Source organism: Drosophila santomea, chromosome X (assembly GCF_016746245.2).
Source record: "Drosophila santomea strain STO CAGO 1482 chromosome X, Prin_Dsan_1.1, whole genome shotgun sequence".
In the NCBI taxonomy this organism is placed as follows: Eukaryota; Metazoa; Arthropoda; class Insecta; order Diptera; family Drosophilidae; genus Drosophila; species Drosophila santomea.
In genome coordinates this window covers 14,561,328-14,633,416 of record NC_053021.2, presented here as the reverse complement: position 1 = coordinate 14,633,416, position 72,089 = coordinate 14,561,328, and the positions used below count along the sequence as shown (strand labels likewise).

The 72,089-nt window shown below is 44.7% G+C and overlaps 1 protein-coding gene across 1 annotated transcript; it reads left to right on the top strand.

Moving 5' to 3' along the window:
• The first annotated feature begins 15,561 nt into the window (after positions 1 to 15,561).
• On the top strand, positions 15,562 to 61,399 carry LOC120456571 (B-cell lymphoma/leukemia 11A). The gene is made up of 4 exons (XM_039643459.2): positions 15,562 to 16,239; positions 52,576 to 53,001; positions 53,077 to 53,424; positions 57,605 to 61,399. The coding sequence occupies exons 1-4, from the start codon at positions 16,203 to 16,205 to the stop codon at positions 60,514 to 60,516; spliced, it is 3,723 nt and encodes a 1,240-aa protein (XP_039499393.1). The 5' UTR covers positions 15,562 to 16,202; the 3' UTR covers positions 60,517 to 61,399.
• The last annotated feature ends 10,690 nt before the right edge of the window (positions 61,400 to 72,089 follow it).

The window sequence follows — 72,089 nt, the reverse complement described above, 5'->3', positions numbered from 1 at the left end:
AGTTGGTTGAAGACCCCCCCCCACCCCCTTTGAAATCCCCAACCCCAATAAAAAAATTAGATGGTGCAGTCATCATATGATGACTAAAACCTCGTGTAATCGCGTTCTGAAATCTGTAGAGTCCGATGAGTGGGGCAAATAATACTTGACTGACTTTGAAGATGTTTTTCGTGAGGGTGGCTCTGATTTTCCCTAATTACATCTAAAGCGGTACACACACATGCTGGTGGTCTGTATGAATTGAAAACAATTATATTTGTGATTCCAACTGACCCAGAAATAAGAACAAGAGCTTGATGGAAGGTTCTTACCTCATTCATTTAAAATCGAATTATAATATGAACGCAACGTGTGTGATGCATACATGTGTGAGCCATAAACTCAATTGTCATTTTAATGGCAGTGAAATCAGCATAATTAAGCCAACACTTGGCAAGTGTGTGTGTGTGTGTGGCTGGGGGTATTTGGCTAAAGATCACCTAGATATTAACCTGCCATTTCGCTTGGGCTTTCCCTTTAAGCTTCTCGCTTTTCGCTCGATGGCCCTCGTACTTCCACGTACTCCTCGTATTGCTCGTATGGCTGGTACTCCCCCGTACTTTCCGTATTACCCATTAATCTGGGTAGAAACTGGAGCCCACTTTATCGGGCCATGGGCATCTGGGCATTTCCAGTCAGCGCTTAGATGCGCTTAGCCTGGCTACGAGTGATTTTTAATAATCGTCGTAGTCTTTGGTCGTCGTTGTCTTTGGTTGTCGTCGTCGTCGCATCATCATCATCATCATCATCATCATCAAGGCTTTGGAAGCGATTAAACGAGGCAGCGTCACCTGCAACACACAGAGTCACAATATAAATACATATTTCTAAACAGTTAGTTACATTAAGAGCCGGAATGAAAACAGTAACTCACTTGTAAAAAAATAATTTGACTCGCACTTGGACTTTAATTTGCCGCAGAAGCCAATGGTACACCTAGAAAAATACATTGTAAGCAAGTTGCAAACACTTTTAAATTATACATTATCATTTTGCCCTAATACACATAATTTATAGTTGTGTGTGGAAAAGCATTCTAATTGTTTTCACTGCACTAGCGCTTTGCGTTTTCTATCTTGTTGTAAGGAGTGTGGGTACAGGGCATAACGCTCTGCTTTCCAGCGATGCGGGGAGGGGGAGGGGAAGGAGGTGGCAGTGGCAGTGGCGACTTGGGGCGGGCTTGGAGAGGCGACAGCGTCAGCGAAGCGATGGGGCAACAACAAAAGCTGGCTAGGCAGCCACTCACACGAGAAGCGTCTTCGCTTTTGTCTCTCCGCTCAGTTCCGATCTTTTGATGATAATCAGCGGCTGTCCTCAGGTCCCCCAACTGCCAGCCACCATGGAGTAACCACCAGTTGAGCCCCACCCCCCTTCTGCACCACCAACACCACTGAACAAACATTTGCTTTTGGCTTTTCGGTGGGCAGCGAGCGTGGAAACAGTTTTGGGAAATCACATGCGACATTTGCTCAGGAAGAGGAGCAGGGCAACAGGCAGCAGGCAGCAGGCAGCAGCAGACAGCAGCAGCCGGCAATCTTCCGCAGATACAGATACAGATGCTGCTCCGCTGGGCGAGCACGATTCCCCGGGGGCCCCCGAAAAGAGAGAAGCTCCCTCCAATCTTCCACCTCCTTTGGGGCATAGCATCAACCACCCGCCCTGTGGGCCCCGTTACATGGCAACCCATTTGGAGACAGCTCCACTGAGCTCCACTGGCTACTGAACTGCTGGATCGTTGGATTGCTAGATTGTTGAATTGTTGGATTACTGGCGACAATTTGCTTAAAAAATAAATCACGAAGAACGCCAGAACAAACCACGAACGATCTGGGCAATAAAATGCCCAGTCATATTTATAATGGGCCAGCCCAATTGCCGCCTGATCCTGGCCAGATTGGGTTCAGTTTTCACCCAAGTTCTAGTGCAACTGAATAGGAAATATATATGTATGTATATCTGTCTATAAACACTCCATGCCTGGTAAATGTAGGCTTTTGTTTATCAAATAAGCTTGTTACAAAAACTCAGTTTGTTTCCTATGAAGCTTTTGTGATAATTAATTGAATGCTAAGCCGTGGTCTCGTTAGCCAGCCATTGTCCGTCGCCCACTGAAAGCTCCCCCAACGATTTAGACTCTGGGAAATGTGGAGGTGTTAACCCACTGCTGCCCCCGTCGCCCCTGAAAACAGTAGCACCTGGAGGAAAAGTACAAACAAAAAAAAACAAAAAAAAAGGGGGTCTGGGAGACGTGGCACATAACGTCTGTGCGGAATTGTCAAATGATTTACATCCGACATATGTATGCTAAACTCACGAATCTATCTGCGGCACGATTAGGACACAAGCTCACAGGCTCTGGCTCTCCGATTTTAGATGCTGGATGGTGGCTAGCGGATGGTGGTGCAGCATGCTCGTGTCGCACCACCGACTTTTCGATAGTTTCGTCTGCTGGCCAAACAACATGTATGTATAGTATGTGGCTCTAGAAAAAAAAAAACAAAACCACCTAAAGGAAATAAAATGAAAAAAATTATAATCGTGGTTATGACTAATTTCGATGCACAACGCCGTGGAGTCAGTCAGTCTGTCAGTTTGTCAGTGCTTCACTGTACTGCTACGATCCGCTCCCCTCTAAGTAATTGGGACCTTTCTCACTTTCACGCGCACAAATTATACGGTCGCGCAATTTTTGGTGTCTGCCCGAAATAATGTACGAACTTTCTTATTTCAGTTGCTCAATTCCCCCTCCTCAAAAAGCGAGAAAAATAAATAAATAATTCCCTGGCCCCCGATTAGGCCCTAGCTGATCCAAAATACTCCAATCCCATCCCCCATCCCCCATCTCCATCTCCATCCCCATCCCCATCGTCATCGCTTCGTGTTTGGCTAGTCATGACTTCCGCTCTGCACTTTGGCACACATCCAGACAGCCGGCGATGATGCCCCATTATGTGGCATGTAGAGCGATGCAGTTCCATGCACAGCGCAACTATAACAATTACAAATGAGCAATCACGGATTTTTGTTGAAAATCTTTATAAATTCTGCCAGTTGAAAGGATCCCTAAAAAATATACCTAGAGTAATTTATAAAAAGAAAAGGGCGTATGTTACATTAAATATTATATAATGAATATCCTTTGTTTTGTTTTATGTACAAGTTATTTATCATATTTATTTGTCAAATGCATCACATATTTTTTCCGGGTGTAACGATTGTTGCTGCCACAGTGGCAGTTGCAATGTTCTGCTGCCCACACAACAATCGCAGCTAGACAAACGCGATGCCATCGAATCCCGCCTCGATTGAGGTCCATTCGAGTGATTAAAAATTCTCCCCACAGCTGCCCAAAAAAAAAAAAAGAAAAAGTGAGGAAACCACCCACCCACTCAACACCCACAACCACCCACTCATCACCCACAACCACCCACTCAGCTTAAAAACGTATCTCAAACGCAGCGAAGAAGAGTCAAGAGTCCGGCATTAATATTTCATACGGGGCCAGGTCGTCTTGGCCACCAGGTCATCGTTATCTGGCCCCCAGCTCGCTGCTTTCTTTTCACCTTTTCAAACTGGCCAAATTAAAAGTTTTGTTTGCGTTCGCATAACTTTTCAAAGACTCTTTGAATGTGGGCTAAAATGCCCTGCTGGGTGGTTCAAGTGGTTCGCGGGTGGTTTGGGTGGCTTGGGTGGTTCTGTTCTGGTCATGTGTGTGGTGCGTGTCCTCCCTTTTAAATTTCCTTTCGCTTCATGGAAAAACTTTTCAATTCTTTTCCCGCGTGTGTGTGTGTGTTTTATTTTTTTTATTTATTTATTCCTGTTGTGCTTTTGCCTTGACAAAGGAAAAGAATGCAGGAAGGCTTATCAGTTGGACAGGCTGTATTTTAATTGTGGGCACTCGAGTGTAAACCACATGAAAACCGGGCGTCAGGTACAGCGACCCGCACAAATGGCCAGCAGAAAAATCCTCCTCCCCCTAAGCCCCCAAAAGTTGGACTTTTCAATGGCCAACAGAGAGAAGAAATTGGGGAAACTCTGCTTATCAAATTTTTATCAGTTTCAGCTTGACCTTGCAACCAAGTTTTTGGAAACATGTGTAATTGACCACACTTCAAAATTGTTGAAACTTTGAAATTTATATATAAATTGAATTGAAATATTTAATTGAGTAGAATTGCTCGCAGTGCATGGCGATTGTGGGTTATCTGTGGCATTTGGTGTCTAATCGCCAGGCGACTCCTGTCCGCAAAACCCAAAAATTAAGTTTGCACAACAAGTGGACATCGAGTCCATTAGCTAATGGAGTACCCCTCGAAAGATGTGAGTCCGCACAGAAGCTGTGCCAGATGGCCAATCTCTCTTACAGTGAAATCTCGGCGACAATCTGTGTGTCTGTGTGTGTGGCTCTTCCTTTAAGGTTTTTGGTTTTTGAATTTTTTGTTTTTTAGTTTCGATTTTTTGTTTTTTTCATTTTTGAGTTTCTTTAGCTGTGACTGCTCCCATCCGCCTGTGGCCTGCATTTTGTGGGTGCGGTTGCACATTGGCTTTGGATGTGGATGTGGATTTGGAGAACTCAGTGCCACCCACTCGCATTTGCATGTGCGGCAATTGCCAAGCCCAGACCGGTGGTCAGCTAGCCTTTATTGATGACTTTTAGCAGCCAAAGCAGCGTCGTTTAAATAATGAGCCCCATGGGTCGAGGCCACCAACCGGCAACATCATCATCTCTCTATTTCTAGCCACATGCCCACACCTCCGCATCTGTCAGGGCAAGTCATCAATGGTTCGTTTGGGATCGTTTTGTATCGGATCGGATTGGATCGACTTGGTCTTGGTCTGGGTTGGATTGGATTGGCTTGCATCGATCCATCTCCGCGGTTCCTCCTCCGAGATCAGCTGTCACATTGGGCAATTTCTGTTGTCCGTTTCGTTGTTCCGTTGCCCAATCTGTGCCTCTGTGCCATGACTAATCCAGAATTCTCAACTAGTCACAATGCAAATTGCCGCGTCATTCAAAGTTCGGCAGTTCAGCAGTTCGGCAGTTCGTAGGTTCCAATCTTCAATGTCCAGCTGATTTTGGACCTGGATTCATTATCGATTTTGCGCTGGCCGCTGGCATTTCGTTTGTCAACGCCGTTCAAGCGCGAAATTGCCACAAAAATATATAAAAGTCAGGCAGCTGAAATCGCAAAGGTGCTGTGCTCAAAAGCATAAGTTTGAGCTGTGACTTTTGTGGGAAATGGGGAAGAATAAAAACCTATTAACAATTGCAAGCAAGAAAACTATGACTAGATTACAATAAACCGCTCTAAACTAATTCTGCAAAAAGGCAGTGAATGAATGAATAAAAAAAAGAGATCATTTATATGAAATGTACATGTTTCTCCAAGTGAAGCTCCACTTGGGTCCACGCATATTGGTGCCATATGATTAGCGGAGCGTCGCCGATGCATGACAATCCATCAGATGGCGATGGGCTATGTGTGTGTACCCACACCAGATCCGATTCCTCGATTCCGACTAAATCTTGGCCCAGGCCTGCCACCAAGCGAAATAACATCATCATCATCATCATCGTCGTCGTCGTCGTCGTCGATGGTTTTTTTTTTCTTGGGCTTGTGCCATTGATGACCAGGAAAGCTGGGCGTGGCCGGCATGCCCCGTCAATTGCCCAACTTGGGCAGGGTTTTTTCCTCTTCTTTTTTCCTTTTTTTCGCTGAGGTGCAGAGGGGCAGGCGCACCCAAAAATCAAAAAAAAAAAAAAGAAAAGAGAGAGAGAAAAAAAAAGTAAAATCAAAAACCAAAAAGTGCGATCGCTTACAAGTACAAAATTGTCGCAGCCTACGCTTTTGGGCACCCCATATAGCCCCATCTCTGTTTGACTATATCTTTATATCTACCCTATGGATATCTCGCTCTAGTGCGTGCAGATGAAGCAGCTGCGATATCTGGCCAAATGGGAGCAAGACATAAGACATAAGAATTGGTATCCCGATTCCCGAGACCGATTCGAGTAGGCCCACCAAACTCATTTCATATTCATCGATGCGGGGCACGGCCAAGAGATCTGTGTAGGATCCAATCCAATCCAGCAGGAAGTGGGCCCAAAAGCCCACTGGGGGAACCAGCCACCACCATCCCTGGATATATATATTTAATCATCTCTGGCTAAATAGTTGGACTTGGCCCAGTAGTTGTGCGGCGGTGTCATGCGCCACCTTAACAGCATTTGCCAGCCAGTCAGCCAGCCATTTGTCATTGGAGTCGGGCTAGGCCGCAAGTACAAAAAAAAATAGTAATAAAATAGCAGGCCCAAAGATTGAACACCGAAAAAAAAGTATATCTCTTTCGAGCATATGGGTGTCATAAAAACATTAAAAATAAATCAAATATGGATTCTTTATTGAGTTTATAAGCTGCACAAAACAGTCAACCATTTAGAGTATAGAACTACTCTACTTTGATGGGGTTACAGCTAGTCCGCGAAAACACATATCATTACATTATATTATTGAATAACTTATACTATTGTCCTTTTTTTGTTGTTGTGTATGGAGCAGGGACCGATTCATTCATTATGTGGAAGATCTGGTCGGGGCAAGTCATTCGAATTCATAGCGCAGACTGCGTGGGTTGTCGTCGCTTAAAAGCTAAAGAGCAAGGCGAAACAAAAGATTTTTGTAGTTAATAAGCTTCAGGTGAACTGTGCATACCCTAACCTGCTCTCTCATGCTCTCATGGGGGGAGATTGCAGCTCATTTGTCATATCTGTCCATCATCATCATCCATTTGGGAGGGCGGCTACACACACCCACAACTGAGATCGCAGTGACCCGACGACAGATCCCTAGATACCAAAATATATACTATAACCAGCTCAATGCACCGGCGATAAATTCGCATTGTGTGCACGCAGATTGGCATCGAAAGATATGCCCAGCGATATTGCAATTAAGATAAGCCGACTTTTGGCTAGAGAAACCCCAAAAGCTAAAAGCTAAAAGCAAACCAATGCAGACCAGGCCAAAAGAGCCGCTCCCCCTTCGTTCGTGACTGTGTCTGCGCTTGTCTGCCGTCTCCAGTCTTCACTCTTTAGTTCCCCAGTCTTCAGTCTACAGTCTGCTGTCCCCCAGCTCCATCCTCATTCCCAACTCACGCAACGAGAAGCCAGCAGGAAAGGAGCCAGCTTCCGGAATTGACCAGCCAGACTTGAACACATCTGATTAGGACTAAAAGTGACATTAAACAAAGCTAAAGTAGCAAGATACACTATTTCGATACATCTTCTTAGGATTAACCATATGACTGTGTCCCTGCAGCTCTCGAATATCTTTCTAAGCACAACATGAAGGTCCAGATTATAAAGAGAAGTTCTTATTCCCGTATCAACCCTGTACCTATAAATAATATATGTGAAAATGTATAATAATATCTCTGGCGCATAACGGCGAGATTTTCAAGTTCACCCCCTGCTATGAATATGTTCTCATGTCTCTTGTCTGATGTTCCCGATGCGTCTATCTGTCCGATTCTTGATTCTTGTATCGCCTGGATTCTTGATTCTTGATTCTTGAGTTCTGGAGGGGCTGGTCAAATGTGGAGCGCTGTCTCTAAAAACTGAACCGAACTGAACCGAATCGAACCGAAACCGAAAACCATTTCATTTGCCATTGCCATGCCAATGTCGGTCTCGGTGTCGGTGTCAAGCCAACTGACAGTGTTCCATCCAGCATATCCAGTATATAGTATATAGTATAAGTAGCAGCATCCCAACCCCCAAGTCCCCCCTGCATATCCCATATATCCCGAGGAGATCTGTGATCTACACGGCGGCGTGGCTTAAAATAACAATACGCGGGGTCTTCAGATCGGAGATCGGAGACCGGAGACCAGAGACTGAAGACTGAAGACCCGGGTCCGTTGTTTGGCCTGAGTTGAGTTCGGGTGCTCACATGTGTCTGCCATATGTTTGTCCGTGGGACAAACGGCCAGACTGGCCGTGGGGCTGTACTATATGTTATATGGTTATATTGCTATATGCTGAATGTGAGCATCTCAACGAATCTCCCCGAATCTCCACCAATATCTCCCCCACTCTGCTCTGCCCAAGATGGCTGCCGCCTTGCCTTTGTCAATGTTCCATTTGTGGACACACTTGAGATTCCATTAATTCCCAAATATTTTCATTTTGTCGGAAATTTCAAGAAGGGGCAGGCGGCAGGCAGGCAAATCAAACTACATCACATATCAAGTGCTGTTGTTGTCACTGGGTTTTATTTATGGCCAAGCGCGCTACTGTTTCGAATCCCTATCCCAAACAAAAAATTGTCACTTGGCCAGTGATCGCATCATCGCAGCGAGAAAAAACGAGAAGGGAAAAGAGTAAGCCCCTGATTCACATACACTTGTGGTCAAAATAGTAGTATTCATAGGCTCAAAATAGTAGTATTCATAGGCTCAAAATAGTAGTATTCATAGGGTCAAAATAGTAGTATTCATAGGCTCAAGATAGTAGTATTCATAGGGTCAAAATATTCATAGGCACAAAATAGTAGTATTCATAGGCTCACAATAGTAGTATTCATAGGCTCAAAATAGTAGTATTCATATTCCTATATTAGTAAAACGTATAACGTATATACGTAATCATAAATATAGGCAATAGATATATATTTCCCTAAATCTATGTCACCAATTTTGAAGTGGCTGATTGGTTGCGACTTCGCCGGCGTTTTGGTTAACCGCACTGAAAATCGAAACTGAATGTAGACCGAGCAACAACTGATTTCAAACTCTAGAAAGATGGAAAAGGCCTCGGATCTCGAGTGGAATCTCCGATTACGGGACAGGACTCCAGGACATCGCGGCCCGTCAGGATACTTTCAAGTAGGCTCAAGTGCTCATTGCACTTGTCCTGGAATTTCAATTAACTATTTTCCCAAAAGAAGTGCCGACGCTTCGAAGGGGGTAAAGTCAAGTTAGGTTCCCAGGCTCAAAAAAAAAAAAAACCCAGATGCCGAACTCTATGTAAAATCAACTCCTAAAATAAGGTATAAATCATTTCAATATAAACGATTTGAAGTACTTGAAGATGTTGAGTACTTGGTCAGTGTTGGTTTTTCAGTTTGGGAAATGGTAAGCAATTTTAATAAATGGAACTAATGTTCCAAAGGATAAGCGGTTTGCTTTCTTCTCAGCTCAGCAAGCAGCATTATCTCGGAACATATTGTGGGGGTAATCCCTGTTTCAAATAAAAGACAACCTCATTTCCACCAGTGTTCCTTCACCTAGTTGGCCTACTCCCAGTGCCACTCCCACTTCCATTTCATCATTGGGCCGCAGCCAATGAGGACAGTCGGTGGTTTTGCGGCCCAAAAGGACGAAAGGGTGTGGGGACGCGAGGAAGTGAGGACGAGGGCAGGTCTGTTGTTAGCCTTCATGGCCATCGAATGTATAATCGATCACTTGGGTGGCCAGGACACAGGCCGAGCCGAGTTTGTTGGGTCATCTAAACAAAGCCGACTGAGCTGTGGCCTTTGGGGCAGAGGAACTCTGTGGCGCGGACGGTAGGACTCGAAATGTGGCACTCGCTCTCTTTCTCTGGCCGATGTTAAATTTGTTAAATCGATAAACTTTGTTTAGTGCGCGGCAACAACAGAGACGTTGTAGTAGTAGTAGTCAGCCAGCCAGGCGGTCGAAAGTGCGGCCAAGCGGGCGATTGTGATTGCGACCCCCTCCCAACACCCAAAACCCAAAACCACAATCCACCAAAGGAGACCGACTACTCCTCCACAAACATCCAAGCACTCGCAAAAAATTTCATCCCATCACAACATTCGTAAACATTTAAACAATAACGCTTAAGAATAGCTACATAACATAACACTTAACAATAACTCTTAAGAATAGCTACATAACATAACATTTAACAATAACTCTTGAGAATAGCTACATAACTTAAATGGCTGGTAAGAAATTTAACAATAAACTATAGATTGTTTGGCAAGACATCAACTATATATGCAGTTATCTTAAAATCTAATCTTAAGTTACTTGTAAGCTAAAAGCTAAAAGGCGGTAATATTTATGGAAGATATAGTTGTATCTTCCTATAATATATTACTATATCTATTCTTTGGTAAAATTTATTATCTAATATGGTTTTTTGTCTGTGCATATAGTAAACCATGCAACTCTCACCCAAAAATGCCATCAGTTCCTTGGATACGCGGCCTTCCTTTGCTTATTTTACTTACTTTAGTTATTCACTTTTTTTGTTTGTTGCCTGGATTGCGTCAATCAACAATTTGTCAACTTGGCGAGCGGACCGCGACTTCTTCTTCTTCTTCTTGGTGTGACATTAACTCATGGCAGACCGCGTCCCCAAAAGGGACCGCCCACCACCCACCGCCCACCTTTCAGCGGGTCGTTTAATCGATCAACGGATGGCCGCTGGCATTGAGAATCGAATGGGAAATCGGTGCCACCGAATCGGGTGGCTCAGTGGGGTGGGGGGTGGTGATGTGGTGTGTGGGAGATTGGGTGTGGGGTGAGGGGTAAGGGTGAGCGCCTTGAGTGGGTGGGGGGGCGTTGGTTCCAGTGGTTGACATAGCGGTAGCCAACTGGTGTGCCTGACCCCCAAATCGATCTAACAAAGCTGTTCACGCGACAATTAATAGTCCAAAAGAAAATTGGGAAAGAGATATCGTTGCATAATAATCGAGAGAGTGGCACCCAAAACCCCCCCAAAAAAAAAATAACACAAAAAATAAGAAGGAAGACTGATACTAAAAGTGGGAGCAGAGGGATATAGGCGCATTTTATAGCAGATAGCGGGGAAACCAGAAACCGGTAGCTGTGATAATAGTCAGCCGTTGGCCAAAAAACAATTTATGGCCATCAAACGATCGCTGATGCACTGAGAGAAATTCAAGCCGTGCATAAACTAACTATTATATTGCCTATGTATTCAAGTAGTTTGGTAGCATTAACCAACTGCGCTTATTGCATTTTTTCATATTAACTATAAGCTGATGCTAACTGATTTTCCCGCAGTGTAGCTGGCCACTTGGCTAGATGGCCACTTAGCCGAGCGGCAATCACGCAGCTAATAGAGCTGGCCAAGAACTCAGAACTCAGAACTGAGAACTGAGAAGTGGCCATTGGCCGTTGGCCAAGTGTGCTGGCCACGTTGATGATGGATGGATCGCCGATTGATGGAGCTCTCTGGGGCAATTTGTCGACACTTCTGGTGTATTGGTGCCCTGATGTTGCGATGTTGCAATGTTCCGATGCTACGATGCTCTTCGGGTCCTCGGATGTGCTGGTCTTCTTTTTGGTGGTGAGGATGGCTGCCGCAGGACCTCCAGCTGACATAATGATGCAGCAGTTGTTGCCGGCGGGCTTCTGCTGCAACTTCCAGTTGCAACTGCACTTTCGGAGTGCACTCTAAATCTCAAGCCTCGCTTCCTCTACGTTTACGCTTTTTTCTCTTTTTTTTCATTTTTTTCTTTTTTTTTTTTTTTTGCTTGCCTTACTTTCCCTCCTCGCATATGTCACATGCAATTTAAGAGAGAGAAAAAATTGCCCCACCCTCCCCGTCTACCGAAATCGCCGCCCCCTTGTAATTGTCGGCAATTCTGCAATTTTCGTTATTGTTAATGGCGGTTTTTGTGTTTTTTTTCTCAGTTTTCGTTTTTTGTTTTTGTTTTCATTTTCAGATTTCGGTTTTGCTTTTGCCAAGAAACAACAAAAATGGAAGCGAAAATCTCACATCTCGCCGACAATGGATCTGTTTGGTTTTGGTTTGGTTTTGGTTCGGATCGGATCGGATCGGATCGGATCGGTTAGAGACCATCGATAGCTGACGGAGCCGGGCCTCCATCTGCATATATTAAAGGTAAGAATATGCACTGAAAGAATCCCTTATACAGTAAATATCTATCTAAAGCGTATCAGTTATTCTTAATAATATTCTACAACATTGTTATTATGAAACCCATTAAAGTTGGTATATCAAAATTGAGATCTCTACCATGAAATGAAAGTAAAAAACCAATCATTTTTCCCAGTGCATGCATATGTTATGTACATATGTGTAACCCCGATGATTGCGTACATATGCAATTGCGAAGGTTCCTCTCAAGTCGCGAATCGCAAGTCTGACAAATTCGCACTCGCCTTTCGGATTCGCGGGTAATTGCGCGACTCTCCAACCCTCTCCTCTCCTCTCCACTCCCCTTCACTCTTCTCCAAGATTTCGATGCGATCCCTTTGATCTCGCCGAATCGGAATTGGAATTGAAATCGGAATCTCATCCGCATAACTGCCTTTCAAGGGGCAGAGGTAGCCACCCCCACATGGTTTTTACCTTTGGCGGCTTTAAATGGCGAATGAGGTCAGTCGAGTTATTATCGGGTTAAAACTTCTATGTACTACAATCTGGGAAAATTACCTAAGCGGAAAAGCTTTACATTTAAAAGTAAGCAAGTAAAGTTAAAGTAAGCAAGTGAGATTAATTCTTAAGTTAAATACGAAATATAGTTTATTCCAGCTAACGAACTTTGAATTCCCCTTACATCCCATTTCATTCCGCCGACCGACTATGCCATGTGAGCGGTTACCGTTCGACTGATAAGAGTTATGGTGATGCCCGGCGACCCCTATTCCGCCGACCCCCCCTCCCTTGGTCCACCCACTAGCCCTCACCTTGGAACTTCGTGGCACACATTGTTAGAACCCCCTCCGCCCCCCCCCCCCTCCCCCCTCCCACACCACATTTCTAGCCCACCTTGGGGTGGCTCTCTCTTACCCAGCGAAATCTCTCTGCTTGAGTCGCTCTCTCCCTTGCCCGCTATCCCTCTCTCGCTTGCTCTCAGCTACCTGTGTGCAGCCGGAGAGAGCGCGGCAGGTGGGTGGTGGGGGGATGGGGGTAGGATGGGTTATGGCCCGCGGGGTGGCGGGGGAGTGTCAAACAAATGTGCGAGAGCCAATCGATGACGAACGCGCGTGTGCGACGCCACATATGTGTGCGAAAATGCGTGCGAGTGTGTATGTTGGTGTGTTTGTATGTGCATGTGTGTGTGTGAGGCCAGAGCGGCAATATGTATGCTACATATATAGCAGATAGAAAAACTAGGAGATCATCTTGAACCTAATGAGGGATCAAAAGTTATCTTTACAACGTGACTTAAGCCCTTGACGAGTGAAAATTTTATTAATGACAACTGCTAACTTGAATTGGAAACCATATGATTACCATATGATCATTAAACAGGTTAATTAGCTTAATAATATATTAACTTTTAAAAATAATGTATTGAAAGAAAAGGGGGCTTAAAGGAAAACTCGGACTCAACATCCCCCACCCCTATTGTTAGCCCCAAAATAACCCCTACACCGCATCCCACAAACAACAAAAAAACAACAACAATTCGCACACAAACACGCATAAGAAAACTACACATACGCACACACACACGCACGCACACTGGCGCACAATTGGAGCTCTCATATGTGAGAGTGCGCTGATTCTCATATCAAAGAGCCTGACATTAATGGCAACAGCGACGTCGGCTGCAGCAGCGGCAGCGACGCCGGCAGAGAGCGTCCAGTTTTTTGTTTTCTTTGATTCTTTTTTGCGCATATGGGTGAGGGGAGTGGCGGCGGTCCAGTGGGCAACATGTTTGATGTTGCGGTCGAAGGAGTATGAGGATGGGGCCACAAAAAAAGGGGGGAAGATCGTTCATTCAGGGATGCAGCTAAGCCCATGGTTGTCACTAGAAAATACCCCCATCACACGCCACTCCCCCCACCCACCGTGACCTTTGAGGATCTCCGAGAGCTTACAACATGTTGCAAGTTGCAAGCTCGTCGGCCCATCGGTTGGCTCATGCGATAAGAGCGGCGCTGCTAGCGGGCTCCATCAGACGCTTTTCGGCAGCCGAGCGAGGAGGTTGTGCTCCAAGTTAATGGAATGAGTTTGTGGTTCTGAGCACTCGCTAAGGATTGAAACACTTTAAATACATGCATTTTTTAATCTTAAATTATAGAACAAATTCTTTTATATAAGATGAGATATAAGATAAGATATGTTAATATTTCATTATAAACTTATTTCGAATTCTAATTTATATTTCAAACCAGAGCTTTCCCTTATTTATGCAATTTATATCTAACTTTTATACAAATGGGTGTCATCAAGGTTTCTAGCTTGATTTAAGTTATCTGCAAGTTTACTCTTCAACTTTTAGTTGCGTCCTCGGCGCGACTCGTCACCTACGTGATCCTCTGCCGAGTTCTGTTCATTGTTTTGATTTTAAGCGCGAAAGGTGCGCGCGCGCCATAAACGCTTGCGGACTTGTGGTTATATGCCGTTGTCCTTGTTTATGTCCTGTCGGCGAGAGGGTTGCAAATGCTGGCTTCAGCAGCGAAAGCCAAATATCTGTATGTATGTATGTATGTATGTATGTAAATCGGAGTCCTCGTCCGTCGATTGACCAGAGTGACCAGTTTGAACGGCAAAACGGCACCACCCCTTTCGCTATTCTTGCACGTGTTGTCTCGCTCTCGCACGCTAACGGGTGTTGGATGTCCACCCCCACATACGCACACACACACACACACAAACGCACGCAAACAGGACCGTACACTCGCACACATGACCGGCGGCAAATAAACAAACGCCCGGTTGCCACCCAACAACAACCCACCACCGCCGCACCACCCAAAAACACCGTTAGGAAAGGGCTGCGTTGGCGTCGGCGTTGCGTCGGCGTTGACGTCGACCGAAAATCAAATTGCCAGATTGGCATTAAAGTGCAAAAGCCTGAAATAAAATTGAATTATCTGCAGTCGCTCGCAGGACATCGTCGCGTTCGGACATGTTCGCCTAAGAAGCTCGCGTCTGGAGTTGGCACTCTCTTCTCAACACACACTCATACACACACACACATACGCATACTCCACACACTCTCACTACCTCTCTCGCTGAGCTGTGGCGCTCTCTCTACTACCGCCGCTCGCAAGCTTTCGTCTCGCTTGCAACGCGTTCGCTCGTGTTTGCTCGTGTTCGTTCGCGCTCGCCAGTGTGGGCTGTGCGGCGTGCTTGAGCCGTGTGCCTGTCTGTGTGTGCTTTGTCGCACTCTGGTTGTTGTTGCCCGCTGGACAAAAGCTGCCGCGCTGCTGCAGCGAAGCCGCCGAGAGCAGAGGCAGCGAAGACGCGCTCGCCGCTAAAACGTCCCAAGTAGTCGCGTACTTCCGCCGTTACCGTTAGCACCACACACAAAACGGAGCTGCTAACCGCTATACTACATTACGCCGCCAAAACATACTGAAAACAACAAAAAAATAAAAATAACAAAAATAAAACACCGCTTTTTGCCGATTTACCGTTAGCCGTCGCGGTCATCTATAATACTAATACTAACTTGGTAACAAAAACAAATCATAATACAAATTAAAACCAAAATATATATATTTTGGTATATACTTAACAAAATCAAACGTATACCTATACACACTTTGTGCAATTTTTTTCAAGTGTCTCCGGCGTGTGTTATCAACAAAAAAAATATATATACAAAATCCAATTGGTTAAACATACAGCCTGCGAAAACCCAATTGGTTTTCCCTTCTTTTCCATACAAATGAAACCGCGTGCGTTTGTGACAACAACACCAACAAAACTGCCAAACAAACAAAAAAGCCTTCAAGGTAGCAATTAAAAGAGTCCCCCGTGCTTAAGGTTCCTATACTCCAATTTAAATCACAGATCACAAGAGTCATTAAAGAAATATAAACCAAGTGACAAGTGTACGAAGAATAGTTCATTTTTTTTTTGGAAAATGGCAGCCCTCGAAAAGCCCCCAAAAACCAAGCTGAAGCTGTCTGATTAGGATACTAAAAGCTAGAGATTCCAATTGGTGAATGTGTGATTTTTTTTTAAAACCAAAAACGAGGTTCGTGCAATATAAATACATAATTAAAGGAGAGTAGGTCTAGGAAGAAAAGGAAACAATAACTTGAAAAACTTTATAAACGTAGGCCAATTGGAAGTTGGCATCCCAGTTGGAATTGGGAGATCGGCAGGACATTGCCCTTCGCTGGGTTTGTGTGCCTGTGTCTGCGAAGTTTTGAAACACCTTCGGAAACTGGAAACAAAAATGAGAATTAAAATGCCCGCGGTTCGAATTGCACAAGGTAAGTGGGATTGGGCTTGGGATTGCTTTAAGTTTGGGGAAAAACTTTTCCAGCAAGGATTCCCCAATTGGGCTTTTTTTCATGTACCGGCGTAGCGCAAACAGCTGATGGATGTTTTTGTCAGGTGCTGATGCAATTTTTATGGGCTAAAAAACTTGGAAATGGATTATTCTTTGGGATCGCCTTCGAACTTATATATTTCATTCATACTTCTTAAGGCGTCTTTGATTTGTACTTAAGAACCATAACTTTGTAGTTGAAGTAAAAGTATAAATATGTGTTTTATTTTCTATGATATTCAGTTGGGTAATATTTATTAAGAAAATAGTGTTGATATAAAGCTGTAACGTTTCGTTTATAAAGCTCATACAAGAGTAAATAAATAAATATCGTTTAAATAGCTGGACATTTCTATATCTCTTCCACCTGCCAGGCAATGAGGATGTGTTAACCGTGTGCCATGTGGTCAGGCCATATCAGTGGGCCATGTCACGCCTCCGCCGTACACCCGCACCCATCTTATTTGCCATATGGAAGTTCTCTTTTAGCTTGCTTATTGTTTTTTTTTTTGCTTTTTGTATCTAGTCGAGTTATCGCTGCGATATCGCCATACCTAAATCAGAACTCGCCTAGGTGTGTTTTGCAATGATTTCTCAGATTTAAGGTTTTTTTTTTCTGTTATTACTCGCTGTACTTTCCGGCAATTGGTGCTACGAAAGATTTGCTTTAATTTTTACCATATATACCGCCTGGTCATTCCGTGAAATTTCCGTACGATTTTTTTGCGATTTCTCGGACGTTGGTCGAGTGAGTGTGGAGACGGAAAACGGCTTAGTTCAAAGGGAAATCAGGGCCGTAAAGTCATAAAGCTTGTATAGCGGGCCACATTCATATGGCTTGGCCATATCATTGTTATAATATGGATTGTCCCGAGCCATAAAGTCATAACGTATTTCTTTTTTTTTTTCGCTCGTTTTTTGGGGCCCGGTTGGCCCGTTTTTTTGCACAGATTTTCCATTTGCCGAATGAGCAAGCAGTGTTATCAATCTTATCTAGATAGCGAGACACAGAGCGAGTGGACAGTGACGCACTTGACTCGGCCAGTTGCCCACTCCCCAGTTATATAGGTATCCACCAACTTTTTGTTGTTCTTTAAGAGCCCCTCTCGATCCCATCCCCATGTCGTCAAACAATTTTAATTGCTCGCAAAGTTGTTTGCTGTTCTGGGGTTTTTTTTTCTTCTCTTCGTTTTCGGTCTATTTGTCTTACAAATCAAAACCAACAAAGCGGGATGGCTCTGCCGCCCTTCTTTTCCAGGTAACATATAGAGTGTGATAAGAGGAGGTCTAACTGCTGACGATCGGAGCTTGGACGCGTTTCCAGATGGAGAGCATCGGACTTGGAGTGCTAGTACCCATCCTTATCGATATCTGTTGTCCCCAAAATTGCTGTTGTTAGGCCTCTTTTGTGCCACCTCCCCCCGCCCCGCCAATATCCATTCTATCATAATTAATTGCTACAATTTCAATTTCGATTCAATTTGATTCGGTTTTTTTGTTTTTTTTTTTTTGTTTTCTACACCACAACCATTACGATGCTTCTTTTTCGCTTGTTGACATTTTTCGTGGCAGTGGGAATCTTTTTGATCTCCGCCAGCAACAAAAACAACATTATGAGTTTTACAGCATTTCGTCATGCCGCCCATGGGCGGTGCACGTCTTATCGGAAACATGGGTTAAAGGGGGGGGAGGGATGTAGGGTGGGACAATGGGCCTGATGAGTAATTTCCGAGAACAAGTCGCAATGTTCATGTACAACAAGTTATTGAGAGTGCCTAAAGTGGGTGGGAGCTGAAAACAAAAAAAAAAAAACCAACCAGAGGGCTGAAAAGTCGGGAGATCTTCAAAACTTGACAGTCTAATTGGAGTTGGAGTTGGTTTCTGGGCCATGCCATAAGTGTATTTCCAATTCAAGCATGTAAATAAACTTGGACAAGTAAAAGTAAAAGCATTGAACCCAACCAAATAACTAACTAATCAATGAATCGATGGCAATTACAATATTCGATTAAACAATAAAATTTCAGCTGTCGGCCAGTTAATACCTGCATATCCTGCAGACCGTTGAGCTTGGTTGAACAAACATCCTGGCGGGCACACGGGGTTCGATTCAACATTCATTGATATACCTATATGGTCAGCGGTAATCGAGCGGCACGCTTTTTGGGTCTACCAATTGCACCTGCCCGCCTGCCCACGTGCCCACACTTAACCCGCTGTTAACCCTTAACCCCTCGTTGACCGACCGACCGGGAGCTTGATAATTTCATCGTTTCATCGATGGGTGGACATCTCACGGCCGTCCTGTCGCCTGCCCTTGTTTTTCTTTGCTCCTTTTTTTTTTGTTTCTGCCATACCAATTTTAGCTTTTGGCCTTTTTTCGTAGCTGGGTTTTCTTTTAATTTGATTATCGACCAAACAGTGTCCATTAAATGAGCGACCGACCGACCAGGCGACCGCTGCCGCTGCCACTGCCTCTGCCGCCTTTTTTGTTATCCTGCTCCTGTTTGCCATGGCAACGTCCTCCTCGCGTTTTCAGCCGTTTGCAATTGTTATAACAAATAACAGCGGTGCCCCTGCCCATTCCCCTGCCCCTGCCACCGATACCCCCACCCCGGAAACCGCCCACTCCCCGAGGGTCCTGCACCCGCAGTGTCAACGTGTCGTCATGTGGACGTCAAACTTTTGTCCAGCTGCGGCCAAAACGTTTTGGATGTTGGCTCCCAAATGGGGTATGGGTATTGGTATGAGTATGGGTAGGTGGAAAATGACCCCGGGCTGAATGCCAACTCTCTGGTGTTTATGTATAATTAAACTGCTCACAGATATGAGAATATATGCTGGAAACTACTGGCCAAAACCAATTGCTACCTTAAAGTTGTATATATAAAACAGAAGCCAAACAAATCAGACCATTTCTTCAAAGGTTCTTACATTCTATTATTCTTATTTACTATTTATAATTTTCAAATTGATTTGGGATACGGATTTTGATTTAACAGCTTTAATATTTTGAGCTTACCCTTCTTTTCTTGCGGTGTAGAAAACTGCTGCATTTGAATGCTCGCGGGGGGGCAAGGACATGGCGGATATAAATTGAAACTGGCCCGTTCTGGGCTGCTCAGCGGGAGAGACGCCAGCGTCGCTCACATGGTCCAGACACCAGTGTGCCTCCTTCCCCATATGAAACCCCCACCGAAGCCCACTGAAAACTGCTGCCCCCTGCTAAAACCCCTTTGTGAGCCCTTTTCCCTACTGCCACTGGCAGCATAATCAGCCACAACAGCGCTCAGCGAGTTACTTCCGCTGCGGCGAGTCTGAGAATCAGACGGCGACTGAAACTGGAAATGGAAACTCTGATCCGCAGGACTTGGTCCAAACTGTCTCGCTAGGTGCATCCGTTTTGGCCAGCCCTGTGCTGCATGTACTGGCAAGAGTCCTGAGAGTCCTGTATGTGTGTCCTCGCTGCTCTGGGAAGCTGGGAGTCCTCCCTCTTTGTGCATTCATATTTCACTGAATTGTTTTGCACCCGCCTTTGTTTTCCACTCGCTTTTCGGCTTTTGTTCGCTTTTTGTTTGCCGACTTTTTTAATTTTTAAAGTTTTTCACCGGCACATAAAACGCGCATAAAGTGAATAAGTGTGAATGCTTTCGTTATTATTCGCAGACTTTTAGTAACCAGTTTTGCATTTCGGATTTGGGTTTTACACTTTACAATCAGGCCATAAAGTTGTGATTGAAATCGAATAAGTATTTACTACTTTGTTTCCGTTTTCTTTATCTTGGATCTTGTAGTAGTTATGTATACCCACACTTCACCATTTCGTTAAAGCAAAATAATCTAGAAGGAAATATTTCAAAATGTTGACATTGTGGTGCAAATTGCCGGCTTTAATTCTCCCTAATTCACTTATAATTATTTTATTTGGCTAGCCAACTTGGCGTATACTTAACCTCTAGCAAGAGCAAACAAGCGAAAAAAAACCCCTGAGCAACGGGGAATCCCAGAAAATGACTAAAAACAGAAGCTAACAAGTTAATGAATCTTTTACTCTTTTGCCTGCGTTTGTTTTGACGCGCATTTTCTTTGGAATTTTTCTCGATTTTTTGTGTGCCGGTTTTTCTCTTATATTTTACTTCTTTTTATTTTTTTGTACTTTTTTATGATGTCCCGCCCCGCACTTTGGCAAACTTTTCACTTTCAATGGCGAACGGAGGGTGGCTGGCTGGCTGGTGCGGCGGAACTTGGCACCTTTGTCATAGTTAAAGCGCCACCCTCCAATTTTCCCCCCTTTTTGTGTCTCTGCAAACACGATTTCTTTTTCTCTCTTTTCTTTCGTTTGCTTTGCGTTTTTTTTTTTTGTTTGTTTTTTACTTTTTTTTCTATTTAACGCGTAGCCGGCGAGCAAAACAAACCGCAATGTTCGAAGGCGAACATCTGACTGAGTGAGTGATGATGGGGTGGAGTATCCTGCCACGCCCCCGCCGCCCTACGCCGCCCCCTTTTCTGCCTGCGCACGCGCTACAAATTTGCCTAGGCGCGAACGAAAATTTCAATGGGTTTTCCTTCTTGCCTTGTTTTGTGTTTACTATTTTGCCAGCCAGCCAGCCAGCCAGCCAGCAGCACATCTGCATCTGCTCGCCCATTCCCGTGAAGCACGTGCCAAAAGCGAACCGGAAATGCGGAAGATCCCCCCAGCTGAAGAAAAGCGAGTAAAAACCGAAAAAATTATTGCTGGATATAAAAAAAAAAAATGAAATAATTATTTTGCATAAATTAGGCCAAGATCAAATAACTCAGCTGCGCAAAAGATGGGCGGGGTTTTTGCTCGACGATGAGAAGCTCCGAAGCTGCAACGTGATTAGTTTCGGGCCGTGGCAGTCATTCATTAAGATCCACGGGCTTGGCAGCGCCTACGCAGTGTCAAAGAAACCCAAAGACACCCAAAGAAATCTAAAGAGATCCAAAGAAGCCTGAAGAGACCCAAAGAAATCTGAAGAAATCCAAAGAAATCCGAAGAAACCCAAAGACCACAGAGGAAGGAAGCGCGAAGAAGCCTCCAAAGCTCCATGTTGACGGTCTTTTGTCTTTACATTTCCCCTCACCCATCCCCCCCTTAAATAGGTTCGGCATGGGGTCTTGGTCTTCGTCGTTTTTTTTGTTTTTAATTGAGCCAAGCAATTATTATTTTGCTGGCTCAGCGCACTAGCTCATTCATTGATCCGTTTGCTCATTCATTGCGTTTATAAATAGCTCGGGCGACCAAAGAGCAGATTGGAAATGCAAAGCCCACGCAATCCGTTGGATTGCCGGACCTCCAAAACCTCGAAACCTCCATTCCGATCCCCCGAGAAGTCGAACCCAGTCGGTGCACACACCCATCTATAAGGCGGAGTACAGTGCGTCCCCCAATTGTGCTTCTCTCTTAGGTTACAACAGTAAAATATTATATTAAGAAACTATTTGCTAGCCATGCCATGCACTTCATAGTTTGCGTTCTTATTGCAAATGTAGATTTGCATTTTACGTAATATTTAATTATTTCGAAGTACTAGCATAGGTTAATACACACTGTAGCCTCATATATTGGTAACAATTTTCGGATTTGGATTTGGGATCTCGGATTTTGGATTCTACACCGTGGGCCATGTGGGTGTTTTGGCAGCGAATTCAATAAAAACTTCACAGCCAATGAGCTGGAGATAGAGATGAAGATGGAGATGGAGTTGTGGATGCTGGCTGGCTGGGTTGCTGTTGTTTCTGGATGATTTTGGCATGTGACCAACTCCTCCTCGATGATTGCTGTCGTCTCCAGGTTGTGGGTGTGGGTGCGGCCAAGAAGGCTTGGACGAATATGTGTACCTTCAGATGGATGGTTGGATGGATGGATGAATCTTGGTCTCCTTCCCTGCCTCCTCCCCCGTCTCTTATTTCGTGTTTCGCCCTGGCATAATTTAATTCAATGATTACCGATTTAAAACGAAACCAAGATGCGAATCCCAATCCAAAATCCGTATGTGCGTTGCCCCGGCACAAATAAATAAATCAATCAAAGGCCTCTGAACGTAAAGATTGAGTTCCCCAGAGGGATTTCAAAACGGGGGGGAGGTAGGGGCCCCACCTCAAATGCATGCGATGGTTCTTTAGGTCCACGGCACTCCCCATTTCCGTTTGCCAGCGATTTATATCAGCGCTTGGATGGATGCCCCGTTCCCCAATCCCCAATTCCATTTCCCCCATCATCTTTCTCTCCCTGAGCCCCACGCATCTTATCACCATAATTATTATCATTAAGATGCCATTGTCACATTGCATTGCACACCTTAAAGTGGAGCTGGATCCAGAGTCATCGAAGGGGATATGCAGCTGGGATGGCTGCGATGCGTTGGACGATGTTGGATGATATCCCTCCCCCGGGAATGGAAAAAATGGAAAGAACTTGTGAAGGAGGAGCCGTGGAGTATTGACTTTTTCCTGTGGGTGGAAGTGGGATATGCGGAGATTTTAATATAAAGTGCTCGCCTTTAGCTGTACTCTTTAAAAGTATTACAACTTAAAATGGCTATTGTGTAATATTTTCACAAAAAAGAATCGACAGAAAGTGTCTCAGATTCTAGGATGCTTATTTAATTACCAATAAGCAAGTAAAATCCTTGTTTGTGGATCTTTAAACTTTAAACTAATCCTTTCCCCATCTTTAAGTGCAGCTTCATTGTTTTATTTTCCATGGGCACGCGTGCGTTTTGCTGCGTTTCGATTGCCTCGTTTCTCGATTCTCGATTCGCTTGCTCGCCATTCGCTGTGCCTCCCCACCTCTGCCCCACCTCTTCCCCAACTCTTTGCCAGCCCTCTTTGCAGGCCCCCATCTACCACTTCTCCACCTTTTTCCAGCCCACTCTCTATTGGTGTGCGTAAGTGGCTCTCTGCAGTCTCCAAACAACGGTTTCTGCACAGAGAACAATGTTTGCAACTTGTAACTATTACATTTTAATATATTCCTTTTTTTAAAATGGAATGATATATATTTTCATTGGATCTTATCGAAAAACATATAAATATTTAAATTATAATGGATCATTATATAATGAAATGCGTTTATCCCAAATGCTGAATTTGCTATGGTTTATAGAAGTGAAAAGGAGAATCCTTGTCTCAAACTTATAGCACAAGTTTGAAGACAACCATATTTTTTCTCTGTAGATTCTCTCCTCGATCCCCAAAGACGCGCTCTGATCTTTACTATCCGTTCGCTTTGCTCTGCTTCGCTTTGCTGGCTTTTGCTTTTGTTGACGCCTCCCCTTTTTTTTATTTATTCATTCAGTTTCCAGTTACAATTCTGCTGATAACTTATTTACTGGGGGCTTTGGGGCTTTGGTGTTGTTGGCTTTGGTGTTGGCTTTGGCTTTGGCGTTGGCTTTTTTTGACCGTTTTCGTACCGGTTCGGGCCCGATTCGCCTTCGTGTCGATCGGTGGCGTCTTCGTTGGCGATCGGGTGTGTGAGCGAGCCAGTGAGAGAGATGGAGAATATCGAGAGTTGGGGGAAACAACAAACAAAACAACCACAACAACAACAGGTTTACTAGTACCTTACCCCGTTTTTAATACCCTCGTACTGCCTTATCTGCAACTGTATTACGATATTTGTTATTGTCTTGACTGCAAAAAGCTAAAACTGCTTCACACCTGTCTGTTTGTCGATCGCCGCTGTCCCCCTCTCACGCTCTCCTTGTCTCCCCCGGTCTCCCTGTCTCTCTCGCTCACGGTATATCCCTCTCTCTCTCTGGAGATCTGCCCACTCTTTCTCCATTTGGCGTGTGCGTCTGTGTCGTTGGACTTTTTGATTGGCCAGACCTTGATAAAGCCAACGTAAAATGGGAAAAAAAATAAATGTATATATAAAACTCGGGCCAAGCCCAGCGGTCTCTCGTCCTCTGTCCCGCTCACTCCCACTTACTGCCCGGTCGCCCCATCTCTTTCTGGGCTTGGCCACAGCATCGTCATCGTCTGCGATTTTCGATTGAGATTTTGCGATTTTGCTGGCTGTTGCGACTGCGCAGCTTGCTCTGCTCCACGCACACTAAAAAACTCGCTCGAAAGTCAAAACGCCATTTTCGTATGCCTACAACAAATTCGTCTTACAACAAACAATTTATATGTATGTATAGAAAACTACATCTTTAAGTTCCAGTCACAGCTTGAAGTCCCAAAACTTGATTGGCCGAAGAAGTAAAGCAAAGGGTTAAAGTGCTCGACTGGTCATGATCGCAATTCAAAGGAGTCAGCCTGTGTCCAAAAACCCCATAGAACTTGGATATATTTAAATATATACATGTGAACTTATTGCATATTTTTCAATTGCTTCTGTACAGCAACTTGAATTCCTTGTAATTGCTGTTAGAAAAAGGCTTAAAAAAAAAATATGAGTTGTGCTGACCTCGGGAAGTCGGAGGTTCCTAATTGAATTCCCAGTTGGACTCTTGGTGAATTTCTGCCAACTTAGCCGCCGGTTCTGGCCAGTTTCCAAAAGAGAGCTCGGGCTACAAAGTGCAAGGGCCTCTTCTTTCTGTGAACATGGCATATGGGAAACTTCCTGCAGGACGAGAGCTCACAGTTCCTTGTGTGTTTATGTGTGTGTGCGTGTGCGTATGAGTGATGTGCCTGCATACATGTGGAGGGAATTTATGCATCAACAAACACACAGACAGTGCCATGGCTACGGCTACAGATACAGATTCAGTGAAAGATGGAAAGCCAAGGGAAACGGAGGAGCGCAAATGATGAAGGTGGTGGATCCTTTTGGTCTCTTGGTCCTTTTGCAGCCTCATTTGAAGGGAGAAGCGGCAGAGGTGGAGGCGGAGGCAGCGCCATTGTTGGGCGCAAGTTGCGCATAATTGAAACATAAAACGCTTGGACACCAATTCACAAAAGGCCAAAAGCACCCAGCACCACCAGCAACCGCCCCCTCTCCCCCATTCCCCCTTTTTTGCACCGCCCACTTTTGCATTGTGCGAGGCCAAAGAAAAGAGACAATTGTGTGTAAGAAAATGCAAGCAGAGGATCCAACTCACTCTATTTACATATACATATGTATGCATATATCCGCATGTGTGCATGTGCGTGTGTATGGGTGCCCAGAATGTGTGTGATTTATGGTGTTGTTGCTGTTGCTGTTTTGAACGATTTGTTGTAAATTGAAGAGTGCCAAACCGCATATTTGAATATGGCAGCTGTGACTGGCTTAGAAGGCAAGACCTGCTGGTGGGTTAAGTGAGGGCATGCAAGGGTTAAGGGAAAGAGTGCAGAGCAAACAGCTAATGGCTAACAAGAAATTCAAGATAGCTTCGCCTTTCAATAACTTTCAAGTAAATATGTAACAAGAAATATAATATGGTACTGTTTTAAATTATTTTTGGAGAATAATATTCCAACTTCCCATCAAGGAACCAGGGAGTTGCCAAAGTGTAGGAGCAGAAGGATGTGTCAGCAGATTGGTGAGATTCATGGCTTACAGTGCTCTCTTGACCTCCAGTTTAACTGCCGAAAAAACGAAGCCCGATGATGGCAGAAGATTGAAAATAGAGGAGGTGCAAGCGGAAGTCGAAGGCAGCTGAAACAGAAGCAGAAACTGCAGCAGAAACCGAAACAGAAACCGAAACAGAAACTGAAACTAAAACAGAAGCAGGGCTAAGACCCACGGCAGAAGAACACATGTACAACCAAAAAGACACTGAGAATTTTTGTGCTCTTATTTCAGTAGCTTTTATGATTTCAAACTGACAGACGTTCAGCTAGGTGCATAGTTAAGTCAATGGAATACATAAATACAGAGCATTAAAAATATTTAATTAAATAATCCCTGTTTCAAATGAAGCCGCAAAAATCGTAATTAAAAACGGGTCATTAATTTCTTACTGTGCAGCGGATTCGCCGCTCCAGTCGAACGTTTTCGCTACTTTCATTTGTTCGCAATTTGTGTCCTGCCCTGCGGTGTCCTGCTCCTCCCGATGCCCCTCCCCTCCTCGCCCCTCCCCTTCCTGGCAGCCCCCTTTCAACTGCCAGTTGCGGTTAAGTTCTCCAAATTGCAGTCAGCAGTCTGGCTATAAACCCCCTTTTTTGGGTTGGCAATCGGTGGGGTAACATGGACAGCAAATACATAACATTCTCGGCTGGGGGGCAACGGTAGAAGTCTGGTCCTGAGTCTGAGTCTGAGTCTGAGTCTCGGATCCTGGATCCAGGATACTGGAGACTGTCCAATAAGTGGCAAAAACGACGCGTGCTATCTAGTCATCTGCAGATGGAGTTGGGCGTTCGATGGGCGAGCTGTTTTCAAAATGGGTATGGAAACGGGAATGGGAATGGGAATGGAAATGGAGTCCTGCAGTCCGGAGTCGATGTCTCTACGCCAGACAACGTCCAAGGTCCATTTTTGTGAGGATATTAGTTTGGGTAGCAAAAGAGGAGACTCGACTCTACACGACTCGACTCGACTCGACTCCAACACGAATCACTCAGCCGCAGCGCATAAAGTTCAAGTTGGGCGATTCCCGGAGAACCGTTGCCAGGCAGCAGCTAGAAAGGATGAGGAACGTACAAGGATGAGGATATGGAGCTGTGTCCTACGTAGCTGGATACCAAAAACCTCCTAGCCGGCAAATAAAATCAACAAAATTCAAGTTTTTATTGTTGCCCTGGGGAGGAAGGATTCGAAAGGACTCGCCTGCAGTTCCAAGCCAGCACATATGTATCTGTATCCTTTTTTGGGAGGAGAATGGAGAAGCACAGGCTGCAAATATATGTGTGTATGTGCATCTGGAACGTGTACTATCAACGTCATCGGCCACATTTGGACGGCGTCTGTCCCTGGCGGGTTTCTCGGTTTCCCCGGCAGCAGTTGCAGAACCACCGAGCCACCGAACAACCGAGGCCACCGAACCACCGAACCGCCCTGGACGATGGCAAGCATCCTGAACCACCCACTTTGCCTCATCTTCATCGGCATTGCACATCGTTTAAGTGTAGCATCCGGCTGTCCGAGTTCGACTTCAACTTCCACTTCCACTTCCACTTGTAGTTCGAGTCCGAACGAGAGGACCTGCGCTGCTCCAATCTAGAAGCAAACACCCAACCACCGAAAGGACCCCCAAAGGCAGCCCACTGAAAAACCCCCCCTACAAGCAAACATAACCCGACATTGGGGCGCTATTGATTTTGGCCAGAGTTGTGTGCTGTCCACAAGGGATGCGAATAACGCCCCCGGGGTTGGGACCCAAAAAACCCGGGGACTAGTGGCGATTGAGTTTGAGTTTCAGATGGCATTGGAACTGGACGAATGGGCTTGAGCGGTCAGTGGGGATGTGTGCTATATACATATGTATATATATATACACGTGTATACATGTATATATGCGAATGCGAGTCCGGTTTGGGACTCCGCCCATTTGGCAATTTCGTTAAATGTAAGTCCATGCCTTGAGTGGTTTTGCAAACGAAGTAATGTGCTCAGGAATTCAATATGCATAGCTCAAAGAACATTTCAAATATTAAATTTTAAACAATAAAAGGTAAACATGATATTAAAGATGTCAGCTTGAATACATCTATTTAAATCATTCAGAGAATTCCAAGTTAATAGAATCGATTACCAATAATTACCCAGGGATGCAAAATACGTTTCGTTGGCATTCGCATTTCGCCAGATACCAGATAGTAACCGCAATGCAACCTATAAATAAAGGTATACTCGCACATCAGCCTCCTCTCACTTGTGCCCGTGGCATCGCCCGTGCCCTGAAGCCATTTAATTGCCGGCAGACGGAACTCCTGACCATTCGACCTGTGGCTGGCGGAGATTAGCTCTTCCTCGCCATCGCCATCATCATCGCCAACGGCTAATAGCCAAGCCATAAAACAATACCAGAAGGCAAATCGAGGTGGGGATCGTGTAACCAGTAATGTAACTGAGACCGTGGACCACGGGCCACATTCGAGTTCAATCCTCCAGAGAGCTACCAAGTTGCAATGTTGCAACTTGCAAGGGAGTTAAGACAACTTTGACTTATTGCTGCGACAGATACAATTACAAACGATCGGCTATATGGCCTGGCCTGCGGGTCTTGCGGTCAATGAATGAATTGCTGGCTGGCTGACTGGCTGGCTGGCTGCATGAATGAATGAATGAATGGTCCACGCTCCACTCCCGAAACCCATCCCTTTACCAGACCCTCCAAGACTACAGACTACAGACTACAGACTACAGACTTCAGACTTGAGGCTTGAGGCTTCAGACCTCAGGGCCAAAGTTTTCTCACCTTTGTCTATGCGATCGATCGGAAGCGATGCCAATCGCGATTTGTTATCACGGCTAACGATGGACTGCATAGAGCGAAAACAGATTGAGAAACCCTACATATATATACACCACTATAGATCTATATATATATGTATATCCATATCCGAGTTGTAGGATCATCGAACTCTTTATTTTTTTTTTCATTTTTGTTTTTTTTTTATTTTGCGGTGGGGATGCGGAATCTTCAGCTCTTGGCCATTGTCTCACCTGGAGTCTGGGGCTCAGCTTATTGCGGTTAACCGAAAGTTGTCTATAAATTATTAAAATTGTCTCATTATTCATATGGAATACAATAGATTTCATTTACGTTTCATTTTATTGCAACAAACAAACAAACAGCAGAGCGGCAAGAGCAGCGAGAGCCGCAAGAACCGCAAAACCGGTCTCAGCGACTCAGAACTCTAAGGTGAACTAAAACTTAAGCCCAAACCCAAACTCAAACCCATACTCAAACCCATACTCATACCCATACCCATACCCATACCCATACCCAAACCGAACCAAACCAAAGCAAAGCCAACGCGATCTGAACCAGACCAGGTCCAATTGCCTTTGTTGTTTTGCTGGGATTGTGTTTTTGTTGTTCTCTTTTGTTTTTGCTTTTTAGGGGCCAACTGGGGGCTTGAGATCTTGGCCAGGCGGCCACTTCAGACCTGACACTGAATGCGTGGGAGAATCTTAATGACACACACCTGAGCTTTGAGCCCTCCAGATGCCAAAGCCTTTCTCGCCCTGTGGTCCGAGTAAAAGTTTGCCCAGTTTTTCGCATTCATAGGAAGGGAGTTGTAGATATTTTAAGGATACTTAGCACAAATTGTATTTTGCCTATTTTAGGAATGAAATTAAACCCCTTACTAATTCAGAAATTTCTCTCTATTTACAGGTGAGTTTCGCTCGTTGGAAAACTGCCCAGTTTCCCATCATTTTCATGGATGCGCATGTGGATGTGGATGTGGATGTGGATGTCATGGGGATAAGTATTTGGTATATGGGGTCCTTGGCCGCGGTCGCTGTGTCAGTTGTTTTGGCATTTCAATCAGATGAGCCCGAACATGGCCCCATTACATGGGCAGCGCGTGTAATCGTCTGGTCTGGACCAACTCACTCGGCTCTTGGTCTTTTTGGCCCTGCTGCCTTGTTGCCTCTAATTATGTAAGTCCAGAAGAAACCAAAACCCAAAAGCCGTAAGCCGTAAGCCGAAAGCCGAAAGCCAAAAGCCGGGACTCGTTAGCTTGTTGGCCGGGTCGGTGTGTTTGAATCCCGATGACATCTCAATACCATGGACGAATGGAGCAGCCATGTCAAAACCTCAGAGGGCGCATTGTCAATGTCCAAGGTGGATGTCAGGTAGTTTAGTTGCTCGTGTTCCCGATTCTGATTCTGTAGCTTTTGACTTTGGGTTACCCTGCTGCTGGGAACCTATCGGAATTTTCGTGCAGCGAAACGCAGGATTTTCCAGAACAACTTTGATGCATCGTCGCTTAATTAGCATCGGAAAAGTTGTGGCCAGTGGGCGCGAAGGGGGATCGGAATGGGTTGGAATGGGCGGTGGGTACTACACCTAATTAGTGGCCTTGACTGGCTGACTGATGGATGGATGGGTGGATGGGTGGATGGATAGAAGGCTAGATGGATGGACTGCATTCACAAATGAAGCAACGTTGAATGGCATTCAACTTGCCCCTAAATTCTTCAACCAGCAAATTGAAAGTACACTTCTCACACACGCGCAAAATAAATAGTTTTTAAACTGTATTATTATTATAATATATCGTTTTAACATCTGAAATTTTTTGAAATGTTCTTGTTTTTTTATTAATTGCAAGAATCGCAAGAATATGTGTCGCTCATTTTTCGCTGTGCATTCTATTTGTCATCGGCTGACTTACACCACATTCAAGCAGCTGGAAAATGCCGGGGAAAAGCAGTGGAAACTCGGGGAAATGGGCGGGAGTTGCGGTAATGTTGCGTGCATGTCTTACACAATCCAAATCCCAATGACGCCGTACGCAAATTTTCCAGCGACGAGTCGACGAGGGCGAAAACTAAGTGAAACAAATCGCAGCTGCATCGCAGCTACCTGCATGCCACACACACACACACATGGAACTGCACCACCCAACCAGCCCCAACTTGCCCCCCCCCCCCCAAATTATTGGAAGGTGTCAATGCAGGGCGAGAAGTTGTCAGCCGGCTGAATGGGGGCTGTCGTGGGTTAAGCTTGTGCGGCTGGCGGTTGCGGAGTGTGGAGTGTGTAGTTTCGCAAATGTGCAAAATATATACGAGTATGTGCCAAATTGTCGGTGGGTGTGTGTGTGTCTGCGTGTGTGTGTGTGTATCTTGGTGTGTTCATGGGCCACAAAACGCAAACCAACACCAAATCCAAAGCCCCATAAATACACACGCTTCAGTTGAGGCGGCTTACTGTTGGCCAGTAATTTATGCTGACTTGGCTTAAGTTTGGCTTAATATTTAATGCGTGTGGGGCTGGCCAATCCATATATAATTCAATTATTCATAGCTTGTCAATTAAGCTGTTAAGTTACTCAGTCGACAAATAACACAATTACTCAGTTGGATAAATTACGACTTTGGTCGTACATAGTGAAATATTTTAATCAGCCAATTTACAGTATTCTGATAGAGAAATAGAGTTTCTATAAATAATTTTCTAATATCATAAGGGTGAAAGGGTGATAATTCCTTAGTTAGTGTATCGATAGCCACATGGGTTACTATAAAATCCCTTGCCATTCCTAATTCAAGCCTCTTTCGGTGCACAATGGACCATGGAACTTAACCCACTCACCCTGCCATTTTAACCATTGTCCTGTGGCCGCTTTCAAAGCTCAAATCCGATTGATACCCGCGGCGAGGATGAGCCACAAACTCTTTGTCCTTTTCGTCCTGTGGGTGGCTTTTCGGGTGTGTGTATATGTGTGTATGTATGTATACCCAACTGTGGCATGTCCAACTTGCGGCAAGTGCGTGTAAATGCAAATGTTTCCAATGCTCAGCCGAAAATTGGATTGACAGCGACAAGGAGGCGAGGAGAATGAGAAGAAACTGGAAATTGGGTGCTTGGAGTTCTCCTCCTCCATCTCCTCCTCCATCTTCTCACCCGACTCCATCTCCTTCCCGTTGGACTTAGTTAAATGCGCTATGTTCGTCCAGACCGCAGACGTGTCCCTATTTGCTATCCCTGCCCCATTCAACTGCAAATCCTTAATACAAATTGCAAAAGTAACCACGACCAGAGGGCTCAGCTTTTGGTCTGTTCAACATTGGTTGATGTTTTGCTGTTGTAACTATTGCCTCTGCGGTTGACTCTCAAGTCGGTTGGTTGGTTGGTCGGGCATTCAATGAATTCAATTGCCGACGACGACCGCAGACGGCAAGAGTCGTCGCCGTTGGACCAAAGCAAATGGCACTGGGTAAAAATAAAATGAAATGAAAAATCAAATACAACAGTAGTGTAGACCCATGGCGGCAGCAGAGAGCGCAGCGACAAAATCGAAACAACAAACTAAACTAACACGACGCCAACCAAGCTGCACTTTCAATGTTACCCTAAGCAATCTGCCAGTTTATGAGGCACTGCAGAAAAATAGCACGTTTATTTTAACATTTTGCATAGGTAATAACTTGGTTATGTCATTCATTTCACATTTAGAGGCAAGAATAAGAAAACACACTTTGAATCGATTAGAAAAACAACTGCAAGCTCAACAAGTTATAACATTCCATAGGTTTCTGAGGTTTTCTTTTTGCATTTTTCTTTGCGACCTAAAAGGGCTTTTTTGGCCAATAATGACAGATTTCTGTCAGTGTCCTCGATCGCTACTTTGTTTATTCTACAATGCAGTGCCGTCTTGCATTGCGTCACAGGCCGACAAGCGACGCACTGGGCGACTCTGTGATGCATCTGAATCTGTATCCAAATACGTATCCGAGTTGCATCTGCACTTGTGCCTGAGCACATGATGCAGTCTCTTAATCGTGCAACTCGAGACGTCACATTTTATTTTCGGCCACATTGATATGCAAGTGACGACAGCGGCAGCGATGGTAACGGCAATGGCAACAGCCACAGCAACAGCAAAAGCAAAAGCAACAGAAATGTTGCTGTGGCAGCAGCAACGTCACAGCAGCAACACTGCAGCAACAGATACAGCAACATCAACGTCGGCGGGTGGCAGCAGGTGCCCGAAGATATGCAGATGTACGAAAAGTATCTGCAACATGACTTTCAAACGTAATACAAACAGCTCATCCATATGGATGCCCTATGGCTGGCACCTAGGTCGCTCTGTCCGCTCTGTCCGCTCTGTCCGCTTGTCCGCATGTCCGTATGTCCGTTCGCTTGTAAAACCCCTTCGACAGTCGGTCGATCACGCGGAGCAGAGTGCGCATCGTTTCAAGTACGAAGTATCTTTCAGTTACAAGGCTTTCGGCTCCGGCTCAAGTGTCGACTTCAACTTTCAACTTTGCATCCATGCGAATTTGAATTTATTTGAGTTGTTTATTTATTCCCTTTTCGGGTGTCTCGGCTCTGAACATTTTTATGATTTGTAGGTTAGACTGCTTAAGTCCGCAATAATCCGTTAGTGTGCCGCCAGATGCCAGTTGCCAGTTGCCAGTTGCCATTTGCCTGTTGACTGTTGCCGACTGTCCGTTGTTGTGTATGTTGCATGCTATGTGATGCTATATGCTATATGTTGCCCGTGGCATGTTGCAGGTTGCTCGTGGGTCGCACGTCACTTGGGCCTTTGTTTGCTGCCGTTCGAATTGAAGGAATTGAAGGCTTCAAGTGCAGCTCTTTTGGCCAGAAGCTGCACAAACACTGAAAGATGAGAGAGTGTGCCACATTTTCGATTCTCACGTTGGGTGACCTTCAGTCGGCGGCCGCCCCCTTACCGACTTGCCCCCTTTCGACAGGTTCCCATGACACCTGCCATGCCCTGCCCTCACACTTTCGGCTGACATTCATCAATCAGCTCACAAAAAAAAAAAAGCAACAAAAAAAGTACAGGAGAAAAATACAAAAGCAAGAAACACTCTGGCTTCTTTTCATTCATGGGCACAATGGCCTGCGAGTTGTCAACGGCTCGTTGTTGCTGTTGTTGCTGTTGATGCCGCTGCTGCTGATGCTGATGCTGTTGATGCTGCTGCTGCTGCTGATGCTGCTGCTGCTGCTGATGCTGCTGCTGCTGCTGCAAGCTAGATGTTGCTCTTGGACTGGAGACGTTGCTGCTGGCCGCGAGTACTGAGTACCGAGTACCGTTGTCTCGCCGACTGTGGGAATCTGTTACCCTTTCTCTCATCGCGACTAAGCAAATACGAAATGGCTTTCTGCAACAACAATGAGCGACGACCAACCACAGAGCCACAAAGCTGACATCCAAACACTTTCCAGTATGCACACTGAACAAATGATGTACATATTCTATAAATTTAATGCATATACTTGATATATATTTGATACCTATACATACTTGATATATAACTGGTCACTTGCAACGTAAAGTTATTACGCTCAAGTTAAGTAGCTTGCCCATTTCCAGATTTTCGCTCAGTGTGCGCCAGCCTGCGCCTCTGCCGCAGTCGACGTCGCTGCCTGGCCAGAGCGACCGTCAGGTGCATTTGAGTTGAGTTTGCCATTGTTTCAGGCGGCTTTTCGAGGCGCCCCCGCACACTGTCAATGCCTTGGGCCGTCCCAAAAGGGTGAGACCCCATCACCTGCCCACCGCCCACCCGCAAGCCCACCTCCTTCGTTTGCCCTATTCTCCACCCACGGCGGAATCCGCTCGAGAAACGTTGGAAGCCCGAGAAGAAAATCCAAACCAAACCAAACCAAACCAAAGCAAACGAAACGAAAAGCAGATGAAAAGAGAGGAAAAGCCGGTGGAAAAAAGTTTGAACGTGTTGTTCGGATTATCCGTGAGATAATTTCTTTTTCTCTTCGACTGAATACTGGGTACTGCATACCCACCGAAAAATAAAAGACGGGTTAAAAAAAAATAGCTGTCTTGTTCGCATTTGCTGCCTGTCAACGCCTCCCTTTGAGCCCCCTCTTTATTCGCCCAGTGTATAAGTACACACACATAGATATACATATGTGTTTGTCATGTGCAGGCCATAGCCATTATTCCTAATTTCGCTTTAAATCAGATCTAGCTACATGCTCTCAACGAACTCTCCACCCACGCCGCCTGACATTCCCCAAAATCCCGATTGCCTGGCGCTTGCCACCAGCAACTTGCCGCCAGCAACTGGCAACTGGCAACTGGCACAACTGGCAACTTGCAACTTGCAACTCGCAACCAGCGACTCGTCCCCAAAAAGTTTGGGAAGACAGCTCTTAGGGCCATTTCATTGTCCGTTGTCCATTGTCCGTTTCAATGCTGCTGCTGCTGCTGTGCTCTTGATGTTGCTGCTGCATCTGCTGCTGCTGCTGCTAATGTTGCTGCCGTTTCCATTTAGTATTTGTTATGGCTTTTCTCTTAATTTGAGGTCGTGAGAATCATGGCTAATTAATTGTCCAACCAACACACACACATATGCAAAGACACACACACACACACATGTGACTCCATTGTGCTTTTGTATTGGCCAGGACTTCGCATTGATAACTTTATGAAATGGCAAAGTTTGTGGTCCTTTTCGTGGGCAAAAGGTTTCGCCAGTTATTGTTGCCAGTTTAGTGTGACTTATAATGGGAAATCTTGCTTGAATGTCCTGCAAATGTATAGCCCTTCTTAAGTTCTCTGATATGCCTCATTGCTGCCGCAGTGTTTCCAATGTTGCTGCTGCTGCTGCTGCTGTTGCTCATGTTGATGGCGTGTTATTTAAATATATTTAAAGCAGGTAGAGGAGCTCGACACAAAATTACAGTTAGACGAATTGGGGGAAAATTCCTCAGCCGAAAGCTGCAACAACAAGGGTAAAACAAAGTAGCTAGGGTAAATGTGTTGCAGTTGCTGCTGTTCAAGTTGCTGTTGCTGTTCAAGTTGCTGTTGCTGCTTTTGAAGTTGCTGGTGTGCCCTTTCTGTGTTGCTGCTTCCGCATCGATTTTCACATTGGCCACTGTTGCTGCCACTGCTGCTGCTGCCACTGCCACTTCTGCTGCAGCCTCTTCCTTTGGTTCATTACAATTTATTTTTATGTGTAATGCAATTATTGTTGTTGCTGCCGCTTGAATGTTTATTCGCGCTACTTTGGCGGGGGCGTTTTAGAGTGGGGGGGGGGGGGGGGGGGGAGGGGTTGGTGTCTTAGCGGTGGGCGGGGCACTTCGCCGAGGTCTTTGTTACACTCTCGGACATGACAACAAAGACACGACCACGACACGTTGCGAATTTGCCATGAACATTGCAGTGGCTGCAAGTTGCTGCTGTTGCTGTTGCTGTTGCTGCTGCAGTTGCCGTTGCTGCGGGGAAGCTGCTATTTGCAGCAAGAGTGGGAGGTGGAGGCAGTGGGTGGCTGGGCGGCTGGGTGGTGTACTGACCTGGCGTTGCACTAAATACAAACACACACTTACGGACACGGACACATCTGGCGCTGAAGATCGCGCGATTTCTTAATATGAGAATATTCCCACCATTGTCTCTTTCGCTGATGAGGCTCCACAGCTCCTCTATTTCTTCTGTTTTCCGTTTTTTTTTTTTGTTTTTTGTTTTTGTTTTTGTTTTTTTTTTTATTTCTTTTTGGGGTGACTGACTTGGCTGGCTGTGGAGTGGAGTGGGTTGTCCACTTCGATTGCATGCGAGGATCGGTGGCGGCTCCAAGCGGAGGAGCCCTCTCCTCTTGGCCCATTTAGCACCACTAGCTACTACTATCTACCCACGAGCTGCTGTTTACCGCTGGCGCTGCTTTAATTCCAGTTATGCGAACTTCTTTTGTCTTTTCCCAAGTGCAGTGTGAAAAGATTCCGCATTTGGCATTCACATGGAATCGGTGGAATCGCGGCCCTTTACTCTGGGGGTCATTACTGGTCACCAGTTGTTGCAGTTATTGCAGTTGTTGCAGTTGTTGCAGTTGTTGTTATTGTTGTTTGCCGGTGGGTGAAAGAACGGTTCTTGCGTGCAGCACACGTGGCAGTTCCCACCTCTCCACTAATTTATTTGCTCTGGAATCTGTTGGCCGTGTGTATGTGTTGTACTTCTCCTTCCTACTTCAACTTCCCTCACATTTTAATTAATAATTTATGCATGGATTTTCTCTTTGCAGGTGAGTCTAACGGTAATGGCAGCACCACTGACACCACTGGTACCGCCAGCACCACTTGCACCACATTGTGCGTCCACCGAATGTTCCCAGGCAACGTGATCAGTCCGAAAGTTAGAGGAACCAGTGAGTAATGAGCAAGTGCTGCTAATTGGCTGTGATTTAAGTAGCTGCCTATGGAACAGAAATCAATTGAACTGAACTTTTGTAGTGTAGGATTATTATAAAGAATTCTATTAATCGGTATGACCCAAGTCTTGATCATAAACCCAAGTTATTGAACGACTTACGATCTTCAGTGCTTTGGATTACAAAAAAGTCTTTACCGATTTGCCAAGGAAAAAAGCCAATGATCAGCTGCGATCATTTGAAATCACTGTGGCTTACCTTAAAGGGAAACTCATTTCATTTTCCCCATCGCGTTGTCTGCGATCCTCGATAGTTGATCGCTGATCATTGATCGTCGAACGGCGATCGCAATTGTGCAAATCGAGACCAGAAACCCCAGCTAAGCCCTCACACCAACAGCAACAGCAACAGCAGTGAAGCGATCTCGTTTTGCGATCGAACAATGGGGCTGCACCTGCAATCGATCGAACAATTCATCAGGCGGGGATTAACAAAGATTTTCCCACAATTTCCCAGCAAAGTACCATCGAAATGCCCAGTGGCAGTGGCAGGAACAAGTATAAAATTTCATTATCGCGCACTTGCAAGACGGAAAGGCAAGGGAAATTGAACAAAAAAATAGAGAGCGAGCGGGCCTTAGGCTTATCCCATTACACTAAGCGCATATGCAGGAGTCCTGTGTCCTGGACTCTTCGGGTTGGGGTATCCTGAATCCTTAATTCAGAATTCTGGGTTCCTGTGTTCTGTGTCCTGCATCCTGAGGCCCATAAAAACACTTGTTAGCCGCTTCATGTTTCAGCAGAAAAGACGGCAGACAAAGCAGCGCCGGTGGAAAATGCGAAAAGATCCTGGGACAATGTCCTTCGCGCAGCTACGCTGCCACTTGATTAGCTGCTACATGGAAAGAAAATCTGTACAATATTCCATTAAAAAATTATATTAAATTCCAAGGAAGTCGCTTGATATAAGATTTAAAATGATTTGAGGTATAAGATGAGAATGAAACAAGTATCAATGCCACCAGTTTAGGCAGGTACTTAATGTAAAGTAAATACAATTTTCAATTAGAATTATAACAGTCTTCTAAAAGTATTGAAGTATATAGAGAACTCAATTACAAATTTAGTTTTTCCCAGTGCGTAAATAGCAGACCGCGAATAGCGGAAAAGTTGCAAAAATATAATCGAAAAACGCTGGCATTATTTGTCATGGGAAACGACGAGCAGGTGACTTGGCTCCTCTTGCGATTCTGCGCAGATCCTGCGAGATCGTCCTGCTTGGGGAGTTGGTAATTGAATTGATCGTGATTCGGATTTGTGGCCATTGTCGATCGATGAGGATGCAGATGTAGCCACGATCATTATGATAGCTGGCTACCTGAAGCGAAAGGAAGGCAGGGTAACAAGGACAAGGACCTTGGGTGCAGAATACGAAATATCAGAACGCAGGACGCAGGACGCAGGACTCAGAACCCTGAATTCAAAACTCAGTACAAGGAGGGGGGGCAGTTGTAGCGAAATCGCCAGGACAATGAGTGCGCATTTTGCAGGCTGTCCAATATTTGCGACGTGTCATCGATCGAAGGATGCTTGAGAACCTTTCCCGCTCTCTCGCTCTTTTTATTGAATGTTTTTTGGTGCGTGAGAAAAAGGATTAAGAAGGACATGCATGCATGCATGTACATATATATGGCAAATACAGGACTGTCACGTGAAAGAGGTACAGAGATAGAGGTGTGCAAAAATTGTGGAAAACGGCATTGAGGGTTCCTCTGCGGCTTTCTGGCCAAAATGATGAAGAGAAGGGCCAGCTGGCTGGCGACTGTGGGAATTTCTGGGAGCGAGCATCGGTGTCTGATTTTGATCCATTTCAGGCTAATCAAAGCGTTCGAGTTGCGGAGCACCCCGCGTTTTTCACCGATTTTTCCCGTCCCCCTTCGTTCCTTCGTTTCCCTTCGTTTTTCCTGGCCAATTTCCCGACTGGATCCCGCTGCCCACTGCGGCATTGTCTGCAAGTTCAGTTCGATAAGCATCAAGTTCTCACGAACTTTTATTGTCCTCAAGACGACGGCGAAGACGCTGGCAACCTGGAATTGCAACTGGCAAGCTGCACGACCACCACCGCCCCCTCTAACCTACCACCTCCCACCTCTGCCCACCACCACCCACCCACTCGCCGCCCCCTTTTTTTTCCAGGCAGAGCGACATTTTGCAAGCAATTAATGCCAAATTTAGACAAGCCTGTGCGCTCTTTCTTTTTAGCCAAACAAATGGCTATGTTCAAAATAATAGTGGCAGTTGCTGTTTTGCGAGGCAAATAAGAACTCGAAACTAATCACAAACGTTTGCAAATTTTTTACTTTTTTACCTTTACACATAATTTTGCAAACATTTAATTATTAACGCCTGCTAAAGAATTCGAGATCCTTTTGGGTGTTTAAAGTCTGCTTTGGTTCCTCTTGCCGAAAATTAACATCCGCCAGTCGAGCAACGCCCATCAATCCAAAGAATGTGGCCAAGCTTTTGATTCCATAATTATCCAGACGTTTTGGGCACTTTTTCGATTGGGCCAACAGAAAAACACCAATGCCCAGTAGACCCATTCCATTGGCCAAGCGGCAGTTCAGACAGCCAAATTCGTTTCTCAGCCAAGAAGATAGTTTTTCGATCATTTTGTGATTGTTGTTTATAACTTGTGTTTGGACGCTAGAAATGGTTTATCGCAGCCAACTTGGGATTGTGTGTTAAGTACACTTGTTAGAAACTGAATGGAATCACAAGTATTTGTAAGCATTTTATTATCATGTTTGAAGAAGGCACTTTTCAACTGTATTCAGCGAAATTTTCCACCTCAATCAGGCGTGAAATATGAGCCAAAACCTCTAAGAAAACAGGCCGGAAGTGAGTACGCCCCACTCACGCATGACAACAGACTGCTTTCGTTATATATACATATATTTTTCATTGGCTTTTTTGGAGGCCCAGTTAAATATATATTTTTTTTGGTGGCTCCCTGACCCAATTGCCGGCCTTACCTTGACTGAATCATCCAGCCGGAGACGGCGATAAGACCCCGGACCTTCGACCAAGCCCAAAAAATTGCTGAAAACCAAGAAACAAACAAACTGAAAAAGGGGAGACGAGACGAGTTGAGACGCATGCGCGCAGTCGAGCAATCGCTAATAAATTCACTTATATGCGGGACATGTGGAAATTCAAACAAATTAAATTGTAAAACGAAATTAGCTTAGATAATTTGTAGAGTGCGATTCGGCGCTTAACCCTTTGCACTGAGCACTGAGCCCGCATATGCGACACTGACATAATGCACATAATAATGCATCAGATCGGCCAGGCAGGCAATTCGATATGCCATTGCACTCGGTTGGTTCTACATCTACGTACTCGTAGTCGATTATCAGTTGCAAATAATGTGATTAATGATGTCGGGGCTTCGACATTGGGTGAGATTTTTAAGGGTTATTGGAGCGAGCAATCGTAGGAAACGTGGGACTTTCATTTTAAATGTGCCTTAAATGAGCTGTTAGAATGAATGTGTTTGTTTTTAGTTTCTATATTTCCTCCAATTTGTAATTTTCACTGCATTCGATTTTATTAAATGCTAGCACTAGAGAATCTCAAGCCCATGGCGCCACTTGTCGTGGGTTTAAACTACTGGATGCTGCCTTAACCCCCTACTGCCGGCGGCATTTGCGTTTTGATGATGGTCGATGTCGGTGTGGTCTTAACCCTGTGCGATTTATTTATGATTACGTCTCTGAGTGCGTGCCTGTTGTTTTGACTGCTGGTCACATCCTTCTATATATATTATATATATATACACATCCCAGAATATCCATCTGTGCAACGGCTACTGTGGGCGTTTGCCTGTTATCCTTTCGCTCGTCGCTATTGTCCTGTCCCTTTAGGACAATCCTGAAATGGTCAGCCAACGCGCCAGGTTGCCTGTGTTTACTCTGAAAACATTTACTCCTGTTGTCCTCGATTTTATTGCGGATAAATCACCACGTTGAGCAAAGGATATTTGTGGGTGTTGTAGGCAATGACACGCCCATTAGTCTATTAGAAGATGCGGCAATGTTTCAAAGGACCTCTACAGGCTTCCAACTGTGGTACACGATCCATTTAAATCTAATTGTTAGATGACTTTCTAGTTAACTTAGGTGATTTTCTTATTCACTATCTTTGATTTTTTAAGCTAAACATGTGTTTTAAAATATTATAATAGATGATCTAACTGGCTTTACATTAGAAAACAGGTCCGATTTCTTGTTTATAACTGATGGTTATAAAACTTATAGGCTCACCAACTTGGGCTCACATAAATCGAAGTCTCTGATTACTCCATAAAATCGATATCGTAGACCATTCGCAATGGCATATAGCCACCGCATTCCTCGTTTCTGAGGCTGCTTTCTTTCGGCTTATCGTATTGGATATTGTAGACTTATACTTTGTAGTCGTTCAATATGCGAGACACGTACGGTAGGAAACAGCCGCATTGAGGCTGCGGTTCAGTCTGTAAATCCGAAATGGGGCAACAACACCTACGGCAGCAGCAAACCATTCAGTTTACGGCCCCTTTTGACCAGGTCCAAAAAGTCGAGGCCAAAAGATGGGCACGTCCACGTCCACGTCCACGACGACGTCGACGTCCATGTTCCATGGCCATGGACGGCGACCAAGAGATCTCCGTTCGCTGATGGAGATGGAGATGGAGATGGAGATGTCACTTGAGTAATTGTCGTCATACGCTCGCCGTTCAGCTTATTTTCCTATTTTCATTACCTGCCACACAAAAGCCGTCAGCGAAGAAAGTTTTCGATGTATGCGTTTACAGAGAGAGAAAATGACCCAAGTCTCCAGATCAAAATACAGTTTCCTTTTAAAAGTAACTACAAAATCTTCCAGCTAAAGATGAGTTTACCTTTCTTGTTGTATTTTGCTTTTTATTTATTTTTTTCCATTTTATATTTAATTTCATATTATTTGCTCTGTGTATTTTCACCCTGGACCTTGGACATTGGACATTGGTTGGCCTGAAATGCGCCTTTGTAGTTGCACAATCTGCGTGTCGATGATGACGCTGCTCCCCAGAGAAACCCCAAGTTCCAGTTCCTCCACCTCCACCTCCTTCCCATCTCTTCTTCATCTTCTCCTGCTTCTTCTCCTCCTCCTCCAGCGATCTCCAATCGTTTGGCATGTCCAAGATGCGAGTCGTCTGTCCAACGTGCAGCTATTTAGTGGCTTTGTCCCTCGCCCCCGCAATTCCATATCTCGGCATTCGCATCTGGGCAGCGCCTTTGTGTATCCGTATCTGTATCTGTAACGCTGCGTGTTTTGTATCTGATGCCCCTTGCTATACCACATACATATACATATGTGTGTGTGTGTGTGTAAGTCTGAGCGGTCTTTTGGGACCGAAGCGACCTGTGTCCACGTCCGCCGACAACATTTCATCATCGTCGTGATGATCGTGAAAGGAGCACCTCGAACAATAATTGTCACTGCTACAAAAGTAATCATAATTTCGGAGTTTCTCCCTCACACTCTTTCACCTTTTTTTTTTCGTGTTTTATTTTTTTTTTTGTGGGTCCATTATGCAGAGTGACGTGTTTCACCTTATTTTTGAGAATTAGCAAATGTCTCCCAGGTCCACTCAACCGTTTCCCAAACAAAGGTCGAAAATATTGGAAAATCTATATGTATGGTATATACGAGTATACTACAACAAGATGCCGGGTAGCTGATTGATTTGGCCGACCAACATGATGCGTGAAGATGACAAATCCAATCATAACAAAACAAAGGAGTCCTGTGAGTTGCTCAAGAAGGACATCAGCAGGTTGAGGGTCAAGAATGCGATGGTCGGAAAGAGATAACGAACAGTTGCACCCGAAACTGATCAAAGAAAGTGGATTTGGCCTGCAAGAAAGTGCAAGTTTTCTGGGAATTCGAATTCATTTTAGAAAATCCAATTAAAATTGCTTATTTAAAATCAAAAAGCAGATTAAAAAATTATAAAAGTATGAAAGCCAAGAACGACACTTTTAATATGGTTGCAAAAAAAAACTTTCTCAGGAAAAGTATGTAATAGCGCAACAAAGAAAACAAACATATTTCCTTAAAAAACTTTTTTTTTTTTGAAATGAATTTATGCTCGTTAGCTTTTTAAATTTTCTAAGTTTTTTTAGCTAATCCGCTTCCAAAAACCGTTACAAACCGATCAAATTTCCATATTCATTCCACGCTCTTTTGCTAAATAGAATTCCAAGTGCTTGCCGCAGGATTTCTATCTGCAACACGCAGAAAGCAGTCAACCCAGAAAACCAAAAAATCCGACAAAAACTGAAAGGAGCAAAACTCCCGAAAACCGGTCACCCTTTTCCTGTATGCCATAAATTTTCCGTTAAAAACGAATGCATTTCCAGTGAGTTTTGCTCATTTAAACCGAAGCTGGCACAGGAAAACGTGAATATCAAGGGAAAATTATCCAAAAGACTGACAGCCAACAGTAGAAAAAAAAAATCAAATGCAAAGGTAAAAAAATTTAAGCATCCGTGGAGGGGAGACGACAATTGCCCGTCTTAGGGTGAGAGACCCACGAAACCCAGGACCATCTTCATCTTCCTTTTTATCATTGTTTGAATTGAATTAAAAAAGCGACGGTAATCAATGCGAAGCTGCGCCGGCTGCTTCGTCCTTGTCCTTGTCCTCGTCCTCATCCAGGACCCTCTATCTAAATCAGGCGAAAAAAAAAAACAACCTTTGCCTGCCTCACATGTGACACAAACGCCACCCCACCCCTCGCGATTCATATCTTGGGAAAATCTTGGCCACCACCACCCAAAAAAAAAGGAAACCCAAGGCGCACACACACACACACACAAAAAAAAAACAATAAGGACACGCACGAGGGGCATAAAAAATTAATATCGGGGAAGGAAAAAAAATTTGCATAGAACAAAAAATGCCGTTACACACACACACGGCGCACACACACACACACACACACACGGAGGCTACCTGGACCTGGACTCCTCGGGCAGGACTCACCGAATTTCGCAACTCCCCGCAGATCCTTAGGGGGTTGCAAAATCGTACGGTAAGGGACGAGAAAAAAAAACATCACACTACTACCCCGGGCACAAAGGAAATCGAGGGAAACACAAAAGGAAACTTTAAGGAAAGCAGGCGGCGATCGGTAAAAATTGCATAAAAAATAATTGCAAGGCGACAGGACGCGGGCTGGATGTCCTGTGCCTGGATCTACTCCCCTTATCCCCGTCGCCCTTTAGCCCCGTTTGATTAAAGCGCACAAAGGACAGGGACCAGTTTGTTTCTCCTTCTTCTTAGCGTTCCAGGACATTAGCAGCATCCTTTTACAAGGCAGCTCGCATCTGCGCAGGCGCCGCCGCGTCTTCGTCCTGCCGAGGGGTAAATCAAATGCGCGCGCAAAAAAACCAGGGTTCGTTATATGCCACGGTATGGTTTAGTAAAAAATATAAAGAAACAACAAAACAACAAAAAACAACACACATGAGGAACCAAAGAAAAAAAAAAATGCGTTTACCCTCGTGACAATGGGAAAGGATTAAGCAACGAGGCAGAAGAAGAGAATCTTAGGGAATGTTACGCATCCGCCTGTCCATCTCCATCTTCATCTCCATCTCCATGTTCATTTTCATCTCCTTCCCCGAATCCCCTCTATTATTAGATAGATGTATTCAAGGGGGAAGGGTGGGGGTTCTGAGATCGGGGCTGGTCGCCACACTTATTGCGCAGCTTCCGCGATCCGAACTCCAGAGAGAGAACTGCGCACATCCCATGCTGGGATAAACGATGCCGACACTTGGAGAACGAGAGACGGAATAGGAGAGAGAGTTCAAGGAACTCCGACTCCGAATCCGACTTGCAGGATCTGTGGAGCATTGTCTCCATAAATAGCTCACCGAACCGAAAACGGAACTCGAGCATCCCCCCTGCTACAGCAATCTTCCTGTTTCATGAGCGAACTAAATCTGAGCTCCCTGCTAAACCCGAGATATTCAAGAACGTAAAACTATCTTAAACTAGCAACTCCATCGTATGATATTACAGTACTCTATCTGCACACTAAACTCATTGCGAACACTTCGAACTGACGTCTTAATTAAGAAAAGGCATAGCCAATAAGAACCAAGTGCTCTTTAGAGAGATAGGACAGTTTTACTAGCCTTGACTTCCAAATATATTAACGAACATTATCAAAATCTTTCGCTTTTTAAGAAAGGAGCATCTTAATGGATATGATATATAGCATATTTATATTTATAGGAATTTTTATCGAATAATCGTTCATTATTTAATTAGCCTACAGAGTTACTTTTCGGTTTTTCTTATATAATTGTTAGATTGCAGAAAGATCATATAAATTTAAAATAATTTTGCCTATTGTTTCGGAAGTGTGTTTAGTTAACCCAAAGTTGTTACTTTAACTATTTTCATTGCTAAATTTTAGTTCAGTTGAATTTTAGGCACAATTTTACTACGACAATTCCTAGTTCTATCTTTGGCTAGGATCCCCACACCAGAGTGCCTAACTCCAAAGGGATATCCTGTCATTGGTCAGTCGCTCGCTGGCCAACAACTCGTTCGCTCTATCCGCACCCCCTTCCCGCTACTCCCCCAACCCGCAGCAGTTCCAATCCTTATGCCCATGACATAGTCATAGTTTCACTCCTTCGCCGCCGTTTTAACCCTCTGCTCTGCGTAACAGCTCAATTTGGGCAGCGATTAGCGGCGGACAGTCGATAGTTTTCCCTTTTATCCATGTGAGTAAGAAGAGATTTTTCCTGTAGAGGCGCTGTGGTGGTGGGGGGGCTGTTTTACGGGGGAGCAGTGTCAGTCGCCGTCGCTGCTTCGGTCGGCGTCGACGCCGGCAGCGACGGACAATCTGTCCGGAGATGAATTCATCCCCCTAGTTCCCATATATTTGGGCCTTTGGTCCACTCGCAACTCGAACATGTGCGAGGGAGAGGTACAGAGGGCACAAGAGTGCGAGAGGAAGAGAGGGCGACGGGCCAGCAACCCCTGCACGCGTGTGTGCGTGTGTGTGTGTGCGTAGTGGTGACTACACACGTTTTTTTCCTATATGGTTTTTTTTTTTTAGCCCCCGACCCTCGAGGGTCAAAAAGGGAACGAAGAGCGGTCGGTGTGTGTGTGTGTGAGTGTGAGTAAAAAACGCTGTCTCTGCCGACGTCGACGGCGACGGCACAGCCTCAGCGGCAGGACTGAACGCACGACGACCGTCGACCCTCGAGCGTCCCAGGAAGCCAACTAGTTGTCAGTCCACGTGAAGCCTCCGAGGGGTCAACAACACACTGCACACGACCTCAAATATATAATCAGAGTCAGATCCTTCGGCCGACAAACACGTCGATTTTACCAAACAACATTACCTCGCATTCCCCACAGTCACTCGAAACGGTTTAACCGATACGCAACCGATACCGATACCGAACCGTTAACGTTACCGTTACCGTTACTGTTACCGCTTCGTGTCTTGTGAAAGTGCTTCGAATATAAGAAAAATACAAACATTCTGAGACAACCACACGCAGGACAATTGGATTACCTACGATCGTGTGTGTCTGTCACAACAATCTTTTTGTGCCTTTCGCCTTTTTTTTTTTGAATACAAAAACTATTTTTTTTAAATCCAAAAACCACAAAAACAACCAAAACTTGTGATGTGTTAAAAGTTTAAAACGTACAACAACAAATAAAAGCAAACACAAGACACCAGAATATTTTTTTTTTTACAAACATCAAGATGTACAACAAAATGCTGTCGATCAGTGAGGATCATGGATTCCGTTCGCTGAGCCGTAAGTTGCAAATTTCAAAAACCAAAAACCAAGAAAAGAAAAAGCTCCTTAGTGTTATATATGTGACATACCTTGAGTGACCATACCTAAAGAATTGTTGCTATATCATAATCAAGAGCACCCACAAATATTTCCCAATAAGCAATTGCCCAGAGGCGTGTATCTTGGACGGAGATAACCGCAGCATTTCTTGGAACTTCCCAGAATTTCCTATAACAGCTCTTCCTGTTCTGTTTAGTTCTGTTCTGGTGCGGTACTTCTTTTTACCATGGTGTTCACGGGTGTCTCTTTAATCATTCGCCGTTGTCGCTCTATGTTGTCCCCCAAATAGATACAAAAAAAAAAAAAAACAAAAAAACCAGGCAAATGTGCGGACAATTTTTGATAAGCGCGTTGTACTCGGGAAGAACAAGCAGAACAACAATAAGCCAACGCCCGCACCCACACCAACACACGCACACACACACACGCACACCCAGTGGTGTAGAGGGGGAAGGGGGGTGGCAACCTACTTACCTACCTATATGGATCGCAGCTATATTTACATATGTCCGTCGTGACTGTCGTTGACTTTCGGGAAATAAAACAAACTTCTCTATATCGCCTCTCTGCACCTTGCTCACAATACAAATACAAATACGAATACAAATATTTTAGCGACAAAAAACAACGACCTGAAAATGAAAAGTAAAACTTACAAGCCAGCGAGCTCTAGCCACATATGTATGTCTTATCAAAAGAAGTGAGCAGAGAGCAAAGCAACAATGGGAACATTTCATTGGCTCTAAGCAAATAGAGCGGGTCTTTTGCCGTGCATATCGGTCCACCTTAAACTTACATTTCGATTACAAACGGATGTTCAAACAACGCGCGACTTCAAAAGGCCAATTGGATTTCAGCTAACCGGAAGTACAGTTGCACTTAAGCGGGATACTTGGAATAAAACTAGATTCAATGCTCGAACCTTGAATAGTTGCAAGGAAATGTACTATATATTTATAATCAACCATATCTAATTTGTTGCTTTAAATATAAAAGTTCAAAGCGAAAAGAGGAGCAGGCTTTGGGAACTGTTCAAAATTGAAACGTATTTACTATCATGCATTTAGGTTTTACACCTGGCTATATTTAAACATTAATTGCCATGTATTTGTGTTGCACTCTCGGTTGAATGCTCTTTTTTTTATTATTTTGTGCTGTTGTGCCCATACCTTGTGCCCATTTCCTTTGGCTTATCAGTCGCCATGTGTGTCCAGCTTTAACACACAGACAGACGCACACGTGGACTATATGCGAGTATGTTAATGCCCGATTCCAGGCCGCGACCATATTTGCATATGGCTCATTCACTCAACCTGGCGGGGTAACTGTGGGCTCATACCGTCCGTTTGTCCGTTCGTCCGTCTGTCCGTCCGTCCGTCCGTCCGTTTGTCCGTCTACGGGTCTGTGGTCTCTGGTCTCCGGTTTACGGTCGGGGTTCCATTTGTTTGCTCATTTGTTTGTCCAGATATCCAGTCGCTTACCTTGCCGCCATATGCGGGTGTTATCAGCTTCAGCGCTAGCTTTTGGCTAACCGCTTCTTTTTCCCTGAGCCCCTGGAACCCCATGAAACCCCATGAAACCCCCTGGAAACCCCTGAAACCCCCTGAAACTCCCTGAAACCCCCGGTAACCCAGCGGAACCCCCCGAGCCACCAGAAAGCAAACTCTATTGGGGCACAGTAGGCAAATAAAACCAAATTTTGTATGCTAAAACACTTTGCGAAGGCGACCGCTGGTGATAAGGCTTCGGGGCTTCGATACTTGTGGCCATTGTTGCGCCCCCGCACAACAGAAATCATTGTAATTCCAGGCAGTACAATATATGTACATACATATGTACATATATACATACTATAAAACACTAGTGTGTGTAGTTGTGCGACATAGCGCTCTGTTTGTTATAGTTTCAGCTGCTAAACACCTTTCCACGTATCCGTATCGCTATGTTATCCACACATAATTTGTTTAAACAAATTAAGTCGGGGGCCGCTTGACTTCAGTTGATTTTCAGTTTTTCAGCTGCTGACGTCGCTTTGTCACTGTCAGCCAAAAAAAAAAAAAAACAAAAAAATAAAAATCAACCGCCTGTTGGACACAACACTTACATATTTATATACATATATATACTTACTACAACTACTACGCTCACGCTTACTGTTATCGCCTGCCACAGAATTTTAAGTTTGTTTAACCCTTTTTTCTTGTTGTTGTTGTTGCTAAACTTTTAAATGAGTTGGCCAAAAAAACAATACAACAAGTTGAAAGAACAAAAAAAAAAAAAAAAGCGAGCGTTGTCTTTAAATATTTACTTAGCATTTTCGGGGCGTTCGTTATTATTATTTCTACTCTGTTTTTTATTTAACAACCCGTCAACGAAGTGGAGCACTTGGAGTCATTATAATTGGATAACCATTCAGCTGTCTTTAGTTTTCGATTTCGATTTCGCAGCACTGCAAATGAATGGTTATACATTATATATTCCTTTCTTTTCTTCTACCTTATACTTTAATAGTAATACCAACTGCGATTCCTTTAAAGAGGAGCAAGTTACGCTGTTTTTCCACCATTTTCCCCAACGATAGTTGGTCCAGTTTTTCGTGGCTGACGCCATTTTTCATCGGGATCCCGTGTCCTTCGTCCTGCGTCCTGCGAAAGCGAGCACCTAAATACAGCGCTCTCTGCCTGGTTTTTATGGCATCCACACAGATGGAGCAGCCACCCATAACCTTTGGGCCATAAAACCGAATCCTTCGAATCCTTCGACTCCTTACCACTGCACATGTGTGTGTGTGTGTGCTACTGCCAGGATGGGGGCATAAATTAGCACAATCAACGTATTGTTTTCGGCCTGCCACGCCCCCACACGCCCATTGCTGGGCAGTCAATAACACGAGAACGTTATAAATAACAAAAATACAAGAAGCCGAACGAATTTCATATTTTCTTGTCCTGATAATTTGCGCAAAACTTCTATTAATATGTTAATTCTTAATTGTCCTACTTGTGCTAACCCCCATGGATACACACTACAAATATACAAATATATATATATATATATATATGTATATATGTATACTATTGTCTGGGGGGGTAATATTAATGGCCGCAGGCTTGCATTAAATGGCCAGGAGTGCTTTAGGCCAAAGTCGCAGCTCGTAAATATTTGACTTAAGCTGTGCGGTTAACAAATCGACGCACTTCAATTTATTCTCTTGCTTCTGAGGGGGAAAAACGTCTGAATTAATTACGCATATATGCAAGAGGGTAAGAGATGCCAATGACATCACACCAGCTAATAAATTCTGATTCCTGATTCCTGATTCCAAAAGGCAGCAAAAATGTAGCACTTTATCGGGCAATCGATCGGAAATGCATAGCAAATTACGCGGTAGTAAAATAGTAAAAACCCCTAGACGTAGTTTATGAAAATAAAATATGAAATGTTAACAGAATAATCCTGTCTTTTGTCTACCTATATATACATATATGTATATACAATATATATATTGACTATTTGATCTGCTTAAATCGCATTCGATTTGGTCACTGCCCGAAAGGGTTAATGCAATTTATGACTTTACGGTCTCGGTAAGCTGGCACTTTTATACTTTTATGAAATCTATTTGGCAAGGACTCTGTTGACACTTGTCAGCCGGACTGACACATTTGACAGCTTCACACCCTTTCACCTTTCACTGCTGCTTTCTTTTTCTGTTTTTGCCCCCTAAGCATTATGATTAACCCTCTTCAGCTGGCGCAATATTGTGCATGCTGTCAATAAGTTTTCCTTTTCATAAATAATCGTAGCTTGCAGTCTGTGCTCTCTACTGTCTGCTGTCTGCTGTCTTTCTGTCTGCTGTCTTTGCTAATCTGTGAGCAAACATCTAATCTAATCGCTTAGGCAAATATCATCGGGCAACGCCCCCGGCCATTTCTTTTGCTCGACCACGCCCCCTTTTGCAGCGAGACAGCAGGTAAAAACGGAGCAGCTCACCTTTACACTGTTACCTGTTCTTCCTATTTTGTTTTTTTCGGCTCTGGCCAATGGCATGCCGGCCAATCAATAAATAAAACACTAATAATCAGCCGGAAAATGCCCGAACAAAAAAAGGTCAAACGGGCGGAGGGTGGAGAGAAAAACATATTTTTTTTTTGGGAAGGAAAATGGCATATATGGCAAAAAAAAAAATAAACGCGAAAATTGAGCGTAGCCCACCCAGGCAATCAGCAGAAATTAGAGGCGACATCGTGTGTTCACATGTGTGTACAACAGCCTCACCATCACCATCACCCTCACCCTCACCCTAGTCCTTATCCTCGTCCTCGTCCTCATCCTCGTCGCAGGACAATCAATTGATAAAAAAGCGTAGCTCCTGGCAGGACAATTGGAAGGGCGGGCCAAATATCCCCGCTTAGGGCGCATTAGCTATTGTTTAGTATTGTTTTGGACCCGGGCAAACCGCAAATTGTTCGAACTGCCCCCGAAATGGACATAAAAAAAAAGATGTATACTCGTCTATAGAGAAAACAAGTGGCAAAGCGACAGGGAGTCAATAATTCATAGATCTATTTCCTAATTGACAACTGTGGAATGGGGCGGAGATGTGCTGTAATTGCGGATGATGTCCTCGATTAAATTGGATGGATAAAAAAATAGGGAAAATGTGCCATAAAAATAATATTATATGTGTCCTGATTATAGTTTTTGATATGCGATAAAAACAAGAAAAACCTAAAAAATTAAGAGTATTGTGTGATTATAGTTGGTGAGGAAGGGAAGTGAAGAAGAAGTTTCGCTTGACCGAAAACTTGTGCATTTTCGATTTCAACTTTTTTCCCCCGAGTGTCCTGCGGGCATCAAGGAGTCCCCTTGTGTTTCTATTTTCTTTTTTTTTGTTGTTCCATATTTCTGGTATATATTTCACTAACACTGCAGCACAAAACCTTTCTGGTCAATCAAGTTCCGTCGATGGAATCGAAAACAAAAGTTGAACTGCCCTCGGGGCGCTTAAGTTGTGCTGCCTTTTCTATACTTGGTATACTTGGTATATGTTATGCACTGGGTGTTGCTAATTTCTGGGCCAGATAAGCCATGACAACCGCAGATACTATTCCCGATTCTATGTGTGGCAAAAAGCAGTTGAATTAATTGCAGAGCTACTGGAATTTATGGTCATGCACACAATCAATCCACCACCACCACCACCACCACCACCACCACCATCTCCATCACCATCACCATCACCATCACCACCACCAAAAACCAAAGCCAAAGTCCTAAATTCAGAGCTGGGAATCGGAATCTCCTTCACCACACCCATCCATATATGCAAATTCTGGCGGTTTTTGTGGGGGGTGGGCGGTTGTTGGGCTATTTTTATTGTTTTGTTCCCTGGCATTTGGCAAATAAATTAAAGTGCACAGAGATTGGCATTCGCAGCATGAGCCTCACTCCTCCGGAACAAGCATATTTGCTTATCTGTCCAAATGTAAATAGGGGATTTTCACTTGCAACACTGAGAACAATTAATGAAGCCCGCCTGCATGCCAAACTCTGCCAACTTAATGTTGTACACAGTGAGGGAATATTTATGAACTGAACTTAACTGAATTGAACTGAACTTAACTGTCGCTTTTTTCTTACAGATTCCGACTCCACAGAGAACGATGCCGTGGCCACACAGGACATCCTCACGTGCGGCGCCTGCCAGAAGGCGTTCGCCCTCTCGGACATTGTCAAGTTCATCCAGCACAAGGTGCTGCAGTGCAACAAGGAGAACTATGGCCAGTGTGCCACCCAGAATCCGCAAATGGATCGCGATGCGGAGGAAGGTCGTCCGCTCAGCCTTGTCAATCGTCGCCCCTCGATCTCCGCCCCCATAACCGGTCGCAAATCCGCTCCAGCGTCGGCAGCAGCGGCAGTTGCAGCAGCAGCAGCAGCAGCAGCGGCGGCAGCAGCGGCGGCGGCGGCCAGCAGTACGGCCAGCGGTTCCAGGATACACACACCACCACCGAGTCCGGCGGACCTTTTGGCCGACGGAGCCAGCAGCACACCCAAACGCTTAGTAGACGGTGAGTTCTCTTAACCAACCAAGTTTCTCGCTGTGTACTAACAAGCTGACCCCTTGCATTGAATGCCTCTTGCAGAGAACGACAATACCACGCCCAAGGACAGCGAGACGGGCGCCACCACCCTCGATTCGAATGCCGCCCCCTCCAGTCCAGCGGCCATCGAGCGCCAATCCTCCGGCGACAGCAGCTGCGAATTGGAGGAGCAGCAGGAGCGACAGGATAAGCAGTCGCAGCAGCAGAAGCAGCAGGCGAAGGTCAAGCAGGAGCCCTACGATGACGAGGGCCTCAATCATCATCATCAGAATCAAAATCCGAATCAAGATGATGACGATGAGGATGAGGATGAGGAGATGGAGGAGCGCTCGCTGGCCAAGCGGCCCAAAATGGAGCTGGTCGATGCCGAGGCCAACACAGTCCACACAGGTGAGTCCTCACTGCCCAACTCCGGTGCAGGGTAGCCATACCATACCATACCATACCCCATCCTGTCCAAATAGCATGCCGCATATTTGGGTGGCAAAATTAAAATTCCCTCCAAAGCAGCAGTGGCAGCAGCAGCAGCGTTGAATAAAAAATGTGTTTGATGTGATGATCGGGCCGCGGGCCCTCGGCGATAAGCTGCAGCTGCATTAAATCAAAAGAAACCAAACCAAACCGAAAACCAAAAACCAAAAACGAAAAACCAAAAACGAAAAACCGAATCAAACCCCTGGTTCTTCTTCAGGGGCATTGGGCTAAGAAAAAAGTACACATAAATAATAATACGGGGAAAAAAGCGCGGACACTGCGGGCTGCGGACTGCGAACTGCGGACTATAGACTATGGACAACGGGATATGGAATATGGAATATGGAGTCCGGACAGCGGACTGTGGACTTCAAAGCGCAGCTCTCAATGCTGATAAACTGCAGTGCCAGTGGCAGTGGCAGTGGCAGCAGGACGAAAAAGGACACTCGGACAGCGCGACAATCTCTCTCTCACTCTCTGCTGTCGTTCTCTTTCCCTGGCCTTTGACTTTGACATTTCAATGCAAATGATGATGAAAAGCCAAAGACAGCAATACAACAAAAAAAAAAAAAAACAAGCAGGACTATGGCAACGGTTAAGGGTAACCAGGCAGGCAGGACAATAAAGCCGCAGCTCTACAGCTCTGCAGCTCTACAGCTCTGAAGCTCTGAAGCGCTGAAACTCTGAAGCTGGGCAGCTCGGAAGCTCGGAAGCTGCCCTCGAGGGTAATTTGAATGCCTCAAAAACAGCAGCTAAGGAATGCCAAAGGGGGTGAAAGGCCACTTGAGTGGACAAAGGACATCGCACTGGACTTGACACACGCACAAAAGCGAGGACCAAAACAACAAGAGCAAGGGACATTTGCGGGAATAAAAAACAAAATCAAAATCAAAATAAAATAAATATAATCAAGAGTATACCCTCGACTTACTGAACTTACTGAAAGAGGTGCCCTATTTTTTTCTAGTTGTTTTTGTTGAATGCGTAGGTCAGCAGAGAGGTCAGCATATGAAATCAACGCGCATATGAAGGTCGCGTGTCAGGCAGCCGAAAAGCGATTGACTCACAACATCAAATTGGCCTTAAAAAATTGGTATGGATATATACATATATCCCGATATATCCCCCGATACACAGAGACAATAGAAAGGCGAGGGGGGAAAGGCACAAGCTACACATACGCCATTTAACCCTTGAACTTTTGCGCTTTTGACACGAACAGCTAACAGCAAACAGCGAACAACAAAAGTCACTGACAATACGGCAAAAAGTTGTTTGACTCTGACAATGCCAACTGACAAGTCACACAGATATGCACACAGATATATAGATATACAGATACAGATATACAGATACAGATACATCTGGCAATACAGATACACAGATACATCGCACAGAGCTGCGTTAATTACGCATTGTTCTGCCTTTTTTCTCCTTTCTTTTTTTTTTTTTTGATTTTTTTTCTGTTCTGTACTTTACTTCACGGGGCTGTCCAACCTAACTCCTTCCTTTTGGGGCCATTGTTGGCCATTTGGTAATTATAAATACGCCATGGCAACCAACCAACCAGGCAGCCAGTGCCCTGCCCGCCCGTTGAATAAAAGAAAGCCAAGCCAACTGTCAACAAAATGGATATTTGTTGCAAAAATGTAAATGCAACATGTCCTTGCCACAGGACTTTTCACCTGTCAGCGCGTCGTGTTAATTATCAATTTCGAGGCTCAGCGTGTCGCGACCGCAGCGACAATGAAACCCCATCAAGGGTTAACGGGTTAAGGGTTAAGGGGTTAAGGGTCACAGTTCAGGTGGACGGGTGCGGGTGCGGGTACGGGGGCGGGAGCGTGGGCTTAAGGCTCAGACCGCAATTATTGACTCATGCTGGCACTGAGCCAAATAAAAAAAAAACGAAGGAAAATCTCGTGAAGAGAAAGCAGAGTGTAAAAAACACGAGCGAGAATGGTCGAGTGGTCGAAATCAATGCCTTCTAATAATGCCATCGGTTCATGCAACTCCACGTCCTGCGAAAGGATTAGAAGTCGCCAGTGCCACGGACCCCTTCTGTGTTCGTCCTTTATGTGCGGCAAGAGCCGGAAAAGGATTCACACAGACCGACTGGCTTAGGATGCTGACAGTTGGCGAAGCTGCAACAATTATCCCATTACGCGCGCAACCCTTTTTTTTGTTCTGATCGCCACCCGCTGCTTTGGCAAAATCACTCATACGCACTGTGTGCCGACTGCACTTCCTGGCGGTCAATTTGGCATTTCCGGTGCCAGGATATCCGCGCTCTTTGTCTGCCTGCGTTGCAGAGCGAAAAAAATATATGAGCTTTTGCAAACAAGGAATTCTAATTAATGAATTCTAAATGTATACAGATTAGCAAATGATTTTGAAAATGAAAATACAAAAAAATATCAAAATATTGAAAGAGCAGCTGAAAATTGTGCGCACATGACATGAATATATAATTATTTCGAAATTTTCTCGGCCTAATAACCTTATTTTTGCATTAATAATGAAACCCTTTTCCACATTTCTTTTTTTTTTTTTGTTTTCCTTGTGTTTGCTAAAGAGTAAATAATATTTAAATTTATTTTCCGTGTCGAAACTTCCCGCATTCGACAGCTGACAGAATCAGAACGTGCCAAACCCGCGCCTTTTGTGTTTTACCCGCTCGTCTCTTCCTTTTTTGTATTTTTTGTTTTTTTTTTTTGTATCTAAATGATTATATTGAAGCGCGTGCGCATCGCGAGCTGTGCGATCAAGGATCAGACAAATAATGCCTGATGTTTTTGGACAACTTTTACCTCTTTTTTTCTCGCTTGCTCGGCGATCGCGCAACCCTTTCCGCTGGCAGCAGCAGGATTCAAGGGTTGCTCCTTGTGTTGCTTCATAGGGATGTGAGGCATTGTAAACGTATTATCTGTCAGATTCATTTGCATTTCCTGTGGCATGCGGGCCAGCGATCCCTGATCTCCAGGATCCTGATCCCGATCCCGATCCCGATCCTGATCCCGCTGCCAAAGGGTCGCGGCGAAAGCATGTTAAACACGACTCACCTTTGACAGCGCCAGGAAGCTGTTTCAGTTCAGTTTAGTTCAGTATTCTGTATGCCCCCTGCCGCCAGCACAACTTTAATGTGGATTGCCATAAAAAAAAAAAAAAAGGAAAAGTGTGGAGAATGCGTGTCCTGTCTCGTGCCTTTCCATTTCCATTCATTTTTATGGATAATTTTCGGAAAAATGAAAAAATGGAAAAATGTTCATTCTGTGCGCTTTAAAGGTGTCATTTAAATGCAGAGTGCGTCCTCATCACTCGGGGGTAGTTCGTTCGTTGGCCATAGTTTCGATGGCATTAACACCTTGTTGCCCTCGCTGGCGGTGGCAGTGGCGACATGTGGCCACATCCTTAGCCCCCTTCGCCTTGGCTTTCAATTTTTATTTATTAGAAAATTTTCGTTTTTAGTGGCGACGCAAAAAAAAAAAACGAAAAAAATAACGAACAGGAAAAGTGTCTTCTTTGCACATTTTTCATAAATTTTCCAATTTTACATCTGTTGCGCGGGGCGGCACATGTGTCGCAGGACACGGGACACAGGACATGGGACACAGGACGCAGGACATTTGGTGGGTGGTTTTTAGGGCTGCCATTTCCGCCATGGCAAATTAACAAATGTCGCGACAAAACCGCAGCAAACTAAAGGACACACACATGTGTGTGTGTGTGTGTGTGTGTGCCTTTTGCATGGGGCAATATCCTACGCTATATTGGCAATCTCCGTACCGGGGTTTCATGCGTGTCCTGCGCTTCTTGCATTTTGGCATGCCAACCGCGCGCGCTCTGCAAAATCAATAAATAAATAAATACTGGCTAGGTTCCGCGCCTCCGCAAAATGCTCATTAATAATTAATAACGAACGAACAAAATTGCCAGGCAACCGAAAATGTGCACGTTGCAACTTCTAGCTAAGCTGCTGGCAATGCAATTTAAACTGCTCGCAAATTAAAGCTAGTTTATTCATTTACTCTTACAATATTTATGCAATTTTTGTTTATATGTACTATATGAGTTTTTGGTTTTTTCCTTGTATTTGCAGAACCCAGCAACTATACGTGCTCCACGTGCAAAACCCGCTACACATCCGCCTGGCGCCTCATCCAGCATGTCCAGCACTCGCACGGCGTCAAGATCTACGTGGAGAGTCCCGGCGGAGGTGCCACATTGACGGTGGCCACGCCCGCCGCCCTCAACAACAGTGCTCTGGCATTGGCCGCCGCCGCCGCCGCAGCAGCTTCCGCTTCCGCTTCCGGTCTGGCGAGTCCACAGCCAGCGGTCAGTCCCAATCCCGCAGTTACATCGGCGGCCAAGAGGAGCAGTCCGTTGGGCGCAGCGGCATCGGCCATTCTGTCCACCTCGGTTAGCTCCACCTGCTCCAACTCGCTGGTGAACACCAGCGGTGGCAGCATCAGCAACACCAGCAGCATTGGCTCACCGCAACAGCAACAGCAACAGCAGTTGCAACTGCAACAGCAGCAGCAGCAGCAGGCACAGCAGCAACAGCAGCGCGTGCAGCAGCAACAGAGAGAGAATCTGGCATCCGCCATGGCCGCTGGCATGCGTCATCATCCGCTGCTGCCGCCGCCAGAGGCCATGCACGCCAATCCCTTCCAGCTGCTGCGCATGCCACTGCCACCAGCATTGGCCCAGGCCGGAAATGTAGTTCCTACGGTGGCGCCACTCTTCGGACGCCCCACGCCCGCCGATCACTACCGCATGGAGCAGCTGGTCAGCGAGCAGTTCCGCCACCATGGCTTCAATCTGGCCGCCGCCGCTGCCGCCGCTCAGGCGCAGTTCAATGCCAATGGTCAGGTGGTCGGTGGCGTGGTCACCGGTTCGGTTGAGCCACGTCCCCCATCGTCGAGCAGCAGTGGCAGCCAGCGTGGATCGGTGCCCCCAGCAGCCCTGCCGCCACCATCTCTGAGCTCCCAGCAACAGCAGCAGCAGCAGCAACAGCAACAGCAGCAATCGTTGCAGCAGCAGCAGCAACAGCAAGGTGCCCAGCAGCAACTGCAGTCCGCACAGCAGCAACAGCAGTCGCAGCAGCAGCAATCGCAACAGCAACAGCAACAGATCACACCGGGTCTGGTTGGCGGAGCTGGTGGCTCCCTGAAATTGGAACCGCAGCAGATGGATTTTTACTCGCAGCGATTGCGTCAGCTTGCGGGCACAACAAGCCCTGGAGCTGGCAGCACTGTTAACTCGAGCTCGCCGAGTCCTCGACAGAAGCAATCGCCGCATTTCGCGAGCCCCTCGCCCTCGCAGCAGCAGCAACAGCAATTGGCCACCATCCCGCGACCCCATTCCCTCACTCCGCCCGAGAAACTGGGCGATGCTAGCTCCGAAAATGGCAGCTTGGGACTAATCCTGGCCAGCACGCCGCGTTCCGCCAGCACGCCACCCTCGAAAACGGGCGATGTATCCATGCAGGAACCCATTGCCCATTGCTACTCCTGCAGCTACTGCGACAAGAAGTTCCGGTTCGAGAACAATCTGATCATCCATCAGAGGACCCACACCGGCGAGAAGCCGTACAAGTGCACCGCCTGCGACTTTGAGTGCTCGCACATCCAGAAGCTGATGAAGCACATGCGGGTGCATCGCAGTCCGGCGGATGAGCAGGACAACCAGGATAACCAGGACGATGGCAGCAATGCCGATTCGCTGGAAACCAATGAGGCCGACAACGACGAGGATCCCAATCCCGATGAGTCCGAGGAGGAGTTGGGCGATGGCGATAACGATCCCGATGGCGATGGTGACCTCGATGGCGAGGATGAGGACGAGGATGAGCTGGAGGAGTGCGAGGACATGGACTACAAGGCGGAGGACCTCAGTGTCAGCAATCGTATCGATGGCAAGAGCCAGAGCCCCAAGACGACCAGCTCGGGCGCCACATCGCTGGTTGGTGAATTGATGGACAAGTTCGGTCTGTCCAACATTGCCCAGTACAGTGAAGCCTACAAGCAGGCGCTCCAGGAGTCCGGACGCAAGGAAGCCGCCGCTGCCGCCGCCGCCGCTGCTGCAGCAGCCGACAACAACAATCGCGGTGGTGCTGGTGCTCCGCTGAGTGACAAGCTGAATGGTCTGCCTGTGGCCGCACTGCGTCTGCGGGATGAGTTCGCCAAGAACTGCAACATGTTCCAGCAGCCGCAGGATGCAGGTGCTCCGTCGCAAGTGCCGCTCTTCAATCCATTCCCCAATCCCTTCGAGCTGAGCAAGCGCATGAAGATGGACGGCGGCGATTGGTGGGGCATGTCGCAGGCTCTCCACCGGAATGAGGCACTGTTCGAAAATCTAAAGCTGAAGCCACTGGGCCTGGGTGGCGCCAACTCGCTGATCCAGGGACCGCTGCTCAAGAAGGAGAGCCGGCAGCGCAACGACACGTGCGAGTTTTGCGGCAAGGTGTTCAAGAACTGCTCGAATCTGACGGTGCATCGCAGAAGTCACACCGGCGAGAAGCCGTACAAGTGCGAACTCTGCTCCTACGCCTGCGCCCAAAGCTCCAAGCTGACGCGGCACATGAAGACCCACGGCAGGACCGGCAAGGATGTGTACCGCTGCCGCTTCTGCGACATGCCATTCAGTGTGCCCTCGACGCTGGAGAAGCACATGCGCAAGTGCGTCGTCAACCAGGGCAAGGCGGCGGCGGCTGCCAATGCGGTTGCTGCCGCTCAGGCGGCACAGGCTGCAGCGCAGCACATCCAGGCCGCCGCCCAGCAGGCGCAGGCGGTACAGGCTCAGGCGGTGCAGGCCCAGGCGGCGCAGCAGTCGCAACAGCAGCAGCAGCAGCAGCAACAACTATCGCCCATGGGCGTCGTTGGCTATCCGCCGCAGTTCGTCAGCGGTCACAATCTCTCACTGCCGGGCAGCGTGAGCGGCGACAATGACTCGAATGCCTCCTCCAGCTTGACCGGCGTCCATCCCATATCGCTGAAGGAGGAGGCATGACTTTTTAGTGGTTTTCCCGTGCCGCTGGCGCCACCACCGCCACTGCAGCAGCATCAGCCGCATCAGCAGCATCAGTCGCATCAGCAGCAGTCGCAGCAGCAGCAGCAGCAGCAACAGACCAGTCGCAGTCGCATCATGTCGCGCATCTTCTAAAGGTGTCTAAACGATTTAGAAAGCAAACAAAAAACATACCAAGCCCCCTGTAAATATGACTTTTTTGAAAAAAGCCCCCATCCAGCTCCTTCCAGGCGACGAAAAAAAACGACCAGAGGCATTTAATACCAAAGCAATAACCGTTATGTAATATAATTTTAAAGATTCGAACCTTACTTTCTTTTTTTTTTTTTGAAACGAAAACAAAAAAACACACCACACACTTTTTTCCAACATTTTTTTTCGTGCTTGTAATTTATATATATAAATATATATATAGTATATAAATATACGTAAATGTATTAATATAATCGATTAGTGAGTAATTGTGTGGACACACATTTTCCAGTGTATTTCCTAGGACTAAGTAAGCGAAAGAGAAAGGATTTGTATAAAATGAAAAACAGAAACCTACTAAATCTAAACGTAAAAAAAAAAACATGCAAAAAAATTCTGCTCCCAGTGAGCCACAAAAATAAGCAAAATTATACTCTAAACTTAATGGCATTACTATATGAATATTACCAATATGGGCGAGTGAATGAATGAATATTTTTTTCATCGATGTACATTTTTTAGTAAATCTAGACCCCTAGCACTAAAGACGAACACTTGTAAAAATCCTAAATCTAATTCTAATCATGATTATCGTATATGTATTCGTTTTATTCGAGTTCCCTTTGATTTAATTTCCTTTCCTCTCCTCTACTTCCCTACTTTCCCATCTTTTTTTTTGCCTAGACATAATTCTATTATTAAATGTAATTTAAATGAAAAAAAAACGAAAAATAATCAAATTTTTTTACATACATAAATAAATATAAATGTAAAACACAAATTTTTTTTAAACAATTTTAGTATAAGCTGACAAGGAAAATCATGCATAAACTTTGAGGCAGGAGCAAATTGAAAAAAGATGAAGATGCAAATTTGTACGTAAAACTTCAAGTGAATTATAAGAAATAGAAGAAAGCAATTAACGAGAAAATACCGAAACAACAACAACAAAACAAACAAAACGACAACAACTAGATTTAGAAGACTGAAGAACTGAGAACGAAAATTGTTTTCTTGCTAACAAACAAAAAACAAAAAACAAGAAAAAAACAAAAAAGACAGAAAGAAAGTAAAAGACGAAAGAGAGCTGGAAAACGGACAATGAAAAGGCGGAAAAAAAGGACACGAGAAAGTGCATTTTTTTATAAATAGTTTTTTTGCTGTTGATTTTCGTTATTTGATTGAAACTAAAAAAAAAAAAAGATTGAAATCCAAAATTTTGATTAATATTTAATTGTTTGTTTTTGTAGTAAAAATACATTTTTGTGAGCAAAATTCAAAGGCGCAACATTAGTTTAAACCTTGTTTTGTTTCGAGTCCCCAAAAATCCCACCTGGAAATCCCCCTACTAAAGCAGTTGAATTTTCCCAAATTGCCTTAATACCGGCGATTTCCACAGTTTCCATCGACGAAGTTTACCGTGCATTATTTATCGAATTCGACATGTACTAAATTTAAGAATGAGGTTTTAATGCATTGTGTTTAACATATATAGAACATATATATAAAGCGAAAACTGAATAAACAAAAATCCATGAAAATTCAAAAAAAAAACACACACACACGAGTTTTATGTTTTATTTGGCAACATTTTTGGTTTCAATACTGATTTCTTCCACGAAAAGCAGAGCAAACGGCGAACGGAAACCGAAACGAAACGAAGCAAACTAAAACTATCATTAAATCTTAGAAAATTAAATGTAGCTATAACAAAAATGGAACCTTTATACTAAACAAAATTAAACCAGGACATTGTCTCATTTGGCCGAGAGCAATAGCAAGGAGCGAATTAAAGGAAAAAAAACGAAAACGGAAAAAAAAAACAAAAATATTTTTCAAATGTGTGTAATTTTTTGAAAGTAACAATAACGAGAATACGAAAAGGAAAACAAAAAACACAAATTTAAAAATTAATAATTAAATGATAGTTGTCTGTGTTACGAAAATACAAAAAATATAAAAATACAATTGAAAAACTGTAAGCGAGCAAGCGAAAGCGACTTTTATTTTTCCCATAAATGGTTTTATAGCAGCATGGAACCTACCGCCCAGCCCAAAAGTAGGCAACCCATTAGGATCGAAAACGATCGTGCGCCGAAAAAAATGTGTTGCCTACATGTAAGGGGTGCCGAAAACCAACGCCAGGTGGCGCTCTCACTACCGCTGGCTAAACGGGTGGAATAGACAAGAAAAGCTGTAGGGAGGAAAAAAGAGAGCGACAGAGAGAGCGGCCAGCACATGTCCACCATTGGCCACCCACCGCCCCCCGCGGCCCCAACCCCACGTGACCACTCGACCAGCCGCTGACCAATCCAAGCACCACCGACCGCCCCAATTGTCATGTGCGGAAACTTCAATTGGCATCTGGCATCTAGCATCTGCAAGCGAGACCGAAACTCTGCCCAAGCCGAACGAACCTCACATATGCGACGCCGCCAGCGCAGTCGCCGTCAACTGCGGCAGCGGCAGCAATCCTCCACCCACCACGCACACACGCACACACACACACCAAACACCCACCCACCAGCGCCCACTGGCCAGTTCGAACTAGCGCGCTGTCGAACAAGTTCGACGCCTCCGGCTCTGCGCTGGTTGCAAACGGACATCGAACGATAGGACTTCAACTGAAGAACTAGTGTAAAAGTTATGTTTCTGAGAGAATCTAAGAATAAGCTTTTATTCAGCAACATGCTATTAATCTTTATTCGGAGAAAGTTAATCACTAATTAACATAGCTGTTAAGTGGAAAAATAGCATCATATTTACTTTATTTATATTGCCTGGATCACAACAACACAAGTTAAAATACAATTAATATTTGGCTTTTATCTTTTTGTTTTACGTTCGTCAACTTTAAACAAACAGATAACATACCGATTGTTTTCTAAAGTTAACTACAGTTAACCACCTTTTCGAATTTCTGTTTGCCTGTTTTAAACCGAAAAATCATGAAATAGTATCAAAAATAAAATGCTGCTTTTTTGTGGTACTAGATTTTTGATACTATTCGATCATAATCAGTAGCAGTTTTCTACTGCAAATGAGGTATTTCTAACCAAAAAGTCATTAAATTCGCACTACAAAATGTTCATTTTATGGCCAAATAATTAGGAATATTAAAATTTCAATCAATTGAAAATGATCTAAGCATGACAATTAATATTTTGCCCTGATAAAATTATCGCACAAATAAAACAACATGTTAAGTAAAGCTTTTTATTTAGTTTTAGTATTACACTAAGATTTTAAAAATTTGATAAGCTTTACGTAATGTACACAGCGCACTGCTTACATACGTAGCTGCGATTTAGTAATGTTATATAACAATATACTAATAAAGTAAACTATGTGTTTCTGCACTTTCTGCTCCGCTCTGCTCCAGATCGGACCACAAGTATCCACTCCATGTTACATACATATATACCCAATAGTCACCATTGGACCGCCTTTGGCCGCAGAAGAGGCGTACCGCGGTTGAAGGTGGGCAATTAATAACAGGGTCCTGCCGAATGTGTGGACCCCACTTGGTGCGCATTATTCATTCTCCATTTGCAGGAGGTCCTGCGCTCCTCGTCCTTGGTTGGGGTTTTAGTCCATTCCCTTCCACTCCTTGCCTTTTCTTTGCTTTCCAAAAACTCGAAGCGGATACAAGGACTGCGATTCGGTCTGTGGCTTTACTTTCAGGCGGGTTTGGGGGGATGGGGGGTTGTGTTGGCGTTAAGGGCAGAAATTTTTGGGGGGACATTGGGGAAAATGAAAATGAAGCTGGAAGGATGTGAAGGCGACATTTGTTCGTGCAGCGACTAATTCAAGTATGTGTGTGTATATAGTACACATGGCGGGTAGCTCACACACATGCGACCATCTCTTTCTCGCATTGCCTTTGGCACAAGGGTGAAACTTTTACAGTTAGCTGGCAGAGATTCTTTTCTGATGATAAATTAATTTATTATGTTCGAATTGACGCACTCGCTACCAACAGCTACCAATGTGAGCGGATGTACGTTGTATTTGTATCTGTGACCGGAGTCTGCCAGGATATGCATGCACATACACATGTACGCCAAGTGTGTGCGTGTGTGTGTGCGCGCTTTTCAACCCCTTTGAGTGTGCACAATTACAAAAACAACTACAGGAATAATGAACAACACCATCTGACCACTTGAATAATTTCAAAGTGGCGGGCGGCCGAGGGGACCTCTTGTGCCGGGTGATGTTTTAATTGAAACCCTGGCCCGGGAATGGCTGCCACAGCCCGGGCACAAACCACCCAAAAACCACCCACAGCCATCGTGAATGCGAAGGGGTTTTTTGGGCACCGTTAAGCAAACATGGCGTCGTCCACGGGGGCTACGCAGATCTACGCGAGATCCCCAGGCCTCCAGCTTTATACATACACAAACATATATCTATCTATATACATATATATTTACATATATATATGGAGTACAACTTTTACACTTCTTTGCGCTTTGTTTTTTTTTATCATTTAGACGACGCTTTTCGCTTTTCTTATTCTGCACGTTACCAAAACAATAAAAAGGCTCCGTCTCTGTTTCTGGCTTGCCAATGCCAATGGAATGATACCACAAACTTCTCGCACAGACGCGATTCGTGGGGCCGCAGGGGGGAGGAGGGGGTTTGGTCAGAGGGGGGGTGGGGATGGGATGAGTGGGTGTCTCACCCGGAAAGCAAAGAAAGTCAAAGAACAAATGTCTATGGCTCCAAAGTCAGAGCACATTCATATTCGCCAGTTACTACATACGCTTACGACTGATCAACTTTGCTTAACCCTTTTTCGCCGATTTATTTAAAATAATATTGGAATTTACAAATACAGAAAATAGATTATTTAGATGTAAAGCAAATTTCTTATTTATTTGTTAAATATTTTTATATAAAATCTATACATTTTCCATTTTTTATGTACATATGTAGTCTGGCATGTGCTTAGTAATGCATGCATATTTTTAAGCGAACCAATACACCCGAATTTCCAGGATATGCGGACAAACCGTAAAGGATGCACGCGCATTGCCGCCACAAGCAAAAGGCAACCGAAAACGGGAATGAAAACCGAAACTGAATCCGAATCCGAATCTGAAGCGCAGACTACGGCGGCTTTTTCGTAGCCATTCCATTCGTTTCGTTTCCGCAGCTCCATTTTACACCGAAAGAAATGGGAATTAATGATTAATTAATAATCACATTTATACGCGTGATAATAAACTAAGCTGTCTAAGGATCTTATGAAACGTGTGTGTGTTGAAGTGCCACAAATATTTTCATAAAAACAATAAAGTATATATGTTTTGCTTTTTATTTCAGGTGTATTGCTCGGGCACTGGGCAATGGAACCCGGCCTCAGCCTCAGCCTCATCGGACCACCCTGTCCCCCCATCCCCCCATCCCCCTATCCCGGCAGGACACACACATTATGTACCCGTACCCGTGCCCGTGCACATGCATGTGTGAGTGAGTGTCCTGGCGCTGGATATCGTGCTCTAGAGACCAAATGGAAACTTAAGCCTTTCTTTTGTGCCAGCTAAGGACTCTCATACTGTCCATGAACCTTTGTGGCGTCATAAAGCGGGGGAGGGGCTGGAGGACCAAGAGGGGGGTTGAGGGGATGGAGTGCAAGAGCGGATGGTCGAGGTCCTTTCAATGCATCCTTTTTGGTGCGAGCGAATTTCGTGTGTAAGTGAGTGTATGTGTGGAGTGCAAGTGCACATTGTCTTTGCATGTGTGAGAGCATGTACATATGTATGTGTGCGGGTGTGCCAGTGTGTGACTGTGTGCGAGTGTGTGTGTGTGCGAGTGTGTGGACACACGGCAGGACACCAGGCACGCTCGTTCGCGCACTCGCTGGTTCGTTAATAAGAGCCCCAAAGCGCAGCTCCGGCGGCATCCTCCGTTGTCCTTCGGGGGAAGCGCTGGCCCCCGACATCCTGGTGGTATCCTGGTGGTATCCTGGTGTCCTGGTGTACTGGTGTCCTGGTACGCCCGCCTCCTCCTCCCCTGAGGATGCACAGCCACGCCCCCAGCGACCGAACACAGGCACTGGCTAACTTGCGCCACTGCCCACACACACACACACACACACCTGCACGGAAAAAAGGATACAGAACACAGAACTCCTGCAATATATTACACATTAATACTAATACCTAAAACTGAAGGATAAAAACAAAAACCTGCATTCGTAACTACTAAGAATTAAGAATATGCGAGTTTCATTTTGTTAAATTAAGCCAATAAGCATGTTGTATAACTACAAAGATTTGTTTACTCTTACTCCAAAAAAATCGTAATTGATTAAAATGTAGTTAAATGGTTAACACAATTATTTGATATTATTATTTATTTTCTGCACATGTAGGAAAACGAGCGAAGGGCCTCAGTGTGAGTGTAAAAAAAGAGAAATAATGAATAAAAGAATCATTAAGCCGGCGTGTGTGCGCGTAAGGGGAGGGATGCGGGCGGGGGGATGGTGGGTCGGGAAAACCCCCCCTGGAAAACCTGGCCAGTGGAGAGTGCAACTTTGCCGCTCGCCCCTCGACGCCCGCTCCATTCACCTCTTGCATGGCTGACATTCAATGACTTTTCTAACTTTTCACTGGGTTGTTTGCATTCTTTAAGCCGTCCCCTTGCCCCCCGGAAACCCCCGCGGAACCCCCTTTGCAGCCCCCCCCCTTTTCAACCAGCTACACCGCCGTCGCCGCCACTGGTTTTTTTTTTTTTTTGTGTGTTGTTCCTGGGACTCTTTCAAACAAAAACGAGAATGCGAATGCGAATGCGAATGCAATCCCGAGTTGGCTTTGCCTTTGTAGTCCGCCCATTTTCCCGCTTCTCTTATTTGGAAAATCCATTTGTCCACCTGGCCCACACACACACACACACACACACACACGCCCTCTTAGCACACACACAAACACACACAAAAACACACACACATATAGCTGCGTAAACACCTGGACCAAACTTTGTTGCACAATTATAGAGCTGAAAAAGCCAAGATAGATGGGCAGGCAAATTAAAAAAGTCTATATAAATAAAATGGTAAATGGAAACTGGAAAATAAAACGTAGTATCACCGTGAAAATGGTGGAAAAAAAGTAACGTTCGTTTTTTGTTGCTGGATTTCTTTAATTAAACTCTAATTGCGTGATTAGTGAGAATTTAGATGGTGCGTGCCTATGACAATTGCCCCGGGGTAAATGGGTAAATAGGCAGCAACTCAACTCAACTCAACTCAACTCAACTCAACCCTTTTGGGAACTCTGTACTCGAGCACATGCTGAAATTTTTATGACAACCAAAGTTTGTCAGTTGCGCTGCACTGAGATAAGAAATGCTCACAAAAATCTACTGGGGAAAAGTAATATTCCAATATTACACTTAAATCAAACTCAAATCAAATTAAACTTTACATCATTACTGGGAAACTAAAGAACTTTTGTATATATTTTCCAAGAAAAGAAAGTAATTATTTTCTCACGTGCACAATTTGCATGGCTTCACGTTTAGTTTTTCTCTATTTTTTTTTGACGCGCTCACCTGAGAGAAAAATCAAGCCAAACACGAGCTCTAATTAAATTCCACACTCGGCTTAACCCCCCGATGTTTCCTGTTCCGGATGATGATGATGCTGTGCATGCGAGTGTATTCCCTAAATGTCGAAATGGCATGGCCAAAGGTCAACAAGTCGGCTCAGCGAAATCCCCCGAAAGTGATGTCGAAAAATAACTAGTTTTCCAACTCATTTGGAGAGTGATCTGTGGCCCAGCTTCCGAGATCAGTGGGGTTAATTGCTTTGATCTCTGACCTCTGAACCGACAGCTTCCCCTTTTTTTTCGCAACGAGATGAGGATGCTATTAAAATTGAAATGAAAAAAAAAACCTGAAAATAGATACAAAAATTTGCCACTTTCCCCATTAAAAGCGCAAAGTACATTCAAATGAGCCGCACAGACACACAGCAACCCCTGGAGCAGGATGAAGGACCAAAAGGACCAGAAGGACCAAACAGAGCAGAGAGCCAAAGGACCAAAGGACCACAGGACCTACATGGACCGGTTCTTTGCTGCTGCTGCTGCCGCTGCGGTTGGATGCCTTTTTGCGCTAATGTCGCACTATTTATTAGCCTTAGGATTAATAAATTTTATTTGGTCACCGTCTTAATGAAATCAGCAGGGCAAAAACGGGGGGATTTTTGCGGATTTCGGATTTTGGATTTCGGATGGAAGCCATTTCAATCTGCTTTTTTGGGCTGCCCAGGGGGCATACACTCGTATGCCCCATGTGTCTCCTGTTTGTTTGTATTACTCACGCAATCGCACTGCCCTGAGATATTGTATCTTCGCACAACCACACACCCACACCCACACACACACACACTCCTATAAACACCTACACGCTTACAGTTGGGCCAACCACACACCCACACCCAGAGGCACAGGCAGGATGCCAGTTGAAAGGATATTCTGTTAACTTCTAGGAATTGTAGGCCATTTTGTCAACTGTATAGCATTGCTTACTAAGTTAAGCTTATGAAATGATTTTAAATATTAATTAATTAATTTATGGATATACTGATTACTTTATTTCTTGCTTATGATTATATTGCACCCCCTTTTGGGGCAGCCCATGTCAATGCCCCCCCCCCCCCCCCAACACACACTCCCATTCACATAGGGAAAGAGCTCAGAAGTTGCCAATTTGCCTTTTTGAATTTACGCATAGCTAAAAGTATCCTTTCGCTAACCACAAATATTTACCCAGCTCAAGGCCCAGCTCCTGCGGTTGCCTCTTCGCCAGCCAGACGCGAATGCGGATGAGGATGAGGATGCGGATGCGGATGCGGATGAGGATGCGGATGTGGAGATGTCCTGTTCCTTGGCCTACGGGCAACTTGCAACTCGCCCGCCGGCTGACTGGCTGCGTGGTAATTTTCAAAATCTGTCGGACCATCATTTTCAATCTCTCCCCCGGCGAATGGGCCAGAACTTATTTTTCCATCACCAAGTTTTTGGACCAATGCTCATATTTACACATCCTTGCCCGTCTTCAAGTGTGTGTTAGTGTAGCTGTGTGTATGGGTGTGTGTGTGTGTGTGTGTGTGTGTGTGGAAGGGACTTTTGAAATGAGATTAAAAACGGCAAATTCCTGGCTGAGGGCTGCCGGCTCCTGGCTAAGAGTAATGAATGCGGTTTCTGCCCAAGTCAAATTTTAGAAAGTGTTTTATTTGACTAGGTCTGCGATGCGCCCCTCGGCACAAAAACACAAACACACACCCACACACACACCCACACACACAGCCAGACGAACCACACACTTCCAAACCAAAAACCCTTACACACACATACATATGCACACACACTTGGCCAGACGGAAATTGGAAAATTCGCTGGAAGTTGCAAAAAATACGGCTAAGAACTTATTTCGCGAAGGCGAAAGTGAGACGCTTTAATTAGACGCCCTCAACTTGCAAGCTAAACAGCCATATTTAATTATATAAATAAAAATATAAATATATAACAAAAAATATAAATAAAAATATAAACATATAAATAAAAATATAAACATATAAATAAAAATATAAATTTATAAATAAATATATAAATATATAAATAAATATATAAATAAAACTATAAATATATAAATAAAAATATAAATATATAAATAAAATTATAAATATATAAATAAAAATATAAATATAAATATATAAATAAAACTATAAATAAATTTATATTATATTATATTGATATTATTATAAATTTATAAATAAAAATATAAATATATAAATAAAAATATAAATTTATAAATAAAAATATAAATATATTAAACAAATAACTAAAGGTTAAACAAATTCATGACAAAACTGAGAGCTAAATTGATTTTACCAAGTTTGCTTATATTTAAAAGAAGTTGACCCATTTATGTGCGCGCTTTTTACTATCAACTGCAAGCTTACTACCAATTCCCGCTCTCCTCAACAAATTGTGCTATTATTTTATTAGAAAAAAATAATAATAAGAGAATTCTATATCTTTGAAATCTAAGCTGCCCCCGGGTGAACAAAGTTCATGAACCGCCGTGGAGGCGCCATCGCAACGCTTATCGGGATGCGGCGGCCTATAATCGAAAACATTGAAACATTTTGTAGGCATTTATGCAGCTCATAATGATTTACGACGCGATTTCGCGGCACCGGCGACACGAGCACGTACATGCCACAAGCTGCTGCCCGGATTTCGTGTTTCTGCCTCTACATATTTTTTGTGCATATATATTTTTTGTTTTTTTTTTTGGTTTTTGGGCAAGGTCGCGAGTGGTAACCTTTAATCTCGGCGTGCGTGCCTCCCAGTTTTTTGGTGGCCAAACTGCGGAGCTGCGAACTCCGAGCTCCTAGAGTTCCTGTTCCGATCGCGAGTCCTTTTCTATGCCGATTTGTAGCCAGGCAGCTGAAGACGTGAAATGTTTTCGAAACAATCGCATGTCCGCCATGACAGACCCACTACTACTCCCTTGAAAACTTGGAAATTATGCGCTTGGCGAGGGGAAAACAAGTTTCCGTTTGCAAGGGGGTTGCAAAAGCATCGAATGTCCTGCCATCGCATACAAAGCTGTAGCTCAGCAAATTACCAAAGGCCAACATGCCGGATGACCAGCGGCCAACCCACCACACCCTTGGAATCCCATGATTTCACGAAATTATTGAGCCAGCAGGACGACGAGAGCCGAGGCAAGGACACCACACCACCCCACGCCCAGCGCTTCCTTGGCCCGTTGTGTGTAAATATTTTGAGGCACGCGTGTGTTCCTTGCTCTCATTATAAAGTTGGGCCATTCAACCCCGGCAACAACTGCGATTCCCCGAATGCAAACTACATCATTTTCATTAATGCGTAGCATTTAATAATTTACAAATAGCCAACTGAACTCCAGTTTAAGCTTTGACTTCGTTCTCGTTTTCCCATACAGCTTTCAGGTTTTCAGCTTCCTTCTTCATTTCAGCGCATTAAATGTCCAATTGTATGATATTTTCTTTATCAATGAAGTAATACAAAATGAAGCGCAATTGTGTGGCTTTTATTGTGGCATCGAGTTCAGTTCAGTTTAGCATTTCTACGTAGGACAATGCATTTTAATAGGACATAGCATTTCTACGTAGGACAATGCATTTTAATACGACATTGTTGTGATAATTGTCATCTTTTTGCAACTGCAACATAAGTGAAACTCTAATTCTAACTCAACTTCAAATCTGACATAAGTGGAAAATAGCACCAAATATCTATAATACAAAAATATTCTGACCTTGGTTCTTTTATAAACAAATATTTTTGGAGAGTTATAATTAA

Excerpts from the sequence above, each read along its gene's own strand:
- LOC120456571 (XM_039643459.2), top strand. The coding sequence starts at position 16,203 with ATGAGAATTAAAATGCCCGCGGTTCGAATTGCACAAG. Across the intron at positions 53,002-53,076 it reads ACCCAAACGCTTAGTAGACG|AGAACGACAATACCACGCCC; the intron begins GTGAGTTCTCTT and ends TGCCTCTTGCAG. Across the intron at positions 53,425-57,604 it reads GGCCAACACAGTCCACACAG|AACCCAGCAACTATACGTGC; the intron begins GTGAGTCCTCAC and ends TTGTATTTGCAG.